Below are 58193 nucleotides of genomic sequence, written 5' to 3'. Positions count from 1 at the left end.
TTTGCAGAAAAAGGGATTGTCATCCTGCACATGGCACAAAGCAGGACACACGCAGCCCATGGTGGCTGAGAGGGTTATAAGGGAATAAAGGCACTGAGCTGGTAAATTCAGCCACCAGCACTTGAAATCAGACAGTGAGTCCCAACTCAAGAAGCGCTCGCTCTCCTCCCTGCCATCATGCCTCACCATCGAGCTATTCAAGCCGTGCCATTGTACCAGCTGTCTCAAGGGTGGCCCACAGCATCTGCCCAGCTTCAGCAGGCACCAAGGCCAACCCTTACGCTTCCCCTGCCTGACCCTCCGACTCGGCTCCAGCCCTTCTGGGGCAGCCCGTGCAATTTGCCATGAGCTGCTGTTAACACTCACGGGCCCACTGACAGTACTGGATTTACTCCAGTTTATGTCAGGAACAGTGAGCTCACCCAGGACATTCGGATTCTTCCCATCCTCCCACCAACCTTATTCATAAACAGCGGTTGGGTTGGTTTTTTTTAAACATTACCGTGAAATGCAGCAAGAGGTCAGCAGACTGCATCATCACACAGACGGTCCAGGAGATGAGACGCGGTGAGCCGGGCGGACAGAGTCAGCCCCTTCCACCGTTCAGCCCCTGGAAACACTTTGAGACAACCAGAGGGTCGGGCTGCTCCAGTACAGCTCTCTCACTCCTGGCTCTGGAGCCTTCATCTCACATTCCCCACATCCCTTCAGCCTTTCTAATCACAGGCTTTAGGGTCCCTACATACGTCCGTGAGCAAATATTGATTTGCCTGCACTGCCTACAGATCATAATGTAACTCCACGCACCTTAAAGAAGCTCAGCGCACACTCCACGTTCTTACAGCTGCTTTGATTGCAATTCAGTCTCTAGTACATTACCCTTATTTATAATGCCAGGGCTTCAGCGTGGTGCCTCGGGCACTCTAAAATTATTACAGGGCCCTTTTGACTTGCAATTCCCTTCCATTCAATTCCATTTTTAGTTGTCAGCAGGGACTCCCATTGACCAGCGGTGGAAGCCAACCGTGCGCAGGCAGACAGACGGCGCTACTGCATGTTAAGCCAATCCTATAGAAATTACTTGCACGTGGCTCAACGCGACGGGTCATCTCAGTTTCAATGAGAAACGCCGGGTCTGGAAGAGCAGGTGGCAGAGTGCTCCTGGGTGCAGCTTCCTTGGAGAGATGAGACATCCAGGCTTGGAGCAGCACCGGGGGTGCTCAGCTGCAGACCCTCGACAGTGCCATCCGTCCGGCTGATGCAGCCATCATTTAAAAAAAAACGGCGAAGGAAAGCGACTTTAACAATCAGAGTTCCGGTGAAATCAAACTTCAATTATTTACCAGATCTCACTTTTGCAGTCACCTAGCAGCAAACCAGTTTCCACGGCTGGTACAAAGTATTCAAACCATCAAAATATTTAGACATACCATACAGAATGTATGGAAATATGCTATCAATTCCCCCCTTTCTGTTTGAGGCTACTAATTCTTTTAGTAGTCTCACTTGAACATAGCTTGTGTCACAGTTGCGCACAGCATTCTTTATCTCCTTCCTTCCGTTCATTTATGCTAACATTAACAGGCTGTATTTAAGAGAAATGCTACTAACTTCTTTGACAAATCTTTAAGTTGACAGCTTACTTAGCTGTATTTAGGAATACATGAACTAATCTACAACCATGCTGTTTTAGAAGAAGGTACCTTTCATATTCCTGGGTAAAAAAAACATTATATACAAAGACATTCTATGTAAATTTTATTTAATGGATATATCCTTTCAGCATTTTTTTTTTCAATATAATGACACCATTTCTTCAGCTAGAGAAAACAGTGAATTGCAGAACTACAAGAAATGGATTCCTGAGGATGACAGGGAGGTAAGTATTTTGTTGGCGAGTTATCGATGGGTTTATTTGCTTTTTTCTTATTTAATCTAGTGATGACTTTCCCCTTTGCCTGTTCTCTGCCAGGATTCACTCTAACAGCTGGTGACCAGGCAATCACATTCATTCAGTAAATTATCAAACACCAGAGGCCTTCGTTTGCATAGCCATGTTAATCTGGTGTTCACAGTACATCCTTCGGTTCACTTTTAATAAATAAATCCCACAAAGAAAATAGCAGAGGGGAAGGAAGGTTGCTGTGCTGCTTTCCAAAGCAAGCAGTAGCTCAGGCAGCCTCAGAAGGGATGGTTCTGCCCACTCTACTGAACAGAACAGCATCCTCCTCTGTGAGCACTACTGCTGCTTTCACGAATAGGCCCTCTGAAATAAGGTGCTCAGTCTAAGGGTGAAGAATCAAGCCCCAAATCAGTTAACTGCTGGGCCAGTTCCTGGCTTTGCATTTCCCATGACAGTCAAAAGGAAAATGCATTCCTGCACTCTAGAGACAACGTTTTTGATTTTCAGGCAAACTTTTTTCTCCTGTACCACCAGACCCTGCAGCCTGATGCATGGTTAGACTTTTTCTAACCTTGACACATCACTGCTATTGCAAAAGCTCCAACAAATTCCTTTTGCTCTCTGTTCAAGGAAAGTTTCACCAATCTCCAGGAGAAAACAGCAGCCCCAGTTTAAATCCAGCCTGCGCTTTCTCTGCGTAGACAGTATGAAAGAAAAAACAAGAGGTGAAATGTAAGCCAAAGTACTGCTGCTTTCCTAACCGACTAAAAGCACGAAGACCTCATCCTTGAAACAACACAGTAAATGACCCTGTGACAACAAGCACAATCCCACAGAGGTCACCAGATGCAGAAACACATCCTTCTTTCTCCAGCACCTTTTCCCTTGGCCCCCCCCTCCAAACACCGCTCGTGCGGGCTCCAGCTGTCTCCTACCTCGGAAGCACCTTCTGCCACAGCAGCAATGTTCTTCTGCAGAGTTCGACACCTCCGTCACCCCAACCTTAATCACAGGATGAATAAAGGGCCTGACAAAGTCTACAAGGGGTCCATCTTTCTCAGCCTTGTCCTCTTTTTTTAAGCTGCGGGGCTCTTGTCTGAATGACATTTTTCTAAGTACAGCTGGTAGATGAGTGTTGGAAATCGGTGCCAGGAGCTGGGGCTGGAAGAGAAGACAGGATTTTTGAGCTGGAAGGCGCGGGAGCCTGGGAGGGGGCAGAAGAGGGGCTCTGCAGCAGGGCGAGGGGCTCTGCAGTGAGGGGCTGCCAAACAGGGCGAGGCGCAAAGACGCCTGCGATGACGACTCGCTGGGCAAGTCTGTATTAGCGACTATAGTCTCCGAAATCACTCCCCTTCCACCTTCTGGAAGGAGCGGGGCGGGAAGATTCTCCCTGTGGGAAGCAGTCTGGGACAGGACGTGGGGGACACGTCGGGTTTGCGGAAGGGCTCTGAGCGAGCAGCAGAGGCTGCCGAGGCAGTGGTGCATCAGGAGCTCGGGGCAACAGGGGCAAGGCCTTTCCCTCCGTGCTGTGCCCCCACACTTACATCTGGACACCTGTGGCCAGGGCTACACTTGGGGCTGGAGTACGCAGGCAGGAGCCCTGCTGCCAGCTCACCCCCTGCTTACACACCTACCCCACGCACAGCACTGCTGCCTCCTTCTCCTGACCAAGGAAGCAACAGCCATAAGCTACCTCTCCAGCACGTGCAAGCAGGCCAGTACACTTTGAAACGCGTTTCCTCTAAAAACATCCCAGACAAAACAGATGCCAAGAGCGACAGTGTCATTCTCTGCCTCCAAAGAAGCGGGCTACTGCTGAGACTGTCCACTGCACACAGAGAGAGCGCTTTCCACCAGCCGTACCAACACACCCTCACCAGGTATTGCCTGTTGATTAATTACTTGCACTAGCTGATCTTCCCCACGTCGACTTTCGGAATGTTGGGCCATTATGAGACTTGGATTCCTCCCAGTACGAGGCAACAGCATCTTTTTAAAGAAATAAAAATAGCACTGCTAAATGGGTACAACTACCTCTCATATTACTAGAGTTACCACAGAACGCATCGTTGGTAGAATTCCACTCCGTCTGGGTGACTTACTCTCTCGATGATTTTTTGAGCCCTTACATCTTATCAGTTTACTGAAAAGGCAGGGGTTTTTTTGGACAAAAGTCCAAATAAAATACTTCGCAGTCCATGTAATTCTCGGCCTTCCTATGTTCCTATAGGTCTCCTTCTCTAAAGCGGATAAATAAATCATGCATTTGGTTTTCAAGTAATGCTATCAAATGCCAGACAGACATCATCTAACCCAAGAACCCATTAACTGACCCAAGCTTTGCTCCCCACGAGACCAAATGTTTTAACACACTCAAGATTTAAATGCATTTTATCAAAACTGGAACATACATACCTATGTATATATCTCATCCCTTCTGCTCTGAACAGCACCAGGGAAAAACGGAAAAAAATTAATTCCAATAATTTACTCCAGAGCTGTCTTGTGGCTCAACAGGCTGATTCACAGGTCAAAGAAACTCGCAACGAAATAGCAGCAGAGCTACTTTCATTCTCCGTTTCCCAAGAAAGAGTATTGCAGTTATGCTTGCCAATATTCACCGTTTACACCCATTAACCAAACTTCCCTACTATTTATAACTTCTTGGGGTACGATTTCATCGCTTTTACACATATGCCCCTCTGCCTCGCACTACAACCATGGATCCTACTTGAGGTTGCTCACCGAGTACAGTACGATTTCACCTTAGTACACTTAGAAATATCTTTGTGAATGATATTTCACAGCATGCTCTTGCATGTCCCCTTCAGTTAGTAAACCATCATGGATACGCACTACGTATCTGTATTCCTAAAGTTGTCCTGTTTATGTAAAACTGATCTTAAGTCAAGCTGTTATGCAGCTGTTCCATAATTAAATTGCATACCATAAAAGCTGACGTAGAAAGTATTACCACATTGCAGAAGGTAAATATTCATAGATTAAGCTTGTTCTCTTTAGCTTGAAAAACTAGGCAAATTAGAGATCAGAACTTCTAAAATTAATCAAAACCTTGGCAGATGTATTAACAAAAATAAAGCTCAGTGTTTTAAAGAAAATAAAAAGAGTCTGCTTTAGTGCAAGCTCTGCTAAAATTACCTGATGGATAGGTGCCTAACGTGCATCCTGTGCCAGACACTCTGTAGGCACAGAGACCTTTCTTATACACTTTCTTAATTACCTGCATTGCTTATCAATACTCACTCGGTCATATAGGCATAGTCATTTAAAGCAACTTATCTTAGTAGGGCTATTTTCATCACAGCTCGCTTTGAATACCGTCCCATTTTGGCAACATCAACTGGTCAATCCATAGGTATACATAGGATTCCCACAGGTACCCACACATACAGAATCTGGCACTTGTGAGACAAGGCCTGTGCAAAGGCTAACGAGGTGGGTAAAACAGTCTCATTTGGTGCATCCAGGATGGGTGCTGCATCCTCTATCCACAGCGTAGACAAACACAGGACTAAGATGCACGCGATACAGTGAATTTACTGGGTGAGAAGGGAGAAAGCGGAAGAGGATTTACCTTCTGAAACTGGACAGTACTCTTCTCAAGAGCAAGAGCTGCCGCTTTTATTAACTGTTTTCAAAAATCTGCAGCTAAGAGAACTCCTTTGAGCTGAGTACTTAACAGTCCTTCTCCACTTGTACATACTTGACAAATACAAGTGTGTTGCCCCTTAGGGTGTGTTTTGGCTTGATGGGGGTTTTGTTTGTTTCTCCAGAAGAAATTACCAGGAAGTAGTAAATGTCAGCAGCTCTTCAAGTATGCTTGTGTGTTTCTGCATGGTTTGTAGCCCTGCCTCCAAAGGAAAAACACAGGCACACAGTTTAGCATTGAAAATACTTCACACTGTACTGATGGCTTTTTTTCTTCTGAATCTCAGTTTGTAATTGTTGGAAGCTAGTCTTCTAGTCATAAACTTAGGTGAGCTATTGGAAAAACCTGCTGTATATTATCTTTATACTGCTATCCACCAGCATGGAACTTACTGTCCTGTAACTACACACCTCAGATTATAAAATACATATGCATGTGTCCATTTCAAATGATCAGTTATTTATGTCATAGCTGAAGAAACATATCTCAACGTGAGAAAACAAGTATACACCTACTCACTCAACTGCAAGTTGTAAGCTTCACTGCAACACACCTTAGAGTTTTAGTTTCTTTCCAGAGGTGAAGATGACAACAGAAAGGCTAGAGTCCAATGCTGTTTTCACCTACCCTGAATGTTATTTCAAGTTATTGCTCTGTGATTAATACAAAGATTACACAGTGATATGGCTTGAAAGGCTGACCATCTTTCACGCACTCTGCAGAGTGGGAGGTTTTGTACATGAATCACAGAGAAATGGGAATCAGCACAGGTAGATCAGTGATTTGTCTGTCACATGTACAACAAAGTGTTAAGAGGTTAACTTGCAATTTGTTTCATTTTTATCCTTACATCTCCACCACTGGTAAGCCAGTTGGGTGAGATCCTTCATTTCTGTAATTCCAACTGGTTTACACTGTACTCAAAATTTCCATCACTAAACATGGGCCCACTCAAAACAAACAACTGATTTCAGGTTTTAAAAACACTTTTTTAGTTTTAAAACATCTCTAAGTTTTACAGCAGTCCAGTTGTATGTGCAACTCCAAAACATCCCTTGCCTGTAAATCCACCAGTCTGATGCTCATTTACATCATAGGTCTTTCACCGAGCGCAATGTTCCTGAGGTGGGTACAATGCGATATGTGCCAGCGTAGACTCTTTTCCATTACCAGGGAAGGTAAAAAGATGCTTTAATATCACTGAAAATTCGGGCTGGATGGAAAAACACACAAGCAGAAAATGCTGATTTCAAAAATGCCAAGGCATATCCTTTCATTGCCCACATGGAAAAAACCCATAGACCAGGTATGGCTATGGAGATCTCTTCCTCCACCCCACTACTGCCTAAAAGGACAACAGGCAGATTTTTCACGCTGCTTGGGACCCACAAAGATCTATAATTTGCTATTATATTTCTGCATGCAGCCTCTGCATCGTGTGGGAGCAAAGAAATGCTCCTGCTGCCTTGCAGCCCTGCCACTCCACAACTCCCAGGACACCTCAGAGCTCTGCACATCCACATCGGTTCTCCTTGGGTGGACATTCCCAGAGGAATTATGCTGCTGTGAGCACGCAAAGCCGCGTAATCCAAGCCACTTGAAGGAGACACAAAACAATTGTACATTTTCTCCTTAATAAACAGTCCCTCTGGACACAGAAGTCACAGACTCTCTCTGCTCAGCAGCACGTGGGATAACGGCGCATCAGTCACATCCTATATTTTCTCCATGTTGTTTCTTTCTTTTGCAGCACTTGCAGATATCCACTGGGGAATATGGTAATCCCAAAACACTGCTGCCTCCACGCTACACGGTTTCACCAGTCAATATTAGCTGTGTTCATGCATGATAAAGTACTGGCTTATTTGTACAGGAAGGAAAGACAAATTAGGAAGTTTGTGCACTAACATTTTATCTGCCCTGGCTTTGACACACCACACCCTGTCCTGTTCTAGAACCACGGTACCAAAAAAAATCTATGCAAAAATGACACGTACTCTCTGCTTCTAGTCTGCTTGCTTTTCCCCACCATCAAATCCCTTCTCAGAGATATGAGAAGACAAGCAGTGTAGAGAGCACCTGGAAGGTTACCTTACTGCTTCTCCAGCAAATTATATGGCTGGCTGCCTCTGCAAAACATTTGGGGAGCTGCATCAACATGCAAGGAACCTCAAAAGGGGGAGGGAATTTTTGACTGCTCTAATTGTCACTCTGTCCTCAAATTGAGACCTCCAGCACAGCAAAGACCTCTGACACCAAACAAAATCAGCAATGAACAGCCACCAAGATGGCTTCCCACACAAACCTCAGTCCTGCCCTTGGCAAACTGCAGGTAATTTGCTTAGAGAAGAGATTTTCTTAAGCTGTCAACTGGGCAACAAAATTGCCATCAAGGAAAAAACAAATGCAACAGTATCTCCATGCAGATGCGAAAAAGAGAGCGCTAGGTTGTCTCTAGGAGAAGAACCAAGAGAGACGCTATAGACTAGGTTCATTCAGTAAAATCAGATAACAGCATCTGACTTCTCCTTTATCAGTCTGATACGCACCTACTTACTCCTAACTTACAGTGGACAGAGTAAATATGGTTTAAGAATTACTTGTTCTCAAATTTCACTTATATTCTTAAAAGTACAGGACTTCGGGCATAAATCTGCCACACAGGACATGACTGTTTCCCCTCTGCATTCAATCTAAAAGCAGCCTTTCTTGAAACGATCATAAATTACACACTGACATTTGGCAGCTTTTGTTAAAAACAGAAACCTACCACAGCCTCATCACAGCTCTCTATTGCCATCTCCCCATTTCTGTAGCTAAACATACCCAGTGTGGCAAAGCAGCTGCATCATTTACTGTTCATTAAGAGGTAGAAATGATGCAGTAGGTGCATGTCAAGTTTTGTCCATTACTTCACAATTACTTGTTCTGAATATTTAACCCACATTTTGGGAGGTGGAATGAGAACCATTTATCTAAATCAGAATGATTCACCTGAGGAATATTTTCCCCTCCTGCACCTCTTTCATACCCCCCCCCTCGCAAACCTCATAAACTATTACATTCTCCTGCATCATCTTATTAGTACTCATCTATTAATAGCAGACTCCACAGACTCCTCACTCCTCAATTAATATTGCTCAGCCAAACATCCCATGCTTGAAAGGGCTCAGGATGACTACGGAAACCTCTCTGTTGCAGGAACTAACAACCTTGAAAGATACCTTAACGAGGACAAGAAGATCTCCTCAAGTTTATTAAAAAAAAAAATAAATTATGCTAACTCGTCCAAATGCTTGCATGAATTTGGACCAGTTTCTGTCAACCTTCCCCTTGTTCTTGTGTGCCTAGGAGTCACTCTTAGATTTTAACCCAGCCACCTTTGCACACAGGATTTGTTCAGAATTGTAAGCTTCCATTAAAATGCAGAAAAACCTTGAAAGCTAAAGTTATTTCCATCTTCCATACAGACCGGTACGCTTGTAGAAAAAGCTCCACTGTCCAGAAGGCTGTTGACCACAGCCTTCGTTTGCAGCTTGAACTACAGCCAATCCAGATCACTGAAGGTGAGGACAAACACTCTCAATTTGACTCACAACATCATAAAAAGTCAAGGTAGTAAGTCAAGCACATGCCAAATAATTTACTTTTTACATATATGACTTCATTCTCCACAAGGGTGAACCAGCTCAGCAGCAATCTCTTACTAGTGGCAAAATACAAGACTAACACATAGCAGTAGGTATCTTGCAAGTGCCACCAAAATGGGAAACGCAAATATAGGCAACTTGTTGTATACAACTGATCACAGACTCTGGCATCTGAATAACAGGAAGGTGAGCTGGAAGCTCTATGTGTTACACCACCCGCACAATTCTCCCACCAACAGGGCTCCTCTCCTGCCTGAGAACAGTAAATTGACACTGGGCTACAGCAAAACTATTGCCAACAATTGAAATGAGAGAAGGTTGTGGTATTTAATTAGGAATTTTTAAAAATGCCATCCATTTAATATAAACTGACAGGACTTCATTCTTTCTGTCTCAGTGTTGTTCATTGAACCCTTCTTTGCTTTCTTGAATAATAGCCATGAATTTTGGGAAGGGTGCAGAGAGGATTACTTGAAGTATAGTGAGGGCTGTGTCCTGTGCCAGAAGCTTTAACAAAAAAAAAGAAAAAAAAAAAAGAAAAGAGAACTGTGGCAAATGGAAAGAATGACAACTTCAAATCTGCAAGCGCACAAGTGATCAACAAATGCTGGTTGATAGCCTAACGTGGTGAGTAAAGCAATCACAGTACGCCTGCTTCTGCCATGACAAGGGCCAAATGAGAGAACAACCATCAGTCAGGTGTCATGGGCAAGCCATCACTTCTGCACAAAATTAAAGTACAATGCAAACAGGCTGAAGAAAGAGAAATACACAGAATGACAGTGTGGAAAGATGCCCCTCTGCCTTACTTCAGATGTTCATCTAGAAGAAGTGAAGGAAGAAAACAACAGCTATTCTATTCATGATTTCCTGCTGCTGCATGAGTGCCTGAACTGGCATGATAATATCTTCCTCCACCCAGGTGTGCTAGAAAGGGAATGCTGCACGCATCAGTTACTGAATGAAATTAAATAGATGCAAGTCATAAGTTCATAAACTGATCTCTAAATCACTGCTATTTTGTGGATAGGCAAGGTCAGAGTCTCCATCCCTGTATTTCGTTTCATCTACAGGCTTGGAGTCCATTTGACTCTCACTTACAAGTTACTCCCGATTTCACTCCTCAACTGAACAACGGGGAAACAAAAACGGACTTCTTGCATCCCTAGCCCCATGGTTACTTGCAACAAATGGTAAAAGGATGGTCACAGTGCATGTTTTTAGGGTTTTATCTGCCATTTGACAACACTTCCAGTTACCCACTGGCCAGATAAACACTAACATTAGACACTGCGTAGAGGTCTGGCTTATCAGAGCTATCGCTCCTCTGTCATTGGGTCTTCTTGTCCACAGCTTTTGTAGAGCCACAGCAAAACAGCCCTCTTCTCTCCCGTTGCATATACATAATGGGCAGCTACACTCATCAGCTAGTCACAGACCTGTGGCACATGAAAGAGGAGCTGGGCATGACCTTCAGCATCAAAATCACCCGCCTCCAAGTTCAGAGCAGCGTGGCAGCCCACCCCCCTCAGTGAGGAGCGAGGCTCTGCAAGCCAACACAGAGAGAGGGGAATGCGCTGCCTCCTGTCATGGAGGCTACCCTCACACCGTCATCAGTTTTAATTGTGATTCTCCTGTAGCAGCATGAACTACTCCTATCAAAGAGGTAATGACAACAACAAAACTTTTGAAACCAACTTCCTGGATTCTACATGAGAGTGAAAAATACGTGCTTTCCTCCAAACGATGCTGCTTGGTTTTTTCTTCCTCCTCCTTTTTTCCCCCTTTTTGCTTAGTATTCAGCTGTGGGTTTTGCATCTCCTCAGAGATGAGCACAACATAGCGGGTTCCTCACTGGACCTGTTCATGACAAACTTCACTGCCAGTTTCTAATGCTTCTTCTAGCAGCTAAGTTTTGTCCCTCACTATGGTTTCAGGCTTCCCACCTGGCCGAGTTGTTGCACTGTGTTCATAGGTCTCAACCTACCATATTGCCCTGGAAGGAGCAAAATTCCCACTTGCTGACACTAGAGAGGAAACTTGCAGTCTGTGACAGGCCACAAATCCTCCTCTCCTATCAGGGTAAAAAAAAAGCAGGTACTTGGTACCACACGCCCTGCTTTTCCAACATAGGCCACCTTTTTCAGGCTTCTCACAGACAGAGCACTTGAAGAAGGAAGACAATCCGGGGCTGAGTTATCCTGCAGGACCACCAGCATCTCTCAGCAGGATCCTGGCCTGACATTCATGAAATGGGCCAGGGCTCTCCCTACCTACACATGCACACACACAGAAAACCATCCATCTACTCTCATTCCTCATTTTCCTTTCCATGGCATTCCCATTTTTGCTGTCACAAACTAGGTATCCCAAGGAGAGTGTTGCAAGGAAGGTCCTTGGCAAAGCTGGTTCCTTACACGACTGTTTGGTAAGGACTATGACAAACCACTAAACAGGCATGTAAAAACCACAAAGCACGTGATTCTGAAAATCATGCATTACCATTTTTCTATGCATTTTTTTCATGCTGCTTTGCAGTGTACATTTGCCTATTGTGTTTTAACAGTGAGATTGATTTAATTGGCAATTGTTTATCTAATATTGCTAGTCTCCTATGTTATTACTATTTTTACAGGCATCAAAAAATTCTGATGAAAATGTTTTAAAGTTGAAAGAACACCCACAATAGAAGAAAGTTCCAAAATCACCTGAGAAATTTCCAAGGCTTACTTTCTTCCTCAGAAATACAACAAAATAATTATGATTTTCATTGCAGTTTCATTTAACTGAAGTCTGTTTTCCACCTTGTGAAATGGGAAATAAATACACTGTTATTCTCAGTGTTAACATACTACTTCCAATTAGCTGTACCTTTATATTAACTTCAGCTACGAGACATTTACTTGCATGCTTCTAAATATACAGTTGGGTTATTTCATTTTATAATCCAGGCTGCCTGGAAACTATAGAGCCAGAATTTTTTTTCTTTCTTTTTCGTAAAGAAGAGTTTCATTTTAAGAATATATGACCAAGAAGAATAAAGCTGAGAAGAAGAAATTTCAGGAAATGGGTATAAAATGAACTCAGCGATCCTCTCTCAACTCTCCATTGGTTCTATTGAGACGATCTTCTCAAAGCCGCTTTGCAGGCTAAGTTGGCCATATGTCCACACTGCCTAGGCTGCAGCAAGGCACCAGCCTTTGTTCAACAAGCAGTAACGCTTTGAAAATAGTGGGCTTTTGACGCACTTTCCAGTCGGCACTCATATGTAGTTTGGATGCATCTTCTGGACGCAAGCCACCTGAAGCATCACTAGTCAATGCACACCTGGAGAAGAGGCATAGCCCAAACCACTGTAGTTACATGGCCAGGTCAGCACGATGCTATAGCCAGTGTGACCCAGAAAACTAGATGCAACGATGCCTCACCGTAACCAGTCATGGTGTCATCTCAACACGGGCACCAAGCAAGGAGGTTGCTGATCAGGTAACTGCCACTGGGCTTCACAAGACTAAACTAACACCTGGGTCTTGACTGCTTACAAGTTCGGGACAGACAAAAGCCCTAAAACACGCAGAAATCGTAGACTTGATCAGCGACACTAGCATAAATGGAATGCTTATGGCAGTCATCCCAGGAAAATGCTAAGTGCCACACAAATGGACACTATCCTCCAGTAGATGCTACGCAACAGGGAACCCGTGCACATGCCCAGCCCAGCCAAGGATGGCCTTCTGTCAGAAAGCAACTGTTAGTTTCATCACTAAGTCGAGGACAAGCCAGATGGCTGTAGTTTCACACACCTGCACGCTCCAGTGCTGACACTGAACAGGCTGGTGCCAAGCGAGGAAGGCCACAAGGTAATGTGAGTTTAGTGCAGGCAGAGGATGATGACCACCACCCTCTCTCTCCTCCTGGACTGGGCAGCTCATCCCAGACCTGGCACTACTCCAGACTTTCTGCCAGCTCATTTACCCACAGCCCAGTCCTGCAAATCCAGTCCTGCCAAGGGATGCTGGTGTCACTCTGCCAGAAACAGCCTGAGGTGACAGGCCATGGTTCAGTAAGAATCGCAAAAAAAAAAAAAACAAACCCAAAAACAACAACAAAAACAAAATCACACAAAATCCCACACACAACATAAAACTGGCACAGGAGCTAGACGCCTGCATGTGAACCAGCTGGTTATCCATGGCCACGAGGAGGTCACCACAGGTCACCTCAGCTCTCTTACCTGCAGCTCTGGCTGTCCCTCACAAAACAGCTGAACCCCTCCTGCCTTTCCTGTCCTGCTAGTAACATCCCACTGAAAAACAATCCCTCCGTGGTCACCAGAGAACAGCCAAGGAGGACACGGGGCAGAGTCACTTACAAAGGGAACAGTGAGGTGGCCCTGGGGTCCGCATGGTTACAGAGAAGTCAAGTATGGCACAAATGCTCTCCAAGACTAGGCAGACCGTAGTCAGGTGCTGTGGAATAGCAAGGATCCCTCGCAGCACTCAGCCTTTCTGTACTGGGGATGTCAAACAGCATGAACACAGGTGCAGTTGTCTAGCCAGAGCTACAGCCATGGGGACTTACTCTACAAATTGCGCATACTTGGCCCTCAAAAGCCAGCATTTTGTCTCGGAGTTCAACAAAGCCAGTGTTTATCTCAATGTGGTCACATAGCAAACCTGTTTCTTTCACCTCCTCTCCAGAAAATATCTCCTGTTCAAAAAAAACCAAAACCACAGATGGTTGCTGTTCATGCTACCCATCTGAAATTTTGAGTCAAGTTAGCTTTTGGTGCTTTGTTTCTATCACCAGAGTCCTTGAAATTCCCACAGAAGTATGCAGGCACTCAGAAGACAACAGAGAACTGGTTGATTGATTACCTTGCTCTCCATCTGAATTGCACTCCATTAGCTAATGCCATTCAGCTTGTGACATCTTAGTTGCCTTAGGCATATACTGGTACAGCCCTGCTAAAGGCAGGTACTCTGATAAAACTGCAGGGATAAAACTGGCAGAGAATCTGCTCTCACATCTGAGGCCATGCCTGGGCCAACAAAACCAAACAAAAATAGAGAAGTTTAGAAGCCAGCTACTGAAAGTATTGAACAGGTAGTTCCCAAGAAAGTGTCTGTGGACAGGAGGAGTGTCACTAAGATGACTTCACCTTTGACAAGACAAAGGAAAAGTATAATCACATTTTGCACATCAATAGACACACAAATTCAGCAACTGAAAGATTAATGAGAGAATGGGCTTATTTGCTTTCCTATCACTTTGTCTTATCTCAGGGCTGGAGGAAATACACTAGAAGATTGCCCAGGTAGTATTTTAGGCCAAGTTCTCTGTTGACATCAACATTAGGAGAGAGTACTGGTTAAAAAGAGATGCCACCTTAGTCTAGTATCTCTGCAAAGATCAACATTTAAGCAGTATTTTTTAAGACCTAGAGAAAGCTCAGCAGGACCCCCAGAAATGCTTCTGCAGAAGCAACAAGCAGCAACCTCTGCGACCAGGCTTCGATTCAAAACAGATCAAAGCATTTGGCTGACCCTGGAAATGAACTAATGCTTTCTAAGGCTACAGATAATCTCACTAAGACCATTACCCAACTCACAATGAACTGATAAAAACGTTTTCACTGCTTCTCTATGGAAGTTGTCTCTGTCATTTGCACTTCCCCTCCCTCCTTAGAGGAAACTCCTTCAGACAAATTTAAATTACACTTGCGGACCTGTATTAGTATCTCATCACATGAGTTTCTTCTTTGCTATCATCTGAGCTGTGAACTCAGTGCCATTTTTTTTCCAGGACTGGGAGATGAAGCTTGCCTTTTAAGAAACTTCTCTATGGAACACTCAACTCACAAAACACTCCGTTTACAGAGGAAAAAAAAGTTAAAATATGTTATCCTGGTTTGCCTCAAACACAGATGGGGAAACGCTCCAGAGAAAAATCCCAGCTGTCAATCTGCACTGCAGACCTCTACTTCATACTGATGTTAGAGGGAGTTCCACCCAGCAGATGTGTGCAGACAATGCAACAAAAATCTGCAATGCAGACAACAGATCCACAATGCAGATCAGACGCTAGGATTTTACTCACAGGGTGATAATTCAGCTTCGCTGTTCCCACTACAGAATCACAGAGAAATGCTGAGGCTGGAGGGGGCCTCTGGAGATCATCTACTCCAACCCCCTTGCTCAAAGCAGCGTCAGCTACAGCAGGTTGCCCAGGACTCTGTCCCATCATGTTCTGAATATCTCCAAGGATGGAGATTCCACAACTTCTCTGGACAACCTCTGCCAGTGTCTGGCTACCCCTCCCAGTAAAAAAAAACCCAAAGCCAAAAAAAATCCAACCCAAAAACCATTTCAGAAAAAAAAAAAAAGAGCTGCTTCTTATGTTTGAATGGTATTTCCTGAATTTCCATTTTTGCCCTCCACCTCTTGTACTGTCACTGGGCACTACGGCAAAGAGCCTGGCCCCATCTTGTGTGCTCCCTTCCGTCAGGTATTTACATTGATAAGCTTCCCCCAAGCCTTCTCACCTCCAGGCTGAGCAGTCCCAGCCCTCCTGGCCTCCCCTTCTATGTCAGATGCTCCAGTCTCGTCATCTTCTTCATGATCCTTTGCTGGACTCTTTCCAGTATGCCCCTGTCTCTCTTGCACTGCGGAATCCAGAACTGGACCCAGCGCTCCACATGTGGCCTCACCAGTGCTGAGCAGAGCGGAAGATGGACCTGCTGGTGACGCTCTTCCTAATGCCACCCAGGATGCTGTTGGCCGCCGCCCTTGCTGCAAGGTCACGTTGCCGGCTCACGGTCTAAGTTGTTGTCCACCAGGACCCCAAGCTTCTTCTCAGCAAAGCTGCTTTCCAGTCAGTCAGCCCCCAGCACATACTGGGGCATGGGGTTTTTCCCTGCCGCGGAGCAGGACTTTGTGCCTCCCCTTGCTGAACTGCATGAGGTTCCTGTCAGCCCAGTTCTCCAGCCTGTGGAGGTCCCTCTGGATGGCAACACACCCACCAGGTCTACCAACCACAGCCCCTCTTTTGGGGGCGGGGGGGTGTTCATCTACAAACTTGCTGAGGGTGCGCTGTGCCCCATCATCCAGGTCATTCATGTTAAACAGCACAAACCACAGTTGTGTAGGCCATAACACAGCCATGCTGGGGCACGGGCGACCGGGGCGGAAACCGATCTGTGTAAAATAGATTGAATCAGTTTCTGCTATTATAAAATTTTCACTCATTATTGTACCGCTGCTTCAAAAAGAATGACATATAGAAGATGACAAATCTGAGTTTAACCTCAATTCAGAAAAAAATGAGTTTGGAAAAAAGAGAGCAATACGGCTGATATTCTGCTGCAGCACAAAACTAAGGAGCCTGTATTCTGTTGATACCAACCAGCAGTTTTTGTAAGAAATTAAGACAGTTTTGCTAGCAGAAGAGCTGATGTATCAGGATAACACAATTATTTATATGACATAATGAATTAGAAAGCAGAAAAGCACTAAGCACTTTTTTTTTTCTGAGAACTAATGCAATGAGCAAACACGCAAAGCCCAAGCAACACAAAGAAAACCTACGTGTCAGCTCATGGCTTGCCAACACCATCTTCAGGTGCTCAGAAAGTGCCTTGGCTACATTAGAATCAGCATTAAAGCAGTGGAGAAAAAAGGTCAACAGTTAAAGGCCATACTGATTCCAAGTCTGCAAGCTTCACAGAGTTTTTGTGAAAGCCAGTGGGCACTCCACAGACGGGAATTTGCTGTATCTAGCCCAGGCCACTTTGACTAATACATCATTCAACAGCATCGCTCATGATTCAGCAAAAACACTCTGCCAAGTTTAGCAGATTTCTAACATTAATCAACAAAGAGGCACGTTTCAGTGCACGAGCACCGCTTTGAAATACCAAGCCACACGCTCACCTGCAGTAAATCAGTAGAACTCCACAGAAGTCAACTGAGTTTTATGCCAATTTACACCAGTTTTGGCCCACCCCATTTACACTACTACACTCTCTCATTCTTTTACTCAAGTACTGCAGGCATTGCAGGTAATCACATTAGAAGCAACTTTAAAACTATTTAGGAAGCGAAGAAACTCTCACAAGGAGCTACAGTGCCAGAAGAGGAATCCAACTTTCTCAACATCTTCAGAATGAATCTGAGTATTACTTTATCATGAGTAATACTGTCTGGAATTAGGGCAGGCTTAACTGTAACTGCTACAAGCAGCCGGAAGGATAACAAGCATCTTTTTGATTCAGGAGCAGATACTATTGGTGACAAGTACATGACAAAAATCAGTCTTGAGGTTCCAAGTACTGGAAAGAGAAATGTTACCTTCTTCTTAGAAACTCCAACTACAGATGCTCACGCTGATCTAAATGCTGCTTGCGCACATCATTTAAGAGGAAGCAAAAGAAGCTTCTGAGAGTTTTCCTTTTTACAAGAAATGCTCTTCAGTAGCTCTCATTTAAAAGAAACACAACTTCAGGTCTAGCCCTTTCTCAGCTGAGCTGAGAGAAAATTTGCTCTGACAAGGAACTGCAAGAGCTCACATGAAAGAAGAGACAGATCAAAGCTACAGACATAACAGAAGGAAGCCCTGGGCACAAATGGGGACCCAAAGCCCACATTCCTGGGTCAATTGCCACACCTCAGAATAAAGGCCTTTCCACCAAAAGAAGATACAAGATTGCTCTTTGCCAGAGTACTGGTGCTGCACTGACAGCAAAGTTAAACTACAGGCCTGGTTTCAAAACAACCGGAGTCAATTTATAAAGTTTAGATCCATTTATAAAGTTCACGTGGAAACCAGCTAACACATGATAGCTTTAGCAGTCTTGCTGAGAACACTTCAGTAGATTCAGATCCAAAAATTATTACAACTACAAATAATTGTCCCAATCTGCAAACTACAGGCACAGCGGCTCTGACATCAGCATGTGCTGAGTACTCAGATGGATAGTGTGATAATTTCCAAATGAGACCTTTCTATTACATAAGAGAGTTTCCAGAAGTTGCCAGTTGGCAGCCTAACAGGCAAAAACCAGATAAAAGAACAGCCATTAGCAAGTTAGGGGGGTAAGGGCTGTTGACAGTTCACGGCAGCTTACCTACACGTTGCTATCTCTCTGCAAAGGCACTGCTAGGCTGGGCTTTAGAATTTCTGGCAAAGGAATCTCCAGCAAAATACAGCAGTTACCAAAAATCATTCTGCATGGGGAGGCAAACCAGACAAAACCTTCATCAGAAAGCACAGGGTCAAAAGAGAGATACACAGAGCAGGGGGTGCAAACAGGGGACTCCAAGCAACCCATAGCTGGTAGTCAGAGCATTCCTGGGGGAATCAACAACTCAATCCATTGGATGCATGACACCTGCAACAGGTATGGGGATTTCCAATGTGTCCCAGGTGAATGTTTAGCATAGATTCTCTCCTGGGTTTCATCAAAAAAACAAATCTCAAATTGATCTTTCGATGCATAAATGGCTAGTGTTTTCCCAAGACGGAACACAGTTTTCTCTCCAGATCTGATTGTCACACTCAATTAACTGGAGCTAAGTATCCCTTTTTCCTCCTCCTTCAAAGCTCTTCACACTAAGAAGAAACGCAGGACCTTAACAAAGATTAAGCTCTTATCCATCAGCCTTAAGATTATTTTGGGTCATTGCACGATTGCTATTGTTGTTATTCCCTTCAAAATATTCCTGAACTCTTACTTGCAGGTTTTGTGGTCTCAAAACCAAACCAAATCTGTCCTTGATTGGATTGGATCTGGAGAATGTTTTACCACATCCTTTAGGAAAGCATCACAGTACAACGTACCACGTAACTTCATTGCCATCAGCCAGCCATTTAAAAGCAGATGAAACTGTATAGGAATTTCCTTTGGAGTGCCGCCTTAATGCTTCTTGCTTATGCAAATTAAAGAACTCAAGGCTTCAGCAATTCAAAGACACTTAGCTCAGCTCATCACACTCTCTCTGACTGCCAAGACTAAGAAAGCCACTATCCCACTTTCTCATTGGGAATCAATTATACACCATGACAGCCTTAATTCAATAACAGCGTGAGCAACTTATGGACCACAGGACATGCACAGACTGCCAGGAGAATAAATCTCTTCCAGAGCCCGCATTCCCCTCCCCCCAAGTGCCCTTCAAGGGCAAGCTGCAGGCTGGAGGAATAGGCCAGGTGGCCACCAGCCCCTTTCCAGGGCTATTCTGCCTGAAAACCCAGCTGCTCCTGCCCATTAGGTGACACGCCAGGACAGTCAGTTCACATCAGGAAACCCTCGACCTCTGCATGTGCACAGAAAGACCATGCTGGGCGTCACCACATGCCAAGAGGCCAGGGGGTCATGGCATAGAATTAACCCGAATAAGATATGTGGTCCCCTCCACCAGGGTGATTAGACACGATTTATAGCATAACAGTAGTGACAAGAGTACCTTTCATTAGCAGCACTTCGAGTACTCAAAGCTGCAGCACAAGCTGTGACTGGTTTCTTAGGCACTTGTGCTTTACATCTTTCCTACCTTCCCCACAGCAACACATTCTCTGATCTGCTGTGTCTCCTGCTGCTCTGCTCTCCCTGGGCTTTTCCTCCAAAGGGCGCCCTGCCTGCTTGTGTGGTCACATATGGCGCCTCCTTCACAGCTACAGATGTGCTGATTACATAGAGAGGATGTTAGCACTGCTCAGCCAGACAGCAACTCTGGGAAGTCAGCTTCTCTCTCTCCTATCCATTCCTTCACTGGGACCCTTTCTTATCCTACCAGCAGTTTTCACAAAGCAGAGAGGAACTAAATACCTGTCCTGGTTTCAGCTGGGATAGAGTTAACTGTCTTCCTAGTAGCTATGTTTTGAGTTCAGTATGCAAAGAACCTTGATCACACTGATGTTTGCAGTTGTTGCTAAGTAGTGTTTAGACTATAGTCAAGGATTTTTCAGCTTCTCCTGCCCAGCCAGCAAGAAAGCTGGAGGGGCACAAGAAGTTGGCACAGGACACAGCCAGGGCACCTGACCCAAACTGGCCAACAGGGTATTCCATACCATGCGACGTCCCATCTACTATAGGAACTGGGGAGTGGGGTGGGGGGGAATCGCTGTTCGGGGACTAGCTGGGTGTCGATGGGCGGGTGGTGACCAATTGCACTGCGCATCATTTGTACATTCCAATCCTTTTATTATTGCTGTTGTCATCTTATTAGTGTTATCATTATTAGTTTCTTCTTTTCTGTTCCATTAAACCGTTCTTATCTCAACCCATGAGTTCTACTTCTTGTTCCTGATTTTCTCCCCCATCCCACTGGCGGGGGAGGGGAGCGAGTGAGCGGCTGCGTGGTGCTTAGTTGCTGGCTGGGGTTAAACCACAACAACACCTTTGAGATGTCTACCATTCTATTAAGCTACTGATCAAGTTCAGCTATGCTTAAGAACTTAACGGGAAGGCTGACTGAGAGATATACAGCAATTTCCTTTGGAAAAGGATAGGCGGTTTTCCTTAGGAAACCAGGCTAAAAATTATGTCAACAGGAATTGCAAGGCATCCCAGTTTGATATTAGTAGGTAGAGGCTTTTAGTCGCTCATGGTGGAGACAACTAAATAGTGCATTATTAAACACTTCCTTATCAGAATAAAGGCTATCCTTAAGTTAGTGTCTTTTCCTATATACAACTCCCTGCCCATATACAGTTTCTTCTGAAAACCTGCAAGGAAGACTGGGCTAGCAACTTCGGTAAGCCAAGCAACTAAGCACAGACCCGGGAACAGCCTTGTATACCCACAGGAGTGCCGCACAGACATTTGAGACTCACGTGGTTGGAGAGGTATACCACCATCCGGATTTAAAAATATGTTTGTCCTCTGTGTGTGGTGGGGGTACCGTAGTCCATGTCAAGGACTGGGGGTGATCTGCATGCTTACAAAGACAGACCTGGAAGCCTTGCACAGCTGCAAAACAAATGCTCAGAGTTTATTATGGTACCAGATTCACGTGACGTACGTCAGGCAGAGAAGGGTGGTCAAGGACAGGCACTGGGCAGTCCTCAAAGCAGGACTTCTTTACTACCAGGACTTTGTTTAGCCATGGAGCTTCAGCTCAAACTCTCATTCCCATTTTGGAAGGGGATTTCTTCCCTGCCTTTCCGAGGCACAGCTCTGTTAGGACACCCACAGTCCATCTGAATTTCTCAACTTGGGTCTCTTCATGTGTCTGATATTTACAGGGACAGAATCTCTGGCTTTGCTTGTCATCAATAATACATCTATCCTATGAAGAACAAGAAGACTGGGACACCAAAAAAAAACCCCAACCCAAAAGACAGAGAAGTCCATTTCTCTTTCAACTGCCTGAAAAAACACCTTCCTCCTGGACCCCTGTGCGTATACGCAAAGAGAGAGAGAATGCAGCCTTTGAACAGTAACTGGCATAAATCTTTCTCCTCTGATCATTTGCCCTCTGACTCATAAATCTCAATCCACCAAGAAAATAGTGCACAGCTCTCACAAACCATGACATGCACCTAGAAGGGAAGCACAATTAAAAGAAGAGACAAGAGAGACAAATGATATGGCAGCCATTTCCTTAATGAACAGAACACTCTTCCCTTCTTATTTGTCATAATGACTACCAATAAATAACAGGAAGAAGCAACAGGTTTGAATACAACGCTGATGAATTTAACTTTAATGCAAGTAAAGTGCCTTATAACAAGTCTGGATTGAAAAAGATGTTGAGAAGGGTGGTTTTCAGAGAGACTGCTTACATTTTAATGTTTAGCGAGACAGTAATCTGCAGTGGATGGGTACAAAAAACAATGAGAAAATGTCTTTTTCTTTTTTTTAACAAGTTAGGGCAAGTGAGAGTCATCTCTCATTTTTGTGTGTTCTTTAAAAAAAGAAGAAGAAAATCCAAATGAAAAAGGCAATAAACAAATACTGAGACCTGGCAGGGAAGGCGGGCTTTATTCTACCCCACGACTAGCCCTCGACTCCTGTTCTTCTGCGGTCATGGTCACAGCTCTCCCGCATAGCATCACCTCCCTCTCTGATTTTCAGACCTCACATACTAGCTTAGGGAGCTACAGCCAAGCTTCGGTGCTGCCCAGAGAGTGTCAAAACGTGAGAGGTGCTAAAGGAGTCCTGTAGGTCCCTCTCCACCAGCTCACTAGAGATGGGCTCTTGCTAGGACTCAGGCAAGGTAGGGGGAAGGCTGGCTCGTACCCCTTATTCCCACTGATGCCACCTTGACCCACATGATTGAGCCTCGTGGGCTGACTCCCAGCACGCGGTGCTGTGACTGAAGTTTTCGCATTTGGAGCGCTGCAGCATCCTCTCTATCCTGTCGATCAAATGGCCAGTCGCTGGCACGAGCAACAGTTTACATCACTCACAACCGAACCCGAAATACAGGAAGATTAGCTGCCAGGGCCATTTAAGACTCCCAAAGCAGAACAGAAGCAGATAAGGGAAGCAAAGCAAACCCTCCTTGGAAAGATAAAGAAACTTTGCAGCTGACACAGGAAAAGCAGCTATTAAGGTAAGCAGGGGTGTTACCAGTCTCAAGCTAGAAGTATTTTGAAAGGTGACAGCAATTAAGAACCCATGCAAGCCTTGAGCTTAAAAACACTCTGACCTTGAAGGAACTCCATCTGCCTTTCTGGTTCCCAGGACATATGGCCTCAGTAACAGATGATATATATCCCTTCCTAGTTCAGTATAGCTACATAGGTATCCCGTAAGGCTTGTCTGCTACAGGACAGAGGGTCTTTGCCTCACCTGCTGACTCTTCAGCTGCCTGCTACCCTGGCTGATCACTTTGGAATCACTGCTGCCCCAAGCCCCCACGTGCTAGATGGAGCCAGCTGCACTACTCCACGATTCCAGACCAACTTCAGCTGTCACACAGGCCCTGGACCAGGATGGCAGGTTGCACTGAACATTTTGTCTCAGGCGAGCATCTCCACTCCTCCCTGGATGTCACCGTCACCTTGTACCATGGGATCTCTCCTGCCACAAGGTCCAGCACAGCCATTACATCCCATAAGCACCACCACAGTCATATACCCCAACCCAGCGTCCCGGGTCTTCGGACTCAAAAGAACAGCCCGTCTCTCCCGTACAACAAAACCAATCAAGTCTAGCAGAAATGATGACATCTTGGACACATCGAGTTTTCCGCTGGAACAGTGCCACCCTGGTGACTTGGTTCACTCCAGGCAGCAGTCTGGGGACAAACGCAGCAGTTTCTCTCCTACCCTCCAATATAAAGCACTTCCACAAACTTCTAGGTGGTATTGGGAGAACAGCACCCAAACTGTCTCTCGTTTCTCTGCTCCCTCTGCTGGGTGCCAGCCCAGCATTATCAAAATGCCTGCTTGGGTAGCGCTGGCAGGCAGCAGCACACAGAAGCTAAAGCAGGCTGTAAAGTTACTACACAGTCTCCCAAAGAGCTCAGTAATTACCACTGTTAATTCTTACCAAGAACAATACCACCACTACTCTTTACAGGGACCAAGCAGATCAAAAAGCAGATCCGGGAAGAGAGTTTCCGAGTTACAGGCTTCAGTGTCGGCAACCACTGACATCTCCAGCCAACAGCCAGATCACGCATCCCGGACAAGGCCGTACGCCCACCACCTAATATTCCACACTGGCATCAGTCCACAGCCACTGCCAACCATTGTACGTACATGGATGCTGATCCACACACAGCTATTCAAAAAGAAAGGCATCACAGCCCCTGTAATTGTGAACTTGCATCTTGGTGCAAAGAAAGACAGTGGATATATCGGGTTTGTTGCATAAAGTGTGGGCCAAGAAGCTAATCACTTCTATGTGTCTCATGATACTTTTTTCCCTTGTCAAAAGGGGATAATCCACCATTCTCCATAGTCCACTGTATTTTCAAATGTAATTCCAGTTGGGGCCTCCCCTGCCTTTACTAGACAAATAGACTAAATGCCAGTGAGAATGGATTTTAAATCTACATTTTAAGCACTGGAGTAGTAGAACTAGTCAAGACACAAAATTACTTACAACTGCTCCCTCACTGCAATATTCCAAACAAGATGATACTACAAACTCTTTCAATTCTCTCTTTAGAAAGGTAATCAGCCTTGCATAGACCAATCTGGGGCTGGTTCTTGGTATCTTCAGAAAAGAGATAGTAAAATAATTGTATAAGACAATCAAGACCCTTCGGAACACTTCTTCATTAGGGAGGGATCGTGCACTAGACTTATGCCGGGTATAGAGAGGGGGTCGGTTTCATTTGGGTTTTGCTTTACATCTTAAAGATGGATTATTACCGCAGGAAAAGTACAACCAAAATGATTGAAATAGTCACATTCCTCCTTCCATAAGGTTTAAATGCATTTCAAGCTCATATCTGGAAGCGGAACAAAATCAAACATAGATCTCCTCCTAATTTTCCAAGCTACAGAACAATAAGTACCGCACAGTAGAAAACAAGATCTAATACAAGAGGTGGCAGCTGGGATTTCATGCTGCTTGTATGTATTCACGTAAACAGATATGCAATCACAAGCAAGCGTCACTCCTTTGACACTGGAGAGGCATTCTCTTTCTAGCTGTGCATGGAAGGGATAGTTTCACCATACACGGCTCCAACAGCACTGAATCAGAACTAGCAAGGGAGTCGCTGCATTTTACAGTTCGTAGCAGTCACGTTCGAAAGCAAGGCCTGGTTTTTCTCTCTGTAAAATCAGTTCATGCAAGCCCAACGTGGCCCCACGCACCCCCTGAGATTCAGCCACCAGATTCCCAATTAAGACATGCTGAACTGGACAACTTGGAAAGCACAGTTCAGTCCCCAAAAGGCAACAGGGTAACAAGATCTTCCACTAGCCTCTAGTAAACAAGAAACAAGGAAAGCCCATGCTTGCCAGGCAATCACTTACCCTCAGACACACCAGGCAAACTCTGTCATGGAAGCACTTGAAGATCACCACCCACAGACGACCTTGATGAATCAAACATGCAGCCCATCATACAAAAGATGCTACTGCCTCCTAAGCCCCAGTTTGCACCATAATATCAACAAGATCCCAAACTCAGTCAAAACACCACAGTGTTTTTATTTTCTCGTGTCTTTAGACAGTAATTGCAACGTACCCTCTTCTCTTCCACTCCCCTGCACAGCTCAAGCGCACACGGGGCTTCCTTTCTTTATGAAACTAGACAATTAAAATTTACTTTGGAACAACAATTTGTTTGGATTCCCATCTATAAAAGCCTCCAAAAATGCCACACTGTACAGTAATTGCTCTACTGGTGAAATACAAAGGTTCGGTAATGTTTATAAAGCCATTTAAACTGCATGAGCAAAACTATTTTGCTTAATGACATTTTCCAACCCTTCATGCTATGTACAAGCTCACTTCTTCCAAGAGTCACCCCTACTCACATGATCAAATCATGCCACTTGAAATGCTCTGACATTATTTGGGCATATAAAAAGGTTGAAATTATCGTGACGACGGCAACCTAAGGACTGCAGATACCCAGAATCTGGTATCAGAAGTGAAAGCTGAAAAAAAGAGTTAGATCTCTTGAAATTACACATTTTAAATACCAGAGACACAAAGTGTTTAAAAGCCATTCAATACCAGGGCTCACCATAAAACCATAAAACCATAGAAGGTTCTGAAACACTTGTCCTGAATCATTTCAATGGAAATATTAAAGGATGAAAACGCTCCATGGAATTACAGGATTCATTTATATAGACTGACAAACTCACTTTGTGGTAACATGTTTTTAAATGTCAAGCAGCATAAACAAGGTATCTGAAATTACCACCTAATACAATGACTTGAACTTCAGCGCCTTCAAAATCACAATTCTACGAAGACTGAAATAAGTTTGACAGACTGAGGTATAATCAAAATCACTGGAGTCAAGAGAAATTTATCCAAAGCAAAAACCATTTCATGCTTGCACACATGTATGTGTACTAGAAAAGAAAAGTAGAGCGTAGGTTTTCAACAACGACCAAAAAAAGGCTCGAAAAACACTTGGAAAAAATAAATTCTGCCACTCACTCCGCTTTTGCTGGGCACGCCAATTTTCACATTTTGGTCAAAGATCACTCGGCTTCTCCAGTTTACCTCACTTTGAGAAAATCATTTTCAGAAAACATGCCTCCAAGAAACATCGGACAACGGTACGTCCACACGATTAAATAAGAGGTAGGAAAACCCAGCAATAGATCTATCACACACTTTACAACAGCAGCAATCGCTTGCTCGCAAGCCCCTGGCCAGAATCCTTCTCCTTGGCAAAATAAATTAATGCTAGGCAGTTCTCAAGACATCACATCAACAGGAAAAGGGTTAGCTCTCCCTCGCATCAATAAAGCACATCATCTGACCTAAAGCGCAAGTCTTCACCACTAAACCACTTTCAGAAGAAACAGTGCCAACCTTCAAAGACATCTTCCTAGAGTGAGCTGTCTCTCCTGACCATTTTGACTAGTTACAGACTTTATATCTGTCTAGTTCTTCATCTTTTAGGAAGGCTAACGAGGTCAGAGAAGTAAAGGACAAGTCCAGCCAGTATTACTTATGGACCTCTTTTTTCACTGTTGTTCAGTACAGATACGCAGCATTGCGGAATCCTTCGGGACCGATTTCTCCCACCAAACCCACACTGCAGACTTAATCTTAAAAACATATCCTCTCAAGGATAAACAAAAGTAAGCTCATATCCGCCAGACCTGAAAGATGTTTTCACCAATGCCTCAGGACTGTCCACTGCTGCTAGTCCATCTGCTAAGCTTTCTTCAGGAGGTCTCGGGTCACTGATGATGGTCGGCTTTGGCCTTGCCTTGAGCTTGCCGGTCAGCCCACCGATAATGGGGTTCCACAAGCAGTTCTGTCATTTAGACCCTGCAAAACCACACAGTCAGCAAAATACATTCATAGGCCTACTGCCCAGCCTCTCAGCAGTCTGCAAAACAAAGATGCTCTCTCATCTTTTTACCTTTGCATCACCACCAGTTTGGGATTAAGCCTGAAAACCCAAAATAAAGCTCCAAGTGGAAATAAGCACTAACTTTCAGCTCATTCCAAGTCCAAGACCACAATGCTTCCCATAAAAAGATTTGGTTACAGAACAGGGAGTTTTCACATCTCAGTAAAAACCATCCTCTCCACATTAACTTCGAGCTTAGCATGTATTGGCGTGCCTGTATTTGAAGCCAAAGACCTAACCAGAACACAAAGTACCAAATCAGTACAATAGTAACCGTTGCGTTTCTTAGTGCTTAAATTACAGATTTGAGATATCACTGAAGGGCGCCTATCAAAAAAACATACTTCTTTTCTGCTGAAATTGCAACTTTTCCCAGCAGACATTCAAATGCCAAAATATTTCTATGGATGGCCTTTTTACACTTACTTCCAAGAGTCACCAGGCGCCTCTTGCATGTCATTCAGAGAACCCATCCTCATCTGTAAGCCTAGCTCCACTGACAAAGTACAATTAGCACCCTTCAGTCAGATCTCCTCCCCACCCCTGAAGAACAGAAGACCTGACTTACAGCTCCTCAAATTCAAGGACAGGGAGGGATCACTCCCCGCTTGCGGTCACGGTCACAAGACAGGCTCAACCTGAGGAAGAAACCAAATCAACGTAACCTGCTACCCATCAAATCACAACAAGGCTACGAGGAAGCAAAACCCAGCCTGAGAACAGCTTCCCCCCGGGGAGCCCTCCCGCCTTCCCGCCTCAACTCCACTCACTCCCCGCTCTCTCCACCTCCTCCCCCCGGCGGCGCAGGGGAACAGGGGACGGGGACGGGGGCTGGGGTCGGTTCCTCACCCCTTGTCTCTGCCGCTCCTTCCTCCTCAGGGGGAGGAGGACTCCGCGCTCGGCCCCTGCTCCGCCGGGGGGTCCGTCCCTCCCGCGGGAGACAGCCCTTCACCAACTTCTCCAGCGTGGGTCCTTCCCGCGGGCTGCAGTTCCTCACAGACTCCTCCAGCGCGGGTCCCTTCCACAGGCAGGGTGCAGTCCTTCCGTCACAGACTGCTCCAGCGCGGGAGTCGCGGCCATTTTGGGGGACATCCGCTCCCCCGCTCCCCTCCACGGGCTGGGGGGGACAGCCTGCCGCCTCCCCGCGGGCTGCGGGGGCATCCCCTCCTCCTTCCCTGACCTCGGCATCCGCAGAGGGGTTCCTCTCACGTCCCACTCCCCCGACTCCCTCACGGGGCCTTCCCCTTCTGAAATCTCTTCTCCCCGAGGCGCTACCGCCGTCGCTGAGGGGCTCGGCCTGGGCCAGAGGCGGGTCCGGCTCCGAGCCGGGGGAGCTTCGAGCAGCTTCTCCCAGGAGACGGCCCTGCGGACCCTCCCCCGCCACACACACACACACAAAAAAAAAAAAAAACCCGCCACACACACAAACAACCCCGAAACAGGGAGGGAGCAGATCCCGAGAAGAGCAGCCAAGGGCTGCAGCGGTGCTTACCTCAGTCAAGAGGCTTCTCTCAGCAGAGGGGCAGCAGGCCTCCATCTTACTGGATTCCAAAGGAGTAACTGTTATAAATGAATTTAGTCCCAAACAGGATTCCAATCAAAGTTAACAATTTATTCAACGAATAAAGGCAAGCAAACAGCGCTGGGCGCGCCGGGACCTTCTGCTCTACCACAACGCGCGCCGCGAAAAACAAGACAGCTTCTTTTGTAGTCCAACGCTCGTTACATATTCATACTAGGAGTGTTCTTCTCCACCTCCTGGTTGTGGGGGTGCAGTAGTTCTCCCAGAAACTGGTCTCACCTTGCACAGCACCGGCTGCGGTCACCAGGACCCAAACAAGTTCACAACAGACACCTCCCCCTCAACAAATGCACACCACAAATGGCCCATCGAGATCCCAAGCACTGCAATCCCTGAGGCCAAACACACATCCAAATGCCTCAGTTCTCCTCCAGGATAGTTAACAACAAAACCCGCTCTGGGCTGGCAAAAAGAGAACGAACTATGCACGTATCATCTCTCTCCTCCCGGCCTGCGGTTAGACGAGGATCCACAAAATGGTTAAAGGTTACATAGACAGTGAGGGTCACATTTTATTATGCGGCCCTAGCATTGTTTATAGTGACACGAATCAGATGAACATATTTCACAGTAACAAAAGAGGATGGACTGGAGAGAGAAGCCATGGACTGAAGGAGGCATTTACTTAAGAAGAGGTCTTGTGAAATAAGAGATCCTTTGTCTGTACAAGGCATGCCTTGCTAACGACTGGGCCCCTGAAGGAGAACGAAAAGGCTGAGAAGAAGGGACCATCCTACCCCAGGAGGCGCCGAGAAGCTGAAAAACTGCTAATAGGCACGAAGTCAGCAAAAAACCTGGATAACCAGAGGAAAGGTAAAGGCAGCAGGGGCAGATCATCAAAAGCTTTGTATGATCTCTTAATAACAAGCAGAAGAGCAAGCCAGGATGGACACTACCCAATTTAAAAGTTACTCCCAGAATTACAGTAGGGTATCTTTGATCTCTGTATTAGGGATGATTACAACTTTAGAAGAACAAATTAATTACGCTTTGCTTGATTTTCTCATCTGTAAAGTTGCGGAGAGTTTTCGAGCAGGTAAGACACAGAACACTCAATATGAGATCCTGCAAGCGTCTTCAAACTTTATTTTTACCAGGGTTCTTTTATATGATTTCTATAACATATGCCTACTAGTCATTCTCTTATTGGTTATATGCTAAAAAGTTACATTTACATATTTTATAGACTTGCGGTTACAGACTACTTATTTTTATATTCCTTCAACCACAACTTCTCTTTAAAAAGTCTCTTTTCACTGTGTCTTCAAATGTCATTGGTCGCCGTTGACGTATTCCATCTAACACTGTCCTGTCTCAGCACAAACTCCAGAAAGTCCCGTCTCGTCTCAGCACAGTCTCCTTATCTCAACACATATCTCAGCACATATCTCAGCACATATCTTATCTTAGCACACATCTTCTTGTCTCAGCACAAATCTTATCTTAGCACATACCTTCTTGTTTCAGCACAATGACTCCATAGACCCTGCTCCATTAACCATTCCTCCACATAAAGTAGATAAGCAATGTATGTCATGGGCATGTTATGAGGTAGTCTGAGAACCTCCCAAAGAAAATGTTACAGGAGTGAGAAATACGGATTTTAACAGAGTATAAACTAGAGTTTACCAAAGTAGGAGGTTATTTAACATTCATGATTTTTGGTGGTGGTGGTGGTATGTGGATTAATAATTAGTTAAATATTCTTACCAGAATTAGGAAGATGTTATCTTTTTTTACTTTTGCAGCTCCTTATGGATTTTTTCTACAGCGCTGATCACATACTCCCTTTTTTCCCCGAATATTGTCTACCTCTGATTGCTATTCTTTTTTATTACAAGAAAATACACATTATTAAAAGTAGGAAACCTTGCACTCGTGCTCTGCATTTCAGTGGGGTTTTAGGCATAAAAAGGACAACAAAGTGTGGTTGGAATTCATTTGCTATATGCCCGTGCAAATGTGAATGAAAAACTGGGCTGCACTTAGTGGTGAACATAACTTAGTCAGAAAATGAGCTCGAGGAATAAAGCGGTGTAGTGTGTACAATTGGATTCAGTAAGTGTAAAAATTTGCTTTGCTAACATATTAAGGGGACCGAAGGTACATGTATCTTACCAAATTCAGCAATTTAACTGTGAAACCAACATCTCCTCACTTGGTTTTACATTTTCTCAGTTACTTTCTTTGACGTGGCACAAGCACAGCATTATGAAACCAATTACAGGCTGTACATCTACTGGATTTCACAGTGGAGCAGTTCGTAGCAGTGGTTTTTAATGTCCATGCTTACCTTCTGACTATCTTACCCCATTGCTTCTCTCAACACCGGGTTTGGCTGCCTGTTTTTCAGAGGAGGCTCCCGATGGCTTTTCCTGAACAGCTGGGCTGCGAATGGGATTTATCCGAATCGGGGCGTTTCTTTCTCCACTTACTGAAAACAGTGGAAGAGGTTGTTGGTGCCATCTGTGCTCACTGAGCTCCTGTGGGGAAAATGTGTCGGATGTGTTTTCACGCTCGTAATGGGTGACCCCTGAATCATATCAACTTTTAAATTGGGTAGTGTCCATCCTGGCTTGCTCTTCTGCTTGTTATTAAGAGATCATACAAAGCTTTTGCTCTGTAGGGGAGTTCCAGAACTTAACATTTCTGTATTAAACAAGCCTTGTTTTGGTCAGTATGACCGACTTTAATATATGGGGCTTTTCTGCCAGTGCCACTACTTACTTTAGCTAAGGATACCACATTAAAAGAAGAAAAACTCCCATAATTTGACAAACATTCTTGCTTGTGTTAGGTTAATAGTAACAACAGTGGTAAAAATGTGACTTTATTAATATAGGCCTTCTCATCCGTAGAGTTCAAAGCACTTTATAAAGGAAAATCAATTTTGTTGTGTCCCTTTGTAGATGGGGAAATGACTATAGAAGGATTAAATGGCTTAAAGACTTGTTTCACATAGGAAACAGATCTTGCCATAGGCTGAGAAGAGATCCTCTGGATCTTTGTCCAGTACTTTCTTCTGTAAATAGAATTTAGGGAAATTCCTAATCCACATTTGTATGATATGGCTTTTAGAATAGGATTTTTTTGGCTGTAACTCTTCTAACTGAAATTTCCTATTCACATAAGTTGCTACTTAAGCAAATCACAGAGGGAGTTTTTCTAGTGTGGTTTATTCCCCTTACTCCTTTATGTCTGAGATAGCACACAGCATTTTTCCAAACACTGAAAACATCTTCTTCTGAATAATAAAAAATAAGAAAATCTTATAAGTTAGGGTTGAGCACTGAAAAATGTTACTGTGCTGTTTCTCATAGTGCAAAGCACATATTAGTATGAATTATATTTATGCCTTGCTTGATCATGTGGTTGGTGGTCATAGTTTACAGGAAAGGGCAACATTAGTAAAGCATTGCATGTGATTTTTAAATAGTTCTAACATACTTGAGCCATTAGAGAGGAGAAGAGCATTGCATGACCAGGTAGCTCCATGCAGACAGTGGAATGAGGGCCATTGCCTTATACTGCCCATTGCAGTTCAGAAATCAGTGGATGTATAATGCGCTTCTGTAAAAAATGAGTTCAGCTTACAACAGGTTGATCACGAAAGCATAAGGTGCAATGTAAAGGACATAGAAGGATGAAATAGATAGAGTGGCTGGTACCTCTCTATTTCATTTGCTTATTGCAAGTGCTGAAGTGGGGCAAAATGCAGAGCTAGGAAGCATGACAGGGCTAAGGGTGCAGCAGAGTCTCTGTGTAAAGCCAAATTCTGCACTTGGTAAAAATTTACAAAATCTGAACAACAAAAAAAAAAGTTTGCTTGGAAACGGAAAAGAGGAGACAGGGCTTACAATAGACTGAAGAAGAAAATAGGTGGGGTTACTAAGGGTTAGATTATGTAGAAGTTGGGTTATCAAGGGTATCGTGAGATACTGTCCTAAAAATAAACTCTCTTGTACACTGCTAAAGAAAAAGCGGGGTACAGCATGCACATGAATCAGGCGACTCATTATATCATTGGACTCCCATTCCGGAGACCTAGAGAATACGCTAAAAAGAAGAGGTTGTCTTTGAAAATGCAAAGCCTTCAGATCCTCTTTTCTGGTACTGCAGAAAGGCAGCAGCATGCATAGTTGTTGATCTGTCAGGAGACTGGAGAGCACCATACAGATTCAAGAGACAGGCTCCCATACGTGCGGGAGGGAGGAGAACATCCTCAGAAGTGGAAGCCTGTAAACGTGGCATCCTGTTCTCACTTCTGTCATTAGCACCAGTGAATGCATACACTAAAAAAACTGTGGAACAAAAAATTCATTTCCCTCTTTCTGGAGGTGGGACAATAGACTTGAGAAATAGGACGGCAAAAGACCTCAGAAGCATCTGCAGTTCATCCTCCTGCCCAGAACAGGACCCACATAGATACCTCAGGGAAGTTATCATTCAAGACTTTATGTTGGAAACTCTACAATCTCCCCGAGTATCTATCCCAGTGTTTCACTCTCTTCACCATTAAAAAGGTTTTGCTGAAGTCTAATTTGAATCTTTTTTGCTGTAACATAGGACTTTACGAGGATTTAAGTCTCTAGTGTGGGATTCCCGAGTGTTCCCTCCTCCACTGTGCTGCCTGTTGGTGCAAATGAACCAGTGCTCTGCCTTTGGCCATCCTGACTGCTGCTACCACTGCCCTGCGTCAGGGTGGGCAGAATCCTGACCGCTCCAGCCCAGCAAACTGTCTCTGAAAAGTTAGATATTAGTTAACAGTCTGGAAGCTAAGGTTTAGCTGTAACTGCCCTATGTTTGTATGTTCCTACCAACATAGAAGGAGTCGTTGTGATTCTTCACGGTGGAAATTACAATTTTTCTAGTTCAGTTAAGGTCACAGCTAAGTTTGTATTTAACACGAGATCAGATATTTTACCAGCAGCTATCAAAAAGGTCAGCTTTGCCTTGCTAGTTTGGAAGGGCTTGCAAGGATTTTCCAAAGTCACAACTGGAAAGAATCAAGAATAAATCTCAGAGCCCTCCTATAAAAGATGCTTATTTACACAGTCTCATCTCCTTGGGGATATTAGACCACCTCTTTGAACTTGATCGTGATGTAAACAGTATGGTTATTGCCACGCTAAATTGCACCCAAGTGAATTTTGTGTTTTACTTCTGTAGACTGAGTGAAGTTGTACATATTGAATAGCCCTGTGGTAATCAATTAGATCCACACAAAAGCCAGTCAGTAGCTTAAGACGTCCATGTGTGTTTGCAAATAAACAATTTTAACTGGAATTTTTAGAAGCAGCTACTTACAGCTGTTGCCTCCAGTGCCTGAGTTCCCAGTAAAATTGGTGCTGATGGTGGGTATCCAGAAAGGTTGTGTCATTCAGGAATCTGGAGTGGCACAGGGAGAGGGGGGGATATTAGAGAGTGTGTGGGGAGGAGTTGCTTTTTTAGGCTAAAATGGAGGTTTGAGATTTAGAGAAACACTAAGAGCTGAATTAGCAAGAGGAGCGCTGTAGTGGTGTGGAGATTGAAGTCAACAGGACTGCTTGCTTGAGTAAATCTTTTGCTGTAAGAGCTTCATGGCATAGAGTATATCTTCTATCTATTTCTAATACTCTGTGTAAGCCTACCATGCTATTCCTGTGTTTGTGTAATAATGATTTGTATTCTGAAAGCCATGGGTACTTATGAAAGAGACAGTAATTTTTCTGTGTCTCTCCACTTAGCTGACATTTTTAGGGATATTTTGTACACATCATATTACTCAGAGAAAACACAAATGATCCACTTAGAACTGAAAATAAATAATAAATAATTTGGTATCCTGTGAATTGGACTTATAAAATAGCTTGATTGCAATTACCAGCTTTGCAGTAATCTTGAAGGAATTAAGATAAAATGGCGTTATCATGAGCAGTAGTAAAAATGAGAATACACAGACATTTGTCTTGGTCTTGTAAAATGCAGAACACCCTTCTCTCCTCTGAAGGGGGACCACGACCCCTAAAAAGTACAGTCACAGCCATTCTGGGGATATAGATACCCAAATACCAGTAATAAATTAATATTGGGGGTTACAAAAGGAGGAAATTCCCCAGGAGACTATTGGCAAATGGATTTTACAGAACTGCCTAGAAAAGGGGATATAGATACATGCTTCTTCTAGTTGATACTTTTACTGGATGGCCAGAAGCTTTTCCCTGTCACACCAATTAAGCTAGAGAAGTAACTAAAATCTTGTTGAAAGAAATTATCCTGAGGTTCAGTATCCCTTTAGGAATGTCCTCAGGCAGAGGACCACATTTTGTTGCTGAAGTTATAAAACAGTTGAGTAAAAACTTAGCCATAACATGAGATCTCCATACCCCTTATAGGCCACAATGAAGTGGAAAAGTAGAAAGAATGAACCATACACTTACATTGCAGATCGGGAAAATATGTCAGGAAGCATCAATGACTTGGATACAAGCGCTACCTTGAGCGCTGTTAAGAATTGGAATACAACCTCGTGGTAAAACCAGCTTGAGCCCTTGCAACTTACTTTCTGGAAGGCCTTACCAGGCCCCACATATACCAGGAACAATTCACATTAAAGGGGAAATGGACTTTAATTACTTAATGTCCTTGGGAAAGACTGTACAGGAATTGCACAAGTACGTGACGACAAGCAGGCCCTTGGAACTGGATACACCAGCCCATCCATTTCAACCTGGAAACTTGGTCTACATCAAGTCGTGGAATTTGGAGCAGCTAACTGAGAAGTGGAAGGGGCCATTCCAGGTGTTCCTGACTACTCATACAGCTGTCAAGGTCCAAGGGAAAGGCCCGTGGATTCATTATTCCAAGATTAAAAGGGCTCCAACCTCATGGACAGTTGAACAAGAGTCTCCCCTTAAACTGAAATTGATAAAGTTACGACTGATTTTTATGATTTGTTTGTAACAATTACGGTAGCAATGAGTCAAGTGTGCCAGATACCATCTTGGGATCGGAACCTCCATTTAATCTTAACACAGAATATAGCTCGAATATTCCGCAAAAGTGATTGTTGGATTTCTACCCAAATGCCAGCCTCTGGACAAAGCTAAGTCCTACCCTTGATAGGGGTGCCACTGCCAATAAATGTATCATTATTTAACAATCCACAATATGGTAAAGGACATCCAGACAATGCATGGTGGCCAGGTCTCTCTGGGAAAAGACAAGAAGGAAGGTTACAAGTTACCATCACAAAAGATAACCTATAAAAGATAAGCCCTTCCCTGCAGCCCAGGCACCCCAGGCCCCACCAGCAGGTATGGCACCCCAGTCTGCTCTGGCACCTTCGCCATCCCCATCACACCCGTTCCCCCGGCACTTTTCGCATGGGGGTTCAGCAAGCCCCGGTGAGCATCCCCCCAGGGCCGAGTCACCACCAGCGGGGCAGGCAACGGTGGGCGGGACGCGGACGACTCCCCTCTCCCCTTCCCCAGGGGGAGCAGCCCTTTGGTGGGGAAGCCAGGACAGACAGGTCCCTGCAGGACTCACGGGCACGGCCCCACGCAGAAAGCAGCACAGAGCCCCTGCGACAACGACAGACCTTGGGGGCCGGGGGGGACGCGGGCACACACGACAGCAAGGGCTGCAAGGCCTTCGTCTTGAACACCACCAGCGTCCCCTCCAGCGGGGCCGGGGCTCGGTGCAAAGCCCTTCAAAGCCTCAAGACCGTCACGGCCTTCCTCGGGTCGCACTGACCTCAGCCCCGGAGAGCCCAGCTTTGCCTCACTGACACAGCAAAATAACCCCAAATCACCCCAAGAATGGCGAGGGAGGGAGCTGCAGGCCAGGCAGGGACCCTCCTCCCCTTCTCTGGCTGCATCTTGGGCAGCCACAAGACCGGGAAGTGGCGGGGGGAGCGGAAATCAGAAGGAAAAAAAACCCAACCAACCCCCCAAAAAACCCCAAATCACTGCACCGGCCAGAAAGTGCCTGGAAACTTCATCCCTCTTTATTGCCCATTTCCCAAGCGAGCTCCACGACCTGGGAGCAACGCAGCCAACGGCATCTTTGAGAACCAGACTCACAACCTGCTGCAGCTGACCCTGCTTGAGCAGCCGAGGTGGGCTGGATGATCTCTAGAGGTCCCTTTCAGCATCCATTCTGTGCTGCTGTGACTCTGTCTCCGTCGTGGTTTAACCCCAGCCAGCAACTAAGCACCATGCAGCTGCTCACTCACTCCCCCCCCTCCAGTGGGATGGGGGAGAAAATCAGGAACAAGAAGTAGAACTCATGGGTTGAGATAAGAACGGTTTAATGGAACAGAAAAGAAGAAACTAATAATGATAACACTAATAAGATGACAACAGCAATAATAAAAGGATTGGAATGTACAAATGATGCGCAGTGCAATTGGTCACCACCCACCCATCGACACCCAGCTAGTCCCCGAACAGCGATTCCCCCCCACCCCACTCCCCAGTTCCTATAGTAGATGGGACGTCGCATGGTATGGAATACCCTGTTGGCCAGTTTGGGTCAGCTGCCCTGGCTGTGTCCTGTGCCAACTTCTTGTGCCCTGGCTGGGCAGGAGAAGCTGAAAAATCCTTGACTTTAGTCTAAACGCTACTTAGCAACAACTGCAAACATCAGTGTTATCAAGGTTCTTTGCAAACTGAACTCAAAACATAGCACTGTACCAGCTACTAGGAAGACAGTGAACTCTATCCCAGCTGAAACCAGGACACTTTTAACCACTTAACATTCCCTGAGAAATTCCCCAAGAGCTCAAGAAGAAAGAGCAGAAAGACAGGAGACAGGTGAAAGCCTAGAGCGCCAGCTAGACGGAATGAAAGACCCTCTTCCTTCTCTGAAGCTTCAGCAAGGCTTCCTTCACCTGCTTGTTCCTCCGACTGTAAATGACGGGCTTCAAACTGGGGCTGACGAGAGTGTAGAAAAGGGAAAGAACTGTCTCCCTCCCAGAGGACTTACCGCTCCCGGGCCCCGCGTACATGAAGATGGCGTTTCCATAAAAGACACCCACCACGGTCGGGTGAGAGCCACATGTGGACAAGGTTTCGTGCCATCCTGGCACAGAGCGGATGCGCAGATCGGTGGCCGGGATGTCCAGGGAGGAAATCAGGATTAAGGCTAAAGGGAAGAGGAAGAAGCACACACAAACAGCAAAGATCAGGACTTTATTGGCAGGAGCGGCAGTGCAGGCCAGCTTTAAGACAGCAAGAATTTCACAGGAGAAGTGGACAGCCTCGCAGGGGCCACAGAAAGGCAGGTGTAAAGCCAGAGAGGCTTGCAGTGTACCAAATACGAACGCCAAAGCCCACAAAACTGTGGCAAGGGTGAGGCGCAGCCTCCAGATCATGATGAGGGCACAGCAGAGGGGACGGCAGATTGCCACGTAGCGAACATGAGACATCACGGCCAGCAGCACGCACGCTGTAAGTGCAAAGATTAAATAAAGATGGATCTGTGCCCCACACCCAGCAACGGAGAGGGTTCTGCCTTGTCCAAGGAGGCTCCTTAGCATACGGGGACATTGCTGGAGGCGTAGCAGATGTCCGCGATGGAGAGGTGGCAGAGGAAGAAGTACCTGGGGCTGTGGAGGCAGTAGTCCAGGCAGATACGCAGAAAGACAAGTGTGTTTCCCATCCGAGTGGCAGAGCAGAGGGCAGAGAAAAGGCCAAAGAGGCAGCGCTGCAGGGCTGGGGTGCTGCAGAACCCCAGGAAGACGAATTCTGTGACAGTCTTTTCATTCTGCACGCTGTGCTGGAGGTGAGGCAGCACAAACTGCGACCACGGAGATCTGGAAGCGAAGGAGCAAGGAAAAGGAAAGAAAAAGGAGAGTTTTCCTAAGAATGTTGTGTCCTTTACTCTTTACGCTGCAGCTCCCTTCTCCCTGTTTTTCCCTCTGACTCCAGTGAAAGGTGCGTACTACCCTCCCCACGCTGAGCGACGTACATCTGAATTGCAAGCTCCAATCTCCCTGCAAACTTTGAGCAGTTTGACCAATCTCGCACAACTTTGCTGCCTAGCTTGCCCTTGAAGTCTTTCTTTTCCTGGGTTGGTTTTGGTTTTTTTTTGCAGGGGGTGGGGAGGGGCAGGGTGTGGTGTCGCTGTTGGAGAAGATAAGATGATGAAGATTGCAGGTGTCGATTAAGGTGAAGCCAGAACAACTTCAAAGCAGCCGTTTTAAATTAAGTCCATATTAAAAGGAATGCACAGTTCACAGAATAATTCCAGTTTTACCATTAAACCAACCAGCATTTCCAAGCCACTGCTGTGTCCTCTTTACCTTGGTGAAATGCATTCCTATTGAATCCTGCAGTTGCTTGAGCCAACTCCCCTATCCCAGCAGGGAGGCTACTGCAGGTCCAGGAAGGTCAGGCAGAACATCACCTTGGTTCCTGCTGTGCAGCTGCTCGCTGTTACCAGTTTCGCAGGGTGCTGGTCAAGGTCCCTGGGCATCCCCTGGCACTTGTCTCCACGCAGCTCTCTGGTCTCCAAGATCTTCCGCCACTTCCAGGATACTTCCTCCAGCCAGGATCTTCACCTTTTCCTTCCTGGGTCCCCTCCTTCTCTTCAAGATCCCTTCTTCTTTCTGGGAACCCTTCTTTTTGCCACCACCTCTTCTTTCTGGAACCCCACGCCCCCAGTGTTCCCAATCTAAGTTGTCTATGGGAGCAGTACAATGCCTGATCAGCCTCCGAATTAAGGCTTCTCTCTCCTAGCTCGTTATTAACTGTAGGATTCGGGACATGCCACTTTTGCTTATTCCAGGTGTTACCCAAATTTACAACCAGCCCACGCTGGCTGCGTGTAGCGAGAAGCAGGCTTCTGCTTGACAGCTCAGAATCCAGTTTCAGACATTCACATGCACAGACCTTGCCACACACGTGCACCCAGTCACGTCTCGCCTGGTAACCTTCACAGTTTGAGCCAGTTTTTTGTCTACGGCCGGGCTTCAGAGGCAGGGCATGGCCACAGAAGCGCATTCCCCCCGTCAGTCTGTGAGGTGAGCAAGGGAGAGTCAATACTTGTCTGGTGAGCCTCATACCCAGACAAGCTGGGCGATCCCTCTCCTGCGACAGCCCTGGGAAAAGCCACAGCAGGGTGCTCCCTTGCCTCTGCCTAGGTCCCTGGGGTTCCCCTGCCTGCCATTGCTCCTTTGTCCTCCTCTGTGTTTGTGGAGATGAACCTTTAACCACACAACCTAACACCTACAACATCGGGAAAAAGAGAGGCTGCAGAGGGTCCAGCGGGGAAGGTCGCCGATGTCAAATGCTCTTTGTGAGAGGCAGCACACCCAGCTCACCTCCTTGCTCCTGAGCTGCTCTATCGGAAGCACTGCGTGCAGGACGCTCTGTTCAACAGGCTGTGTCTGTATCTGACTGCCTTGTCCTCGCTACAGCACCGTGTGCTGGGGGAATGCCACGGAGAGCAAGGAGGACGCTCTTTCCCCAGGAGCAACGGAGGGTGCTCAGCTGAGTGCTGCTGCAGGGGCCACAGTGGGGCAGGCAGGCAGGGAGGGGAAGGCAGGAACGAGGGAGCTGGGAGTCACCGGCCAGTCTGGGAGATGCCCCCCGAGAGGCTCGAGAACCCTGGAAGCACAGGACGAGCTTAGAGGAGGTTCAACGTGAGGCCCTGTGGTTAACCATCCCCTCCAGATCTGGATCTTCTCTGGTTCCCAAGTTACCGTGCAGTTTAACAGCCTGCTGCAGAGATCCTGACTGGGAGATCACTGTACCTCCAGGAGTTGGGGATCCACCTAACAGTTCACCGGAGCGGGTGCAGGTCTGTGCTGCACCGTACGTACGGCGTGGCCTTCAGGCTGTGTCCCTACACATGGCCCTTGGCCGCAGGATAAACGGAGCTGGTTGACTGTGACAGAGGAGCCTCCAGGCAGCTCCTGCTTGGTACCAGCGATTACGCCACCTGCGCGGCCCTGCCGTTATCTAAAGTGCAGCAAGAAGTCCGCGCGAGAACATCCTTTACGCATAGAGTTGTTTTCTTCTAAGAAAAGTTGTATAACACCGTGAATGACCAAAAGGAGGAACTTCTCCACAGGCAGGATCTGTACAGTGTGCCAAGGGAAAATCCATCTGGGGTCTGCCCAATGCTGCATGAACGCAGGGTCCCCAGCATCTGAAGGGACCTAAGATTTACTTGCTACCGAGATGCCTCTTCTCGCTGCCTGTATGCCTTCTTCCTGGCTACGTTGCCTCCCAAGATCTTGCCCACCCCCAGCCTACTGGGGAGGGGGGGAATGTTAGAGAGACAGCCTTGATGCTGTGCCAGCACTGCTCAGCCATGGCCAAAACACTGCTGTGTTATCAACAGCTTTCTAGCTACCAGTACAGAGCACAGCACTACGAGGGCTGCTATGGGGTAAAAGAACTCCAACTCAGCCAGACCCAATACAGAAGGAAAGTGGAGGAACAACAGAGGGGGCAGCCCAGGGACACAGAGCCCCCCCCAGGTCTCATCTGGCCGCTCCTGTGACCATACGGTGTACTCAAAATCAAATACCTGAAGTGCTCCCTTAGATGCAGTGTACAGCCAGGGGACAAGAAGGTGGCAGTTCTGCATTTTGCAGCTCCCAGGCTGATGGCAGAGCCAAAGCAAAAAAACCAAAACCAAAACCAAACCAACCAAGAGAGGTAAAACTGAAGCGCAGGGAGCAAATGCTTCTCTTTCACCTTAGGCCAACTGCTCGGACGCTCTCTATGCTGCCCTGCCACAGAGGGCATCCCTCTCGTACCAGTAAGAGACAGAAGAGTGAATTAAAGCCAGGACCCCAAACCAGACCAAAAACCCGGTTGTGATGAAGAAGAAAGTGGAGAATGCATCAAATATAACAGAAAATTATTTTGGACATTCCCAGTTTACATTTGGAAAAAAGAGGAAAAAAAAAAAAGCGGAGGAATTAGGTATTAAAAGAAGAGCACTGAATGATAAAGCAGTAGCAGTCCCTCTACCACTACAAACCCACACCCCCACACGCACACGTACGCACACAGACTTAACACCACCAAACTCCCATTGACTGTGACGTTCACCTCAGCTTGCTGGTCTAGAGACACTGAATGCCTGAAGCACACCAAGGATAACTGAAAACATCTGCATGGCTTTAATGGGAATCCTCCAACTGAAACAAAGCGCTTTCTCCCTCTGTCTGCGTTGGCACATCCCCGAGTCACGCTCTCGCTCCTCTCCTTCCAAGTCAAGATTCCTAAACGTGAAAAGCGGGAGTGGGGAAAGGCAAAGGGAAGAGAAAAAGAGGGAGAGCATCATCAGTGGAAGACCTGCCAGCTGCTGCTGATTCAGCCCTGTTTGGGGGACCACCCCAGCAGAGAGGAGCTGGTTTGCATGCCACGGTCCTCACTGCCTGTTCCCAGGGACAGGCTGTTTGCTCAGCCTTGCCGGCCAAAGCGTGGGAAAAGCGTAGGCGTGCACCGTCGCTTGCAGAGGAGCACGGACACGTTCGTGTGCAATCCTTTACCTTTTTCCTCCCTGGATTCAAAGGGTTTCTGTCTTCAAAGTGAGAGCCTTCCATACAGTCGTTTGTGACATTTCATCCAGGATAATAATCTCAGAAGGATCAGTCCTGCAATAAATATTTTACACAGCAATCCGTGATTATGGGAACTGATGCCACCAAGGGCATTAGCATCAGCAAGAGGAACAGCGGAGCCCTGAGAATCAAAGCTGCGCATAAGCATGGGAGGTTTTGCTGGATGAGGAGTTTTGGGAGGCAAGCTGGGGAGCTGCAGAGCAACAGCTCTGTGCAAAGGCTCTTGCTGGGGTTTAGCCCTGGTCCGGGTTCCTAAGCCACTGCTGGTACAGATCACGCCTGCAACTCCTCATGTGTAAGTATGAGGAACTCCAGCTACCGTAAAGGCGCTGATGATGCAAGGTTTGGGGGTCAAACGCGAGTGCTGCAGCCACTCTGCTTGGGGTCAGAGCCCTGCGATCACCTCCTGCAGCCCTGCCCCCGAATTTGATTTTCCCACCAAGCTGCCTGCTGGTTTCTGTGGGATGCCCCACAAAGAGGCAAGTGGAGAAAACTCTGCCAAACCCCTTCAAGCTAATCTTGCCGGGGGTCCTGGCGCTTGGTGGGGCTTTACCTGTCACTGCCTTGCTTTGGGATATCCATGTCACTGGTCTTCCCCACGTTCAGCTGAACTGAACTTGCAGCAGCAGCAGCTTCCATCGCCCTCCTGGACTCCTGAGGTAAAAAAGGGACAAATCACGTTCTCTGTCTTTGGTCAAAGTGGAGATAAGCTGAATGCCCAGCACAAACTTAGCAGTCTGCCCTCCCCTTCTGCCCCTTGGCAGCTATAGGTATTAGTGCAGCAGGGTAGAAACCGTTCACTCCAAAGGTTTTGGGGCAGGGGGACTGGGTGTTCAAAACACGATTATGAGCAAATCTTGCCAGCAGCAGCAGCAGCACCTTCTAATAATAATCATCGTAATGATAATGACCTTGGTGAAAAACGACTCGTTTTAAAAATTACACCTGTATTCAAGCGTTCAGCTCACTGCTACTTGAGGAAACAAAGGTTACAACGTGGGATCCAGGCTATTGGGATCTATTTCGATTGAGTGCTGATCTTCCCCCAACGTTTCCAGACAAGCTGTAAGAGAAACAGGCAACCTCACAGCCCGACGGAGATGTCCAGCCCCGAGGACCCAGCAAGCCTTACCTCTTCTTCTTCTCTGGCTTCATTTCTGGCATCGTCCAACTTCTTCTTCCTTTCTGGCATAAGGTCATCCAGAAAGCTGAGCTCGCGCTTTGAGAAGCAGAAATCCATCGCTTTCCGGACAAAGACGAGAGCCAAAACCTTCACGAATAAGAGGGAAGATGCGGTGAGCTCAGAGACGATGCCACCTCTCACTCCAACGCTGCAAACACCCCGCTGCTGAGCGGCGGCAGCTCTTACCATCATGGGAAAGATGATGGCGGCACGGGACACCTTGATGGTCCAGAGCAGGACGAGGCAGGTCAGCTGGATCACCGTGAACAAATGCACCTTTTGCAAGGGCACGTGCCGCAGGTAGATGAAATCCGGCTGGTGTTTCGCTGGCATCCAAAACAGCTTCAAGCGATCAAAGAACTGCAAAATAAAAGGGAAAGGTTGCCGCCTTGGGACTGCGGCAAGTTTCTGGCCCTCTCGAGACGTGGAGGCGGTTTGCAGCATCTCGCTTGCCGTCAGAAATCCTGGATCCCACCGCGTTCCTCCTGGGAGCAGCACCCATTTTCCCTTCGCTCCATCTATCAACCGGCTTGCCCCTGAGAGCTGCCCACCAAACGGCAACTATTCCGTGCCGTTCCATTATTAGCATTTCTCGGCCCACTGAATCCCCCAGCGAGGATTTCCACCAGTGGCAGAAACTGCCTTCCCTTTGCACTGAATTCCCCCGCTTTCACGTAACCAAACACTGACCTGCCCTAAACCCTGAAACAGAGAGTGCTGAACTTGCCTGGTCCTCCCAGCCCTATATACCTCCTGTGCCTCCACCAATCTTTTTCTTACACAAAAGAGTTTCATTGCTTGCTCTGCAAGAAGTTTTTCCCATGCCACTGCTTTTTTCCCTGCTGCTACGGAGACAAAATACCAGGGAAACGACATGCTGCACGCTGTAAAAGAGTCCGTACCTGAATTCCTCTGAGCGACGACACACCCATGTAGAGAAAGACGCCATAAAGCACAGGCATTGGTATAAACTGGGGGGGAAAAGAGAAAAAAAAAAAAGAATGCAATCGTTTCTTTCTCCATATTGCATTTTCAGTATTACCACCCTCTTCCACAGGCACTGCCTAAAATTGCTTGAAGCCTTCCAGCTTCCATTCAGGCTTACAGATGGGTCAGGTTTTAACCATTAAAGATTTTGTGCGCACGAGTGAGCTAAGGCTCTGCTTTAGGCTGAACTTTGGAGTTACCTCTCCTCAGAATACTCCTATTTTCCAGAAAGGTTGGAGGAAAATAGGCGATTTCACCCGTGCTACCCTATGCCGCATTCTGTGGCGGTAGAAAAACACTTCTGCCTAATCTTGGGGCAACAGGCAAAGGCCACAGGCCTCCTTTTAGCCTAGAGACGAGATTACTTTGTGGGAGGAACGTGCAAGGAAGCCCACGGGGATGACCTCAGTGTGTTTAGCTCCTGGGAACAGCTGCTCCGGGGCATTTGGGGAGCTAATTGCAGCCAGTAAAGGGCTGCCTGTTTGAAAGAGAGCAGACGTGCTGGTCTGAATATGCTCAGCTGTAACCCATAAACATGGGCGGGCCTGAAAGACACCTGAAAATTCAAGCAGTTGCGTTGCTCGCTTGCCTCGAGCACACCAAACGGGGGCCCGAAGGGCTGCAAAGCCTAACCGAGGCTGGTTCCCACCGTGGGTCAAGCCCCAAGGGTTGGGATCACCCCCTCCTCCTCCGCTCCACAACTAACTACTCAGGCCTGCAGAGAGGGGACTGTTTTTCTGTAACCTCCAACAAGCTCGCGGTTGTCGGGTGGTTTGCATTTTCCTCTCACCTTTAACACGGAAGTGAAGAAGACGGAGCAGCCCATGAGCCCAAAGATCAGCAAGCCAGTGACTCTCTGCTCTCGTATCCCCAGAAACTTGGGTTGTTCTCCTGGAGCTGAGCAGTCAGACTCTACTTTGAGGCTATTCACGTGGGTGATGGACAGGACGGTCGCAGCCACAAACCAGGGCAGCCCCATCACCGAGCACACCCCCAGCATCACGGCCACCACGAAAAGGTCCAGGTGGTACCCGCATCCTTTCTGCAGGCAGGAAAACAAGAAACAGAGCATCCCATAGCACAAGAGCAAAGATAACGTCGCAAGTCAGACTCAAACCCTGCTCGAGCACAGGTCAACTTCTTCAGAATTTAAAACAAGAAATGGAAACAAGTAAGGGTGTACGCAGGCTTTGCACAAGCACCTGGCATGAAAATCTGGCAGGAGTTCAGACACAAGGGATATGGGGAGCTTGTGCGATACATACTTCTCCAAAAAAACCCCACCCACAACCCAAAACCACCAAACCGTTTTTTTCACTCACAAAGAAAATTCTACCACTTGCGAGGAAGGTGTGACTCTGAGTTATCCCTGGCAGCGCATCAAAACAATGCATTCCCCGCACCTGCTGCCGCTGCCGTTTCAAAACAAAAACGCGCTTCCATATTGCTCCAAGATTAATTTGCTCCTCCAAAAGGTTGCTCATCTGAACTGCCCTGTCACTTGCTCCCTGCATCATCGTTAATCCAGGAGAGCATCCTGCCACGCAGCCTGACCTTGTCCCAAACCAATGCCTTCAGAAAGCATCGGCAATAAGAGCTTCTCCCCAGACCTGCAGCCCAGAAGGGGCTGGGGCCGGGGTCATCTCTCGCAGGCCCTTACCTTCAGCTTGTGCTCCTTCCTGTTCACAATAACGGCACTGATCTGCTGGTCCATGAATATCAAGATGGTGCAGAGCAGAGCTGGGACGAGCGCAGCCAACACCGTCCACCAAGGGTTGGGTCCTATGGGGTTGATGAACCACCCGCGGTCGTCTCTGGTAGGCTGCAACAAAGCCCACACATCAGCATCGTCTCCCAGCCCAGGCACTCCACTGGCTTTCCTTTTCCCCTCCCTCCCTGTGTCAGAGCACCTCCCAGCCCTGGCTTCATGTCCCCCTCTCCCGTGGGCTTCAGCAGTGCCAGTCTCCTCTTTGCAAGCACCTCTAGGTACTTCTCCTGTAGGTATCTAGTTTTGGGGCCATCTTCTCGTTGCCAGGAGGAAGCAAGGCACTTGGAGGTGGAAGAGGAGATGGTCACACCACCAGCATCTCCTCCAGACTCAGCCCTGCCCTGCCCCGGCATCACCTTGTGGCACCCCCACGTGCCAAAACACCCCATTACCTTGAACGTGTGGGGGACCTGGAGCTTTGGCGATGGGATCCCAACCACAAAGTCAAGGAGCACCATGATGGCGATGGTGAGGAAAACAGCAAAGTCGCTCACCGTGGACCGTACCTGGGGCGAGAAACCAGAGGTGAAAGGGGCATGGCAAACAGGGCCGTAACGTGAGATGCAAGAGTTGCGGACATCCACAACATTCAGGCTGGTTAACCAAATCCCACCACCCCTCTGAGCACATGCAGCCTGATCCCTTGCTTAGATACTGTTGCTGTGTTTGTCCCCGTGAGATCTGGTGTCAGATAATAAAAAAAGCTTAATTAGGCGGACAAGGGTTGGTTTAAGTCAAAACCTAAAAATAATAATAATAATATTAAAAATAAGAAAAGAGATGTCTGCCACTACAGCTACACTCACAGCTACAACGGCAACAAGGCACTGAGGCATCCTTTAGTCCTCAAAAGGAACCTCCTCATTCGAATCTACTTTCCGCTCGAGCACATAATGCGCAGAAGGTAGGGAAAAAAACCCACAACCCCAACCCCCAAAACTTTGGGAAACCTGACTTCCTACTACCTGAGGAGGGGGAAAAAAAAAAAAATGAAAAAAAATCAAACCCCAAAAATCTTCAATCTGGGGCAGATCGCGAGGCAGGTGGGAAATGCTACGATGATTTTGCACTCACGGAAATGAGTGCGGGACATCCAAGCTCTTGGAGAGCTTGGCCTGCAAGGCCAACGTTTCCCAGCTTGACCATGGCGGGGCTAATACTGCTTAGTGCTCCAGGAAAGCCATTTTGGGAAACGAGTGTGGAGATGGACGCTGGCCACCATCTTCTACTTACTCTGGTTGGAAAGTAGCGGCTGGTTTTAAACTTCTTCAAGAAGCTTGACAGGGCAAAGGTGGCGAAGAAGAGGATGCAGCACCAGAGGAACACATCAGGCGTGTAGGGGCCGTCGCGTCCACAGGCAGGTCCTTGAAACTCCCCACGCAAATGCCGACATTCCTGGAGAAACAGAGCGTCAGGACACAAAGGCAGTGCACGTGCGGCAGGGAAACCTCGCGTAGCTAGGGGGTTTTGAGGATCTTGGTCCAAGATCCACGACCCTCTAACTGCTCCTGCCAATGGAGATTTATATGTAATGAGCAGCAGCAGCTGAACAAGTGACACATCGAACTATAGAGCGGAGAAACGAGATGTGAGGGGACACCATACCACGCACCCTCGGCACATCCTCTGCCTGCCATTCGAGCAATCGTGGCTAAAGAAGACACCAGAGGGGAAGGAAACACTGGAAACTCTTGGGGAGAGAGAGAGAGGGAAGAGGGAAGGAGGGCTAAAGACAACCATGGTAGGAAAGGAGGAGAAGAGACAAATCGTCCCTTCCCAGGGGAGGGCTCGCAGAACCTGGCCAAGAGGGGATGAAGGCCACCATAAGAGCCTGCCGCCCTAGGCCCGGGCTCTGCTTCCAGCCACAACAGCCTGAGAGGCTGCTCAGACATGCAAATTTATGCATGTACCTACAGACAGCACTGAACGAGAAAGCAAGGCCCAGAGTTACTAGGAACCCATTAAGGAGGCCAATTACTACCTTTCAAGCATGAACTTAAGTCCTACCTACAACTTCTACAATAATCAAACCACCCACTACTTAACCTTCCTCCCAGTCAGAAATACTGTCCGGCAACAGGCTTGAGGGGGACACTTGCTACCTACCCACAACGTTGGGGACCAGGTAGACTGGGACAAGGTGGACTCTCCTCCCGAGGACCAAGCGGTTTTAACAAACCACACGCTAGATTTAAGCAAGGACTTTTCCGAGCAGCACTAGCACAGTTTGAAGCCCATCATTCCCTGAAGGGCTCTGACTTTTGCACCATGCAAATGCCCCTGGACCCCGTGGCCGCGGCGCGAGGAAGCAGTGGCTCGGGGCACTTACGGTCACCGTGAGGTTTTCCCAGGCGATGCCAGACACGTTGATCCCGTTGCTCGCCCAGAAACGCAGCGTTTCGTTGCTGGGATGGGTCGGTGCCTCACACTTACAGCTGGGAGGAGAGAAGCCAAGACAGGGGTAAGGGAAAGGCGATGGAGGTGCAGCCCGCAGCTCCTGCCAAGGGGCAGAAGCTTTCTCAGGGGGAAAAAAACCCACTAGTAGCTGGTGAGGAAGTCCAGCTTGCTGTGCATGTGCACAGGGTAGGTGTCTCGCAGGTGACTCAGCTTCTCCAGAGCCTCATAGATGAAGATGATGCAGATGAGGGAGGCAAAGGCTTCTTCCGTGAAGCGGGTGACGTAGCACACCAAACAGCTGGCATCGGTGGCCACCAGCACTATGCACAAGAAGGCGGTCCACAGCCCAATGCACGCCCGCAGAGACAGATAGGAGAGCGTGTACTCCCTGGGAAAGCAAAATGAAACAAAGGCTGCAAAGGCCAGCAAGAGGCCCTGAGACATGCCTGCCTTCGGGGAAAACAGGGAGCAATTCTGGAGCGTGTCAAGGCTGCGGATGGGAAATGCAGTTTCCATGTACTACTACAGAGAGCCTCGGGGCTGTGGTGCAGGGTGTAGACCCACAGGAGGAGAGGCCAATTATTTAGTTACCACTGTTGAACAAGGATCTTGTGTTAACACCTTGGAGGCTGCTTGAGGTCAGGTCCCTCTTGGGCCAGGTGGTGTTCTCCCACATCACCCTGATGCCCTGACACTGAAACCAGCTGGGTTTGCACCCAGTCACCTGCTGCCAGCAAGCTGGGGCTTAATGATAAACCTTATGGCAATAAGGGTGGTTTATCTCCCATCAAAGCCATAGCAACAAAAGGACTGTCACTAAAATCTAGCAACTACCCCTAAGAAACAGAAAAGCAAAGCAAAGCATCTTTTCTCCATCACTGCCCCCTTCTGAAGGCTCTCGCAGCACCCAGCTGCGGCAGCCAGCCTTACTTGCAGAATTTGTAGAGGATCTTCTCAAACACGAGGACGGGTCCGGTGCTGCCGAGGATGGTGAGAGGTTGGCCGGCAAAGAGGCAATACACCACGCCGGCCATGGACGCGCCCAGCAGCGACTCCATGGCACTCTGTCCGGGGAAGAGAGGCAGCCGTGAGTAAATAAATCGTTAGGGAGAAACAAAAACCAAAGCCGATTCACTGCAGCGAGGACTTTGGCCTGACTTTTATCCTCCCCCATGCCCCCCAACAGAGAGAGGTGCTCACTATCTGGCCATTGGTCGCCTCCCCCAGCAGTCCCCCAAAGGTGATGACAGGGGACATGCAGGCACAGTAGAGGAAGAGGAAGGACGCCAGGCACTGCAGGCTCAGACCATCCCGGAAGTCGCTCCAGAACCACGGGGCTTTCCGCTTCACGTCCAGGGTCAAACCTCCAAAGAGCCTGCAGGAAGGAAAAAGAAGAGAGTCTGTTCTCTTGGAGGAACACGGTGACTTTGCTTTGCTGCAGAAGGGCAATCAGAAGCACGGAGTCACTTTCGTGGCTAAAAAGAAGCACTCTCCTTCCTCCCAAATCAAGGAAACCTGCGTGCAATGGTGATGGCTGGGGCTGAGCCCAGCTGCCCAGATCTCCCCCCTGCCCAGCCCAGGGGACCAAGCTGGCAATGCGGAGCCCCTTCGTTGAACCAGCTAACCCCAAAGACCTGCTAGAAGGGAGGGTGCATGCTCAGATTTGAGAAGCAAACAGAAAAAAAACCCAAACTATTAAAGCTCCCACCTTCCCGTCCGCTGCAGTTCAGGGCCACTGTGTTTCTCCAGCGTGCTGTGAGAAGCACTGTCGTCAAGAGCTCCTGGCATCTTCCTTTTTTCCTGTTAAAATGGAAGTAAGATAAAGCTATGGACTTGTAACCGCTGGCTTGTTTTGCTTCTGGTCTGGCTCTGTGACTGTGTCAGAGTGGGACCTTGTGAATTTGGGCCCCTGAACAGCATCCCCAGCCGTCCCGCCCGTCCCCCTCGCGCCTCCCACCTGCGAAGGGACGTTTTTCGGGGGCTCGATTCGGATCGATGGATCCCACTGTCCTGGCGGCAAGACCGTGACCTGATCCAGAAACTCGTCGATGCCAGCCACGAGGTCAGCCCCGTTCTTGGCTTTATAGGCAACGTCACGGAAAACCTGCCAAGAGAAGACAACCTGGTGAGAGGACAACCCAGCTCGGAGGTCCTAACCAGTGCAATAAGCTCTTGGCTAAACGCAAGGCTTTTTCCCCAAAATTTCCTGCTGGAAAGGGCAGGAAATACTCCCCCAAAAGGAAAAATCTGTGCGTCAGGGCATTTGTAATCATCTCCCCCACGAGGCCCCCGTCCCCCATGGCACACCATACCCTTCTGCTTAAAGAGCAAGAGAAGTTTGACTGGCCCTGGCAATGCCACCACTGGGGACAGCGTGCTGGGGACCCCGGCAAGAAGGATGAGGTGCAGGATGCACCCCGGGTGGGATTTCAGCCTCCAGGATGTGGGGTGATGCAAATCTGCGTGTTCGCTTCGGGGTGAGAAAGAGGGCTGGGCTATTTGGAGAGCTGCAGGCAGCTGGGACAGCAAATCCTCTTCCTCACTACTTCAGAGACAGGGAGAGCTGAAGAAAGGCAAAAATGACCCGGAGCTATCTCATCTTGTCGCACCTCATCTGTCATGATAGTGGCCATGGACCTGCCGATCTCATGGTACTGATGGGCTTTTCCTTCTGGTCCAAGCAAAACAAACAGGAACCTGGGCAAGAAAAACAAAATGAGAGAGAGAAGAAGGTGTCCTTGCTCCAAGAGCACCCAAGGAAAGCCCTGGCAGCTCCCAGCCCGGAGCGTGGCTCAAGACGGGACACGTAGGCTCAGCGACGCCACGATGAATTTGAAATTCTTCAAAACCGACGGCAAATTTCATTTGGGGGCCAACTTTCATTACAATTGGCCGATGGGTTTAAAAGCTACAGCAGGGAATGGAGAAACGAAGGCGAGGAGATGCGGGTGGGGGAAACGTGCTTGCTCCCCCTCCCACTCGCCTTGTTCCCTTGGGACACCAAACTGATGCCTGCAACTCGATCTTTGGTTGGGTGTCTTTTTTACGGAAAAAATTTGCGCTTCTCATTCGCACCTTGTTGGGATGGGAACTTCCGTCATGCCCGAGAGGAGGACAGCCGGGCTCAGGCGGACAAATGCCACGATGGGCTGGTGAAGGAAATCCAGCTCTCCTACAAGCACGTTGGATGCTTCAGCCCCGGTGGGAATTTTCTTCATGAAGTGCAGCTCCGCCTGGGCACGACAAGCGATTTTCAGGCAATTACCCCAAAAGCAAAGCCCACAGCGCTCTGCAGCACACTCTCCAGCCAAGTTTGCAAGAGCAAATCTGGCCCTAAAGGCGTGAGAAAGCTACGAGTGTCTCACCTTGCTTAAATCCGTTGCTCTGCTCTCAGGGTTCACCCCATCTTTAGCTTCTGCAGCGGTGGGAGAAGGACAAGAGGTGATTGTTTGGGCTGGTAGGAAAAAGAAAGACACTCAGAAAGATGGACGAGGAGCAACTGGGACGCTTCTCCTTTGCCCGGACAAGTCTAATGGGGCCACAGCCCTGCAGAAAGCCTCACCTGGCTTGTAGAGGAGGTGCAGGTCTGACTGCCTCTTGCTCACATCAGCAAACGAGCAGACAGCGGGCAGAAGGTTGGTTGTCTTCTCGTTCTGATGGTGGTGCTTCCTCAAAAGGACTTCTCGAACTTGCGCCCGCACGTGCTCGTCAAACTCCGTGGACTGTTCTTGCTGGGCCAGGATCGTATCTGAGGATGGCAAAGGGAAACAAAGCCATCAGAGCAGAAACCCCAACAAGTCCCGACCCCCAAAGCCCCCAGGGAAGGCTGTGCCACACAGGCTGCACCCTAATGCCGGCTCAGCCTTGCATAGCAAGGCCTTTTAATAATGTTCAGCCTTTGCAGCCAAAACGAGAATTTTCTTCTGCTAAGAAACATGGCATCCAAGTGCTTATTCATCATTCCGCTAAGATAAATATTTCCCATTCTAAATGACGCAATTTTCTTGCCCGACCTGGCCTTTCTGACTCTACACGTTCACCCAAATTATAAGCGATCTATAGCACAGACGTTCCCAGAGCTTCCCGTGCTGATGGAGTGCAATTTGCCGAGCCCAGGGAGAAACGTGCTAAGAACGGCTCCGACTTCTCCAGCCCTTGAAAGGGCTGAATGGAGACCTGCCGCCAGTCAAAGATAACTTCTCCAAAGCGGCTTTTGCAATTAACTTCAAGTATCTTCCCCACAGAAATACACTGCTTGGTCATCGCCAGATAAACTCTGCCTTAAAACTCTTACATGCTGGATCTTAAGGCAAAAGCAAAAAAAAGAATGCGAGGAAACAGCTTGTAAGAAATAGTTCCTTTAAGGAGGTTCAGCTCTTACGCAGACTCTGTATTTCTAAGAGCAGCCTGCTAAGCCCTGACACACGCTCCTTTTTGGCTGCAGAATATTCTCTAGTGGCTTCTCCAACCCCACAAACTGCTTTCAAAAGGACCCCGCATTGGAATAAAAAAACGGTGCGACTGTTGCATGCCCAGTCTACATCCAAAAACAGCTCATGAGAAAAACACAGTGGCACTTCTGGAAAAGGACGTGCCATTGGGGCAGGGTTTGATTTGGGAGTGAAGAGCACCGTGGCGAGCTGAGCTCGGCCGTTCCCGGAGGGATGCAGCGCCCATGGTACCTGCAATCTCTTCGATGCTGTTGGCACAAATGTCCAGCAGCACCGACCCGTTGCTGATGCAGCTCCTCAGCTCGGAGAGGCTGTGCAAGGACAGCGTGCCAACGTAGGGCTTGCTCCAGCGCTCGCCGCCATCTTCCACGTCCTCCTCAAACTTCAGCCACCTGCGGACATCGGGTGCGATCAGCCCCATTGCAAGAAAACAGCCCCAGCTCTGCAACCCCTTTGACAGAGCCACGGGGTGGCAAGAGGAGAAGGCTCCTCGTGCCGCCACCTGCAGCTGCAAAAGCTTCGCATCCTGGAGAGGAGAAAGCAGAGCCCACGGGCGCTGCCGGTGCAGGGACTCCTCTCCCACCGCAGCCAAGCAGCAGGGATTTACCTTGCCGTTTCCTTCCACTCGCCATCTCGGCCCTCTTTTACACAGATCTCATCCAGCTCGGAGAACAAGTGGTGAGAGAGGTGCTGCTCGTCCTCCTTGCTCCTGAGAATGAACTGCACCCGCTGGGACGGGGAGCCTGGGGGCAGAAGGCAAAGACCCATCCCGTTACTGCGCCTGAACACAGCTCGTCACGCTCACGTGCAAAGTGGCCATCAGCACCAGTGCAGCCATAAACACTGGGCTGGCCCCTCTCCTCTGCATCTGTCTGGGCTTGCACAGAGCCGTGGAGAAGGAGAAGCATCTAGTCCACCTCTGCATGAGGATGGGCTGCTTTCCTTCCCCGCATTGCCATTTTTAAAGCCAGGATCCCTCTAAGGAAGACGAGCCTAAACCCATTATGCATTTAACTGCATTAAAAAAAACACAAACAAAAAAAAACAACAAAAAAAAGAAAACTTGGGAAAAAGAGGGTGTTGCTCAATACGGCCACTTTCCCTCGGAAGAACAGCAACTCACTCAAACTAGCCACGGGGACCTGCTTGCAGAAGGCCCCAGCGCCCACGTTGCCCCCAGGAGTTTAGCGAATGCCGCGGTGGGACTTACAGTGGTAGCCCTGCTCCATCGGGGCAGAGTCCTTCTCCCGTTCCCCCTCCCGATGCTTCTGGCTGTGGCGTCGGTGATGCCGGTGGCTCTGCCTAACCAGTGGCATCCGCGCGCCCACGTACAGGGTCCGGTGGCCTGCGAAAAAGCAGCGGTTTTTGCAGCACTCTCGGCATTGCGGCAATGGTTGAGGTGGCCGGTGCCTTGCTAAGCCACGGTTATATATCCCAGGAGCAACGCCAGCTTCCCTGAATGTTATTTTCACTGGACCTCCTTTTTTCCAAGCCTATTTTACTCGAGCTTTGCAACAACACAGCAACAACAAGTGTTGGCTCTGGGTCATCTAAAAGTGCCCCCAAAGTATTGGACCTCTTCTCAAATTCCAGCTTCGGCTGGACAACACTCAGACTTGCTCATTAAGCAGCAACACAAGCTAATTATTTTCAAAATCTCTGTATGGCACGAGGCGACAAGAGACGATCAAATCAGTCCCATCGTAATGAACTCCAGAACAAAAAAAGAAAATCACAGCCCCGCGTCTGCAGCCCTGAAATGATTCTCCTGACCTCTCCAAGCCAGGAGCAGCCTCTGCGAGAAAAAAAGCCGTGAATTATCGAGCCCTGTGGCTACAACTCACACCGTGGCCTCCCGGGGGGCTTTTTCCCTCCGTTTAAAAAGCCGTAATAGTAAAAAACGTGACAATAACTGTGCTGCTTCATTGAGAAGCGCGGCACGTTTTGCTGCACATGATGTGACACCCGACAAGGCACACAGGAGAGACTTTGTGCAATGGGAAAACGCGCTGGGCTGGTGGCTCCTCTACCAGGATCTCAGCAGAGACTCACCTTCCAACTCCTCCTCCTCATAGCGAACACTGACAGTGTTGCTCCTTCTTCCCCGGTCAATCACTGCCTCCTCGTCATGTCTCTGTTTAGCAACGACAAGAAGGGAAAAGTTGGGGCTGGGGGTGGAGAGCTCCCTTACGTCCTCCCAGCCATCACCCACCCCTGCGTCCACGCGAGTCCACGAGCCATCACGCCTCTACGTGCCGCCTCCTCCTCCTTCAGGCACAGCCCTAAAACCACGGACTTGTAGGAGGTTTTCCTTCCCATACGCAAATAAAACAGCCCATAACATCACCTCTACTGTATACCACGAGAGTCTGGACGTCTTTAATACAGCAGGAGAGGGATGAGTGTTTCAGACCAAAAAAACCCACCTCCTGCTTTGTTCTTGAGGTTCCTGTCTAAAAAAGTGATTTCCAAACTGGAAAAAAACCAACCCCAACCCACAAAACTGCACTTTTGAGCCCCGGCCGTGCTACCTGTAACTCTTCCAGAAGTGTCATTTTGTAACCCCCGTTTGGGTTCATCCTCACGTCAGTCACTGGGTTTCGGGGACAACTGAACCTCCAGGTCAGTCAGGGGGCCCGATTCCCCAGGGACTGATGGAGTAGCCCTCACGGGAGGAGCTAAGTGGCACCCAGTGTGCACCAACTCCAGAGACACAATAGGGACCATTGTGAAATCACAAGCTATGATGCGGATCCAGGCAGCTACTTAAAGCCATGCACCCCTAGAGCCTTCCCGCTTGGAAAACTTAGTGCCTGGGGAGAAGCCAGCTCTGCTTGGAGCAAAAACTCTCCAGAACAGAGAAACTTCCTGCATGAGAGGTGTCAGGCTCAAAAGTGTGCAGAAGGAAAACCCTTCACAGGCTCGTTCACCCTCCTGAGAAGCAAAGCCCACTAGCAGCATCATGTTTTCTCTCTTTTTCTTTCTAACAGTAGAGCTGAAGCTCTAGCATCCTGAGGATAACAGGAGGCACAAATACGGTAGGGAAAAAGAATATCTTATTGGATCAATGGGTAGATTCAGAAAAAAACCCTGCTACACAGTAGTTTATCCTGGCTGCTAGCTAGAACCGAGAAGACTGTTTTTTCCACCTGGGTCAACAGTTCCGGTGAAACATACTACCCGCCTAGGACAGCTGCATCTGAGGAACAAGAATTAGTTATCTGCAATACAAGGAATAACAATGAGTCATTTAGTGCCATGATATTCATCAGGCTGCACAGAGAAACAAGAGACAAATGCATTTGAATAACCATGTCTTGTGTTACGTTTTAACCACTTAACATTCCGTGAGAAATACCCCAAGAGCTCAAGAAGAAAGAGCAGAAAGACAGGAGACAGGTGAAAGCCTAGAGCGCCAGCTAGACGGAATGAAAGACCCTCTTCCTTCTCTGAAGCTTCAGCAAGGCTTCCTTCACCTGCTTGTTCCTCCGACTGTAAATGACGGGCTTCAAACTGGGGCTGACGAGAGTGTAGAAAAGGGAAAGAACTGTCTCCCTCCCAGAGGACTTACCGCTCCCGGGCCCCGCGTACAGGAAGATGGCGTTTCCATAAAAGACACCCACCACGGTCGGGTGAGAGCCACATGTGGACAAGGTTTCGTGCCATCCTGGCACAGAGCGGATGCGCAGATCGGTGGCCGGGATGTCCAGGGAGGAAATCAGGATTAAGGCTAAAGGGAAGAGGAAGAAGCACACACAAACAGCAAAGATCAGGACTTTATTGGCAGGAGCGGCAGTGCAGGCCAGCTTTAAGACAGCAAGAATTTCACAGGAGAAGTGGACAGCCTCGCAGGGGCCACAGAAAGGCAGGTGTAAAGCCAGAGAGGCTTGCAGTGTACCAAATACGAACGCCAAAGCCCACAAAACTGTGGCAAGGGTGAGGCGCAGCCTCCAGATCATGATGAGGGCACAGCAGAGGGGACGGCAGATTGCCACGTAGCGAACATGAGACATCACGGCCAGCAGCACGCACGCTGTAAGTGCAAAGATTAAATAAAGATGGATCTGTGCCCCACACCCAGCAACGGAGAGGGTTCTGCCTTGTCCAAGGAGGCTCCTTAGCATACGGGGACATTGCTGGAGGCGTAGCAGATGTCCGCGATGGAGAGGTGGCAGAGGAAGAAGTACCTGGGGCTGTGGAGGCAGTAGTCCAGGCAGATACGCAGAAAGACAAGTGTGTTTCCCATCCGAGTGGCAGAGCAGAGGGCAGAGAAAAGGCCAAAGAGGCAGCGCTGCAGGGCTGGGGTGCTGCAGAACCCCAGGAAGACGAATTCTGTGACAGTCTTTTCATTCTGCACGCTGTGCTGGAGGTGAGGCAGCACAAACTGCGACCACGGAGATCTGGAAGCGAAGGAGCAAGGAAAAGGAAAGAAAAAGGAGAGTTTTCCTAAGAATGTTGTGTCCTTTACTCTTTACGCTGCAGCTCCCTTCTCCCTGTTTTTCCCTCTGACTCCAGTGAAAGGTGCGTACTACCCTCCCCACGCTGAGTGACGTACATCTGAATTGCAAGCTCCAATCTCCCTGCAAACTTTGAGCAGTTTGACCAATCTCGCACAACTTTGCTGCCTAGCTTGCCCTTGAAGTCTTTCTTTTCCTGGGTTGGTTTTGGGTTTTTTTTGCAGGGGGTGGGGAGGGGCAGGGTGTGGTGTCGCTGTTGGAGAAGATAAGATGATGAAGATTGCAGGTGTCGATTAAGGTGAAGCCAGAACAACTTCAAAGCAGCCGTTTTAAATTAAGTCCATATTAAAAGGAATGCACAGTTCACAGAATAATTCCAGTTTTACCATTAAACCAACCAGCATTTCCAAGCCACTGCTGTGTCCTCTTTACCTTGGTGAAATGCATTCCTATTGAATCCTGCAGTTGCTTGAGCCAACTCCCGTATCCCAGCAGGGAGGCTACTGCAGGTCCAGGAAGGTCAGGCAGAACATCACCTTGGTTCCTGCTGTGCAGCTGCTCGCCGTTA

General features: G+C 47.7%; 1 protein-coding gene and 1 pseudogene across 1 annotated transcript; both read right to left on the bottom strand.

Annotated features, from left to right (window-relative positions):
• Window positions 1-37523: 37523 nt before the first annotated feature.
• On the bottom strand, window positions 37524-38781 carry LOC142027817 (olfactory receptor 2A2-like; annotated as a pseudogene).
• Window positions 38782-42327: 3546 nt separating this feature from the next.
• LOC142027819 (electroneutral sodium bicarbonate exchanger 1-like) lies at window positions 42328-57414 on the bottom strand. Its single transcript, XM_075022020.1, has 25 exons — window positions 57295-57414; window positions 56645-56974; window positions 55221-55416; window positions 54367-54513; window positions 53776-53911; window positions 53400-53560; window positions 52280-52465; window positions 52083-52171; window positions 51793-51950; window positions 51327-51414; window positions 50675-50821; window positions 50426-50517; window positions 49918-50092; window positions 49648-49781; window positions 48860-49105; window positions 48650-48755; window positions 47554-47715; window positions 46713-46826; window positions 46213-46374; window positions 45343-45594; window positions 44468-44536; window positions 43752-43925; window positions 43471-43652; window positions 42936-42998; window positions 42328-42415 (listed from the first exon to the last, which is right to left on the bottom strand). Exons 1-25 carry the CDS (start codon window positions 57412-57414, stop codon window positions 42328-42330), a joined length of 3777 nt encoding a protein of 1258 aa, XP_074878121.1.
• Between the last annotated feature and the right edge of the window lie 779 nt (window positions 57415-58193).

This window comes from Buteo buteo, unplaced genomic scaffold (assembly GCF_964188355.1).
Source record: "Buteo buteo unplaced genomic scaffold, bButBut1.hap1.1 HAP1_SCAFFOLD_59, whole genome shotgun sequence".
In the NCBI taxonomy this organism is placed as follows: Eukaryota; Metazoa; Chordata; class Aves; order Accipitriformes; family Accipitridae; genus Buteo; species Buteo buteo.
The sequence above is the reverse complement of the archived record's forward strand: the minus strand, read 5'-3'. Positions and strand labels throughout refer to the sequence as shown.

Bases quoted from the DNA above. Each gene is read 5' to 3' on its own strand.
- LOC142027819 (XM_075022020.1), bottom strand. From the start codon at position 57,414: ATGGGAAACACACTTGTCTTTCTGCGTATCTGCCTGGACTACTGCCTC. The intron at 52,466-53,399 runs GTACCATGGGCG...TGCCATCCTCAG, and splicing joins CAGCATCGAAGAGATTGCAG to ATACGATCCTGGCCCAGCAA. The intron at 44,537-45,342 runs GTGAGAGGAAAA...TTTCCCCCCCAG, and splicing joins TCTTCACTTCCGTGTTAAAG to TTTATACCAATGCCTGTGCT.